The sequence below is a fragment of the Eulemur rufifrons genome, chromosome 3 (assembly GCF_041146395.1).
Source record: "Eulemur rufifrons isolate Redbay chromosome 3, OSU_ERuf_1, whole genome shotgun sequence".
Taxonomy (NCBI): domain Eukaryota; kingdom Metazoa; phylum Chordata; class Mammalia; order Primates; family Lemuridae; genus Eulemur; species Eulemur rufifrons.
This window is the reverse complement of record NC_090985.1, coordinates 44,302,895-44,374,983: the sequence shown is the minus strand read 5'-3', so window position 1 is coordinate 44,374,983 and position 72,089 is coordinate 44,302,895. Positions and strand designations below refer to the sequence as shown.

The following is a 72,089-nucleotide window of genomic DNA, read 5'->3' as shown; positions in this document are numbered from 1 at the left end:
TCCATTTTTCACAAACTTTTTGAAGTCTCATTTTGTTAAGATATTCCTACTAGTCAAAGCAATCTATTAATACAATTTCAATGCAATCCCTATTAAAATGCCAATAACATTTCTTACAGAAATTGAAGGAAAAAAACAAATTTAAAATTCATGTAGAATCATAGAAACGCTGAATAGAAAAAGAAATCTTGCAAAAGAAGAACAAAGTTGTAGGCATTACACTTCCTAATTGTAGGCATTACAATTCCTAAAGATATAGTAATTAAAACAGTATAGTACCAGCATTAAGATAGACATATTGACCAGCGAAACAGAATAGAGAGCCCAGAAATAAACCCATGCGTATATGGTCGATTGACCTTTGATAAAACTGTGAACATATACAATAGAGAGGATAGTTTCTTCAACAAATAGTGTTGGGAAAACTAGATATTCTAATGTAAAAGAATAGAATTTGGTCCTTATCTTACACCATGCACAAAAATCAACTCAAAGTAGACTAAAGAAGTAAATGTAAGAACTGAAACTGCAAAATTCCTAGAAGAAAATATAGGGAAAAGTCTCCATGACATTGTTTTTGGCAATTATTTCATGCACATGACACCAAAAGCACAGGCAAGAAAAGCGAAATTAGACAAATGGAACTACATAAAACTAAAAAGCTTCTGCAAAGAAACAATCAACAGAGTGAAAAGGCAACCTATGAAATGAGGGAAAATATTTTCAAACCATATATCTGACAGGGTGTTAATTTCTAAAATATATAAAGAAATTGTACACCTACATAGTAAAAAATAAACCAATTAAAATGCTAAATACTTGAGTAGCTATTTCTCCAAAGAAGAGATACCAATGTCCAACAAGTGTATGCAAAGATGCTTATCATCACTAATGATTAGAAAAATGTATATCAAAACCAAAATGAGTGGGCCAGGCGCGGTGGCTCATGCCTGTAATCCTAGCACTCTGGGAGGCCGAGGCAGGTGGATTGCTCGAGGTCAGGAGTTAGAGACCAGCCTGAGCAAGAGCGAGACCCCGTCTCTACTAAAAATAGAAAGAAATTATCTGGCCAACTAAAATATATATATAGAAAAAATTAGCCGGGCATGGTGGTGCATGCCTGTAGTCCCAGCTACTCGGGAGGCTGAGGCAGTAGGATCGCTTGAGCCCAGGAGTTTGAGGTTGCTGTGAACTAGGCTGACGCCACGGCACCCACTCTAGCCCGGTCAACAGAGTGAGACTCTGTCTCAAAAAAAAAAAAAAAAAAAGAACCAAAATGAGATGTCATCTCACACCTGTTAGGATGGCTTGTATCAAAAAAAGAAAAGAGATATTGGGGATGATATGAAGAAATTGGCACCCTCTTTGTGGGAATGCATAATGGTGTAGCCTTCATGGAAAACAGTATGGATGTTCCTCAAAAAGTTAAAAATGGAATTACCATAAGATCCAGCAATCCCACTTCTGGCTATTTGTCCAAAAGAATTAAAATGAGGATTTTGAAGAGATATTAGCACTCCCATGTTCACTGAAGTACTATTCATAATAGCCAAGATGTAGAAACATCTGAAATTTACATCAACAGATGAATGGATAAAGAAAATGTGGTATATACATACAACGAAATATTATTATTCAGGCTTTAAAAAGAAGAAAATCCTGCAATATGCAACAACTTCTATGAGTCCTGAGGACATTATGCTAAATGAGATAAGCTAGTCACAGAAATAAAAATATTTTATGATGCCACCTCTGTGAGGTATGTAAATAGCCAAACCCGGAAACAGAGGGTAGAATGGTGGTTTCAGGGGATTAGGGGAGGAGGAAATGGGGAGTTGCTATTCAAAGGGTGTAAAGTTTCAGTTATACAAGATGAGTACATTTTAGAGCTCTACTGTACCACATTGTGCCCATAGTTAACAATACTGTATTGTACAACTAAAACTTTTTTACAAGGGCAGATCTCATGTTAAATGCTCTCAGTATAATTTTTTTAAAGAGAGTATTATCAAGTGAATTACTTCTGACGGTAAACGGAGCTTAACCCTGCTGGGGAACATGCACAGAACACACACCTGTTATTTTTCTCAAGGGACTAAGTATTCAGTGATTATCCACCCACTCTCCAGTTAGTCTTTGAGGGAGGCCTCTTGGAGGAAGGCAAGGGGTATTCATTTCCCCAGAACTTCTAGCCTTTTCCACATATGAACAGAGTGGGTACCCTGGTAAGAGGAAAACTTCAGGCAATCAGTCAAAAGTGAGGGCAGTTGGAAGTCGGGCTGAACATGCATGGAGGTGGTTAAGTGCTGAATGGATATAGGCAGGATATCAAAATATCTTCCACACCTTAGGTACTGCTATTATTCCACTCTGCAAAAGAGGAACCTGAGAAAGGAGGGATTGACTCTTTGTCAAACCTTCAAGTTTGTCTAGAGCATAACTGGGATTAAAAACCGAGTGTCATTGTGAAATAACAATTACTCTATAGGAGTATTGTGGAGGACTAATTACACTTTCAATGTACCTAGTAAGTAGTGAGCACTCAGTAGATAACATATATTTCATAATTGTCTTGCTGTTGTGTGCCGAGTGTTTTCCAACAAAAGACCGGACAGCATGGCAAACAACCAACCAGGGCTTTGTAGACATGTACCTAATTTCAGAAATATCAGCAGAAAACAATAGTATGGGGGCACTGTGATAAATCTACCCATTTCTTTATGCTATGGTAAAAGGAAAGAGATAGAAAAGGTACTGTTCATTCTCTTTAAATATAATTTTAATGATACAAGTAAATAGTAACGTTACTTAAAAGTCTCAAAATTAACGAAAAATTAAGTCAAACAAATTATATTACTTTGTCGTTACCTGGTTGTTATCATAGTCTTTATACATTGCTGTACGCAACATTTTAATGTAATTTTAAATAATGTAAGAAAGAGGCTGTCTCTCTACATCTTGACAATCCAGTGTGTTACTAAATTAAAACATTTTTTTCTGTCTAACAGATGAAAATGGTACCTCAGTGTAATTTCTCTTACTTGAAAGATTGAATACCTTTGCATATGTTTAAGGGCCATTGTTATTTTCTTTTTTAAAAATATGCATTTTCCATTCAAGTAGGCAGAATTCTCAGATGAGAACTCAGCCCAGCTGACAATTTGATTTCAGCCTTCTGAGACTCTAAGCAGAGAACTCAGCAGGGACTTCTGATCTACAGAACTATGACAAAGTAAGTGATGTTTCAAAAATTGCTACATTTCTCGTAATTTGTTTTGTAGCAATAGGAAAGAAGTGCATCCATGTTTCTATATACTTTTCATATTTATTTTTAATATAATTATAGACTATTTCATCATTTTCATCTGCTATAATTGTTTCCTTACAGTTGAACATTTAGGTTGCTTTTGTTTGCTATTATAAATATTACAGTGATAAACATGTTCATGCATGAAGCTTTAGCCATTGTTTTTAGCATTGATTATTTATTTTAATTGCTTTTATATTGAACAGGTAATATATTACTTGTTCCAAAATTCAAATGCATAAAATGATAAACAGTGAAGGATTTTCCTTTCCTTTCCATGCTTTGACTATACACTTTCCCACTCTCAAAACAATCCAAGTATTAAATCATTTGAATCCTTATAGAGATTTTTTATGCCTTAATGATAGCAGATCATATCCACTGTTCTGTACTTTGCTTTTCAATTAAACAATATCTTAAGATTATTCTATATTAGCATCTAAAGAACATCCTTTCTATGGCCAGACAATGTTTTATTGTATAAATGTACCAAACGTATTGTATAAATGTATTATATAAATGATTTATTTAACATCATTGCTATTTAGCCATAATGTGATTTAACTATAAATATGTCATAATTTATTCTATTGCATAAATGTATCATAATTTATTTATTGATGTAGGTTTTGGGGATTTTGTTTCTGCTCATATTGGACTAGATAACGTGGACCAAATTTTCATTAGGAAAACCAAAAGCCCTGGATAAATGAAAAAAGAAAGTCTACCTGAAGCTATTGGAAGGTAAAATAGAGAATGAGGAATTAATTACCTTGTCAGGAACTGAGGGGAATGGAAATCCAGGACTAAGAAACAGTTTTACAAATACAAAGTTTCAACCACAAAACCAACCAAACAAAACAAAAGGCGAATGAGGAGACATGACAACTAAGGTAAAAATTAATAGAAACAATTGAAAATAGATACAGATCCACAGGGGTCCCTGAAATTCAGAGACCAAGTTAAAAATAAGCATTGCTACAATGCCCAAGGCAATAAAAGGAGAGAATGAAATTTCAGTGGAGAATTAGAAACTATGTTTGTTTTCAATCTTTTACAAACAGGGAAGCAGTGAATATACTTATGCAAGCATATTTGTAGAAGAAATATGTAGATGTGGAATTTCTGTGTCAAAAATATATGCAATTGTAATTTTGGTAGCTACTGAAATATTGTCCTCCCTAGAGGTGTTACCAATTTACATTCTCACCAGCAATGTAGTAGAGTGGATGTTTCCTTATACTCTTAATAACTTATGTGTCCATAAATTTTTAAAATCTTTTTAAATATTATGGGTGAAAATGGTATTGCATTTATCTTACTAGTACAGTTGAACATAATTGCACATGTTTAAGGGCTATTGTTAATTTTTTCTGTAAATACCCCTTTAATTTTTCTATTTGATTATTGGTCCTTTTCTTTTTATTTTATTTTATCATTTATTTATTTATTTATTTTTATTTCAGCATATTATGGGGGTACAAATATTTAGGTTACGTATAATGCCCTTGCCCCCACTTCGCCCCCGAGTCAGAGCTTCAAGCGTGTCCATCCCCCAGACGGTGCTCATTGCACTCATGATGTATATATATTCCCATCCCCTCCTTCCCCTCCCATCTGCCTGACAGTCGATGAATGTTATTCCTATATGTGCACTTAGGTTATTGGTCCTTTTCTTAATGATTCATGGAAGCTCTTTATATATTAGGAAAATTAGTCCTTTTTTTCCAAGATATAAATTGCAAATATTTTTCTCATTTTGCCCTCCAGTATTTTGACTTTTGTTATTGTGGATTTTGTGATGCCAATATGTTTTTATATTCAGGTTTTTACACTTCTAGTTTTTTTACTTCTGGGATTTTTGTCATGTTTAGGAAGAATTTAGTCACTCTAACATTACATATCAGAAATTGTTAAGATTTCTTTTTGCACTTTCATGGCTTCATTTTTTAAACAATATTATTGATTAAACTAGATTTTTCTTTTGGATGGTTATCCAGCTATTTCAATATCACTTACTGAATCATCCTTCTTTTCTTCTCTGATTTGATATGCCACTTTTATCACATACTTGATTTCCAAATATACCTGCAACTATTTCTTGAGTTATATTCTGTTCCATTTCTTTGTTTATTCATGTGTCTGTAATGTTATTTGTAAATTATTTTGCTTTATACAATATTTTAACATCTATTAAGAACTGCCCCATCTCAATATTATTCTCTTTTAGAATTGCCCCGAATATTCTTATTTATTCTGTTACACTAATTTCAAAATCAGCTATTTTGTTTAACAAATACACTTGTTGGTATGTTTAGTAAAATTACACTAAATTTATAGATTGATTTGGAAAGAATTTCCATCTTGATAATGTTGATTCTTCCCGTCTGAGATCATTGTCTGTCTGACCCTTTGTTCAAGTCTTCTTTTTGTCTCTCAAATGCATTTTGCAATTTTCTTTGCCTAGATCTAAACCCAAGTTGTCTTAGATTTTTTTCTTGATTTTTTTCCCCCGATGTGGATGGAGTCTTTTCCCATTATACTTTAAACTAGTTTTTGTTTCTATCTATGAGGGCCATTAATTTGTGAATATGAAATATGTGTCCAACCTTCCTGCCAAATTTGCTTATTCTTTATCATAGTCTATTCTCTTTGGTTTTTCAAAAATTCAATAAAATAACAAATATTCCTTCTTCTTTCTAATTTTTATAATACAGTTTAAATTTTTTTTTTCTTAACTACATTGGATTACACCTCCAGAATTAAAGTTAGATAATAATGCTAGTCATTTATTTATCTTGGATAAATGACGAAAAGGGGGGTACCAAATCAAGTATAATAAATCTTCTATTTTTTTAGTAAGGGAGAAAATAATAGTTTTTAATTTACATTACTTTGATTACTAACAAGTTTGAAAATTATTTGGTTTTGCTTGCTTGTTTGTTTTATCTCCAGTATAGGGTTTTGAGGTGATCATATTATTCAGCTCAAGGAACATTATCATCTACAGGCCATGTAAGCCTCCTCTTTTTTTAAACAATTTTTTTTCCCTTTATCACTATACTATATATTTCTCTCCCCTTCCCATCATAGGTTACCATCATCATGTATTTAATGTGGGTTGCTTTGGTTTTGGTTGTGTATGTTACTGCTAAATTTGTTTTGCGATCATGTAAGTTTATATAAATGGCTTTGTATCATGTATCTCACTAAGCATTACGTTTCTAAGACCCATCTTTTGCTATGTGAAAATCTAATCTGTAGCTTTTACTGCTATAATAAATTTCTTGAGGTGCATGAATCATATTTTCCCTATTCATGCTCTAACTGATGGATATCCAAGTTGCCTCCAACTCCTCACTAAAGTCCTTGACTTACTTCTACGTAGACTGTGTGAGAAATTTTTTTGATTATTCATTTAGGATCTTGGGTTATATGATATATTCATATATGGCAAATAATGCCAGTTGGGTCTTTGGATGCCATCACCTATCAGCAAAGCACGAGTGCCTGTATATTCCCACAATCCCTACCGATACTTGCATGAGTGTTTTCTATATACTGATTCCTTCAGTTTTAATTTCTCCTGTGTAATGATAGTTCATATACTTTTTCTAAGTCTTCATTGTTAATGTGTCATACGTATTCTCTATAAAAAAAAGACATCACTGCAATTTTGTATTATTGCTAGGCAAGTTTCTCATTATTTACATTTGAAAGATCTGTGAAATTCCTTCAAGCATTACAGTTTTCCTATTCAGAAAACGTTTTTGAAAAGAACATTTATATCAGGAATCTGAGTTTTTATAAAAGGGATTTACTTTAATTTTTCCACAAGCTGCCTGTCTAAATATGATAGAAAAGTAACTTAGACTTCTAAAATAACTAGATGTTATGGACTAAATATTTGTGTCCCTCAAAATTGATATGTTGAAATCCTAACTTTCAATGTAATGGTATTAGGAGGTGGGGCCTTTGGGAGATGATTCGGTCATGAGGGTGGAGCCTCCATAAAAGGGACCCCAGAGAGATCCCTCACCCTCTCTGCCACGTGAGGATAAAATCAGCAGTTAGTAGTCTGCAACCTAGAGAGGGTTCTCACCAGAACCTGTCTATGCTGGCATCTTGATCTTGCATTTCCAACCTCCAGAACTATGAGATATAAATGTCTGTTGTCTATAAGCCACCCAGCATATAATACTGTGCTATAGCAGCCTGAACTAAGACTCTAAGGAATGAAGAGGAAGTAGGCAGTCAATGTAGGCACAACACTCATTTCAGAAGCGTATTTACTCACTCATTTAATAAACATATACTAAACTTATTACATGCTGGGCACCATAATAAATATTTGTGATACAGAGATGAGTAAGTCACAGTCACCTCCCTTTAAAAAAACACATGTCCAGTAGGGGAGAGAGGCATTTAAAAACAAATGAATCGCAAGCATTACTGCAGAAACATTAGCAAAACACAGAGGATACAGGTTTCTTCCACTTTATGACTCATATTTTCCAGTGTTAAATTAATGTGTTTATTATCTCGATGACACATTTTCAGAGTCACATTAGGGGAGGAAAAAAGAAAAAAAAATTGAGATCACACCATTGACTGTTGAATTCAGTCAACAAATATTTACCAAATGACTCATTTTGTCATGTGCCAGGTGTTAGGGATAAAAAGGGGAGCAAATATTAAATGATAGTCTTTGAAGGACAAAAAGTTATTGTCTGATTTTAAAACCGCTAGTTCAGTATGATCCATAGCACAATGATCCAAAGGTTTAACATATTCCTTAGTCATCTATGTTAAATTTCGGGACCTAAATCTTGTTGATCTTGTGCATTTATGGGAGAAGAATTTTGATTTTGTGAGTGTGCTTACATAATGCTAATTCCATCTGATTTTGCTAAGAATGAACAGAGATATATTACAAAGAAGAAATGTACCTAAAGCAGGTGGTTCTGCTTGTATAGACAGTGTCCTGACTCAGGGTTTCTTCAGGCAGAGATGTAATGAATAAGGTGAGTTGTGTTCAGCAATATTCCACCACTGTCTCAGGCAGACGGACATAGTCCATTCAGAGGAGGCTGAGTACATTCAGATTTAATGGTATCTAACAGCAAAGCAGAAGTTGGTTATGAAAAAATCTATAGAGAAGCTTAAAAGCTGGAGTTGATGTAGATTTTAAAAGTATTAATATATATAGTCACTTTATTTCTCAAGCATTGATGGGGTCCTTTGAAGCCCAAGGACAGTAAGAAAGAGCAATTTTGGACTGTTCTTTCTTTAAATTCCCATCAGGAAATATATTAGACATTGAGGTTGCCTCTCATTTTCCCTCATTACATATAAGCCGAAGGTTTAGGTGGGACCAATTCCAACCCTAAATCAATTGGAATAATCCCATCGTCCTTACCATAGTGATCAGTCCACCGGGAGCCAGGGAGGGCTGCGTGGAGAACCACGGAGCAGGCCTTTGAAGAGTAGAATTTTGATAAGTGGAGCAAGTCATAGGCTAAAGTGAACAAATGGAAATATGCAAGCTTTTTTCAAGAACTGTGAGCAAATCTTTTTTAACTAGAGCAAAATGTTATACTGTTTTTATCTCTCAGAGCTGTCCAAGTGATTAAACTCAATTCTTACACTCAGCAAGTAATTATTGAATGGTGCATAGTACTGCACTAAGTGATAGACAGGCTTCAAAGGCAGTTGCCTTTGGTTGAAAAACCTACTGCAAAGATAAACCCATTGATTTTAGAAGTAAAAGGGCCTAAGAAATGATCTAGCGCAATCCATTCATTTCCCAGGATAGAAACTGAGGCCCAGATAGTTTAAGTGAATAGAAATAGCCATGTGTTCAGAGAAAAGCATAAGCTGTGAGAGTCATTTAAACTCTCTTTGATTTCCATCCTCTGCAAAGTGGCAGTGAGAGCACAAGAAGCTGTTGTGGGCTTCAGGGAGATAGCATATGCAAAGCATCAGGCACATAACAAATACCATATTAATGTTCCTTTCATGTTCTCTCTTCACTTTATTGATAGCAACACAGTGATTTTGTGGCATAGTTAGAAATAAGAATGTGCTGTCTTGATCCCCCCAAGAGAGCTTCCTCCTGTGCAGTACAGCAGTCCATTGTTAAAAATCCCCTGAGAACTAATCTCAAAGGCCTCCAGATTTCTCCCAAAATGAGCAAATGTCTCCACAAACTCTTATCCTATTGTCTTGTGCATGTACCAAGCTCATTCTCTTCTTCAGACCTGTGAACACCTTGCTTCCAAGCCCCTACTCCTATAGTAATGTTTTTCTTCTTTCTTTCCATCTATGTAAATCCTCTCATCTATTTATTTATTCATTCAGTTTGTCTGAATGCAATTACACATATGTTGGTACTTACTGGGTGGCAGGCACTGGAATAAGGTTTGAAATTTCAGAGCAAAAGAGAATAGCTTTGCCTTAGGGAATCTAGCTGGGGCACAGCCCAGTTGGAGAACAGATATGTTCACTCCAGGAAAGGGAAGGGATAATGGTGTGGCAGTATGTCATGATGTCTTGGGAACATGGAGCAAGGGAACACTGGGTCTACCTGAAGGGGCTTCTGCCATTATTATACCCCAATTACATATCGACCACCCTTTCTCTACCTCCTATTACATATAGATATTGCCACACACAACTGAGCCCATAAGTGTATATACTGCTTGCTATCGTTGTATTGATGCCAGGATGTGGATAGAAATGAGCTGTATCTAGACAGAAAAGACCAGAGTAATCCAATTAAGCAGAATATGTTAAGGAGGTACCTTGGGTTTATACAGAGAAGTAATGAGTCATGCTTGGGGTATAGGATGAATAACTCCTGTACTAACAAACTTTACTAGGGGCCTACTGCAAGGTTTTAAAAAATCTTGCTTGCATGCCAGAATTATCTGGAGAGCATTTGAAAAATACAGATGCCTAAGCCTCATTGCAGACTTACAGAAGCAGTATCTTTTGGGATGAATCGCAGGCATATGGACTTTTTAAGTATCACACAGTTGATTCTGATGATCAACTAGCAAGGATTATGAAGTGCTGGTCTATTTTGTGCCAGCACTTGTGGAACACAGAGAATATAGAAATGAATAACATACAGTCAATCCTACTCCTGCCTTAGAAGACAAATCTCTGTGCTAGAAAAACTGAAATGAGGTGGGAGAGATAGACAAGCAAAGATACACACACAACCAGAGATGATCTTAGAGATAGGTATGGAGTGAGGTTGGAATATAGAGATGGGAAGGACCAACTCATTCTTGGGAAAGAGAGGAAGCTTCTTAGATGATGTTACATTTGAAATGAGATATAAAGAACTAATGGAAATCTCACCAGTGAAGGGGCTGGGAAAGGATATTCCAAGCATAAGGCTGAGCCTCCAGGTCCCACTGGGTTCTGAAAGCAAATCTAAGAGGTGCCGGAGTGAGAAGGATTAGGACACGTTTTCTCTGGGGCAGGGCCCTTAGGTGTGTCTGAAGTGCGGACTGTGATGTTGATCATTTATGTCACTGATTTACACCTGTTTCATATACCATTTTTATTTCATCCAACCAGACATTTACTGGGGGCCTTTGTAACTAGGAGACATTTCCAGACAGAATTTGCAAGGGGAACATGCAAGAGGGGCAACAAGTCCCTTAAACTTGAAGCCCAAGAAAAGCTTCCTGAGAAAGACGATGCTGAGGTTAGTCTAAAGAATTTTAAATAGGGTTTTTGTAAAAAGGGGAAAGGGCAGAAGGGGTTAAGTTGTTCTGCAAGTGCAAGGCATGGAGAAGAGAGTGAAATCTGTATGTCCAAGGACCTTCAGGTCCAGTGTAGTTGAAGTATATAGCATTGGGGGAGAGAGGATGGCCATGGATCAGGCTGGGGAAGAAGGTATGTTCTGGGATGTTAAAAGGCTTCTTATGCCCTGCTGGAGTCTGGACTTCATCTAGTTGGCATTGGGGAACCTGGTTATTTTATGCAGGGCAGTAATGGGGTCTGGTTTACTTGTCCAAAATGTCTTTCTAAGCATATGCATATTTTCTTTCTCCAACTAGAATTGTAAGCACCCCCTCAACAGGAAACATATCTTTTCTCTTTCATTTCTTTTTGTTTCACCGAAAGTGCTTAGCAGAGAAGGGGCGCACATGTTGAGAGGTCAATAGTTAATGGATCCATTAATTGATTGAGAGGTACAAACCCATGCTTGGGTTGATGTCATAATAATGGACACTTTATCTTATGTGATGGCTGATATTTCGATATCCCAAGCAATCATAAGCTGTGCTTCTTAATTTTAACATGTACCTGAATCACCTGGGGATCTTGTTAAAGTGGAGATTCTTATTTTTACAACTTGGGTAGGAGCTAAGATACTGCACATCTAACCAGCTTCCAGATGCTGCTGCTCCTGCTGCTGGTTTGGGATCTTAAAACTCTATTGTCTTATTTTAAAAAGTTCTGATACCATGGTTGCTTATGAGCTGTGGAACTTTCTACAGGGATTATGGAAATGGAGAAGCTTCATCAGGAGATACTAGTCCTTGGCTAAGAATCCATACAACTCTTTTGGGACTGGTTTTGAAGACAATGTCATGTCTTTGATGCCCCTTGGTTAGACATTGATATTATTTGCCTTTAAGGGAATTTCTGATGCTGCTGCCAGTTTCTTCCTTGCACTGCCAAGTATTGAATTCCATGAGAAAATCCATTAGTAACAGCGGAGTTGATAATAGAACAGCAGATAAAGTCAGAGGGCTCTAAAAACAGCTTTGCTATCAGCGTGTAATTTGTTTAGCCCTATGTAGAATAGAATCTTTTCTTGGGAGTTTTCAAGTTTGAAATTCAATTATGGGCCACTTTGTAATAATTTCTTAATATCTTCCTTTCTTTTCTATTCACTTTCACATACTTATTGTCATTTAGTGTCAATCTGGACATCCCTGGGGTCTCACCAGCTTGTAGGCATAAAGACAGCCACGTTAGTGAGGCGGAAGTCTGCTGGCTTGATGCCACTCATTACTAAGTGGGAGCTTGGTCTTCATTTTGACAGTCCCTGACTTCTCTAGGGGCTGTCAGAGAAGCACCAGGCCATGTTCCGTGTCACGCTCAATGTTGATGCGGGTTGTTGCTTACACTTTTCCATCATTCAGCAGTGGACCCAATGGCTGCTCCATTGCATACAGTTCCCCACTACGCTGCCAGTCTCCCTGGCGTCTGCTCCATGCAAGGGTGTGGATATCCCTCCCTTGGTCCGAAGCTGCTGCCCTGTTGAAAGCATAAGCTGGGAGGCATTCCAGGGTAGCAGCAAAGAGAATTGTCTCTGGAGACAGAATGCCATGTATCCGCTGTGTGATTTGGACAAGTTATTTAAGCACCCCAACCCTTAGGTTGCTTACCTGTAAAGCGAGAATAACTAGAGTTCTACAATCTCAAGTTGATTGAGACAATAGAGTGATCCCCTTAAGCTCCCAGCACTTCATTTCTGGCATACAGAAAATGTTCAATAAATGCTAACCATGATTCACTGCTTTTCTCTTTATCAACTGTGGGCCCAGCCTGGGTGAGTTTCATTTTTTATTTCACCATAGCACAGCAGAAAACTGTTAATAAGGTTTACAACAGCATGACTTACGGCTCAGAGATGAGAAGAGGGGATTAAAATCAGGGGAAAGTACAACGGCTATTCAATATGGAGACTCTTGCACACAACAGTCCCAAGTGTATGCTTCTGGGGGACTTTTAGGGTCTTGCTTTCCTCCCTATGGGACATCTTTCCCACAAGTCACAAGAGTGTCCTTGAACTTATATTGACTCCTTTGAGCCAAGGCCCAGAGATAAGGATGGCCACCCTGGGGTTCATTTTCTTTTCTGGCATCAGCTTCTTTTCAGGGTTATTGACGGCAGGAATCTCCACTCCTTTGAAAGGAGAGTCTTTATCCTCCTCAGGGGTGTTGCCTTACCCTGGAATAAAGGCCAATGTCTCTTTCCCTTTCAATCTTGCTCCAAGATTCACTTTCTTTTCCTTGTGCAGAGGACAAGTGAACTCTCAGCTCATTCCATATACAATGTCTATTAGGCTCACATGAGAGATCATCTCTTAAAATAATAATAACAACTAATTTTTCTCTTTTCCTGCCCCACTGCCTCTAAAACACAGTTATTATTTCACTTCCTGCTGAAAGCCACTTGTTGCACCCCCCCCCACCCCCAACCTAAGAGACAAAATTCACATTACCATAAGGACTCTTTGTGCGTGCTGGTCTTTCTTCTTGAGATGCACTTTCCTCTTTTGTTTTCTCAGAAAATGCCCATTCAACCTTTAAGGCCCGGCTTGAATCTGACTTTCTCTGTGGATTCTTTCTGGAACCTGGCTGACACCCCATGTCCCCAGATCCCAGCCAGGCTCCCTCCTACAGGCCCCCACGACTCTGCACATTTCTCCGTTAACATTGCACATGGCCTAATTTGCTTCCAGTTCTGCTTCCCTCATTGAAGTGGTCATAAGCGTGACCAGTGAATGAACTGATGTTTACTTTGTGTTTTCCAAAGTTCTCATCCTCTTACTCTGATCCTTACTATGGGTCTGTGAGGTAAGTAGGACAAATATTACCGTGGTCTCCACTTCATGTATGGCAAAAGGGGGCTGGGGGAGTCAGGTAACTTGTCTAGCCACTGTGTCAGCTCAGGAAAGGAAAAGGAAGTAAATTCAGACTCACTTCTTTGGACTTTAATTCTAATTTTTTTTTTTTTTTTTTTTTGGCTACTATTTAATGCTTCCTTTTGACACAAACTAAATTCTGGTAGAAAAAGAACAAGATCTAAAGAAGACAAGACATGGAGCCGAGGAAAAGTTACAGAAGATGACAACAGACCCAGAAACCATAATTGCAGAAAAAGGACTCACAGAGATAGCCGCTTGGGATGTGCTAATGCCCTGGGGCATGTTGTTGACTGACTTTCAGACTTAAGGGAAGATGCTTTTTAATTAAACAAGGTGGATGGGAGTGAAGGTGGGGAAAACTACCATAAAAATATTTCAAATAGTTTTTAATTTTTTATTTCAATTATGCAAAGCCGGATTACGTTTAAAATCTGGGCCCAAGCACCCTCTCTCAGAGTATCATTCCTTTTCAGCAGCCGTCTGGATTGCTCTGAGTGATGACGGACACTTTTATAAAAGTTTTAAACTGTTGTGAAGAGAACTTTTTAAAGCTGACAGCAAAAACAAACAAACATGATGTCCTACAAAGCCGAGAATAAGCTCCAGAGAGAGTGAAGGCAGCAGAAATAGCTACTGGGATGGGGAAGGAGATCGCGATGTTCCTTGCCCTGAGCCCCATGATCCCTGTTGCCGCACCCACTTGCAAGTCCTGTGGGCAGCCCGAGCTTGGCTGAGCGCGGAGGCAAGGGAGACGCCACCCCGGGAGAGCCCAGAGCTATTTCAGACTCGAGGCCAACATCCATGGAGACCTTGAGTTACATCATCAAAACTGTCTGGACTTTGGTCCGCTTATGCCAAATGCGGTTTCCAGAAAAAGGATCCCTGGCGTATTTGGAAGCCCATCAACTAAAAGTTGTCTCGTCACTTTCATGCGTGAGATCTTTTCACTTGTGAAGAGCATATTATTTTGCTTAATTATGGGCTGTGAGGAGATGGCATAGAGCAGTGGAAAAAGCCTGGCCTCTGGGGTCAGGGAGGCCTGGGTCTGAATCATGTCTCTGCCGTCCACCAGCTACGGGACACTGGCCCAATGGGCCTCGGTTTCCTTGTCCGTGAACTGAGAATAACCTTGTAATAATTGACTATCTTGTAGGGAATTTGTTAGGATTAGATGTTTAAGGCATGTGAAGAATATTGTATTGTTCTGCTATTCAGCTATTTAATAATCAGTAGCAATTATTAATAAAGCATTTGACTTTTAACACAATAACATTTGGCAAATGAGATTTCTCTTTCACTCCAAAAGTATGTGTGTAGTAGTCTATATAATCGCCTTTTGCTTGCAAATACTGCTTATATTAATTTCCAATTCCCTAAGAAGTTTTCTTGTAAGGGGCTTAATAATACACACTTTCAGCACCTGGAAAATTTCTTGATTTTTAATACTTATAGTTTATTTCGTATCATCCATGCCATGATTAATTATACTTTAAAAAATGATGGAGATAAATCACTCACTACCTGAGACTTAACTTCTTTATCTCAACTATGGGGGATAATATTGGACCTATGTATCTTACAAAGGCTTTGTATTGTTTTTTCTAAAAAAAATAAAATAAAATAAATAAAAATAAAAAATTAGGTAAGATCATAAGTGGGAAAGGATTTTGTAAATTAAAATGATATGGAAATGCAAGTAATGATGATTTTTGTTATGGATCCCTTTGTCGTAGATAGAAACGTTCTTTGTGCTGTGGCCACCTGCCTAATGCCTGTTGACTGGCTCATGTTAGATGCCTGGGAGTCATTTTGAGGTTACTTAGAGCATTTTTCCACCACTGGGTGGAAGGAGATTGGGCAACTTTCTTGAGTAATTGGCTCTTCTGACTCACGTTTCTTGCAGTCCCTATTGTGACCTGTGTGCTACCCAGGGTGAACAAGGAATTTCCTCTCTGGACTTGTTTAAGGAATAGCCCTGAACTGCCAGCTTCATTTTTTTTTTTTTTTTTAATGTCTGCTCCAATACTATCCACTTGAGCAGCCATAGAATAGGTATTTGCCATGCTTCAAATCTGCTGAAATATATTGTGGGTATGTACTCTGAGAGGGGCACAGAATACTAATTCTCTAATGAGATTCTCTTCAAGGATATCCATGCCTACTTAAAGACCTAGTTGTGATGGAGAAGAGCAGTTAAGACGTGATGTAAGTGCCAGTGAGTGGTCAGTAGATACCTTTTAGCTGTGCTTCACCATCTTTCTTTCCTTACCTTCTCTGTTTTCTCCTTTTTATCTCTTTTTTCCTTTCTTTTTCATTACTGCTCTCTCTTGATCAATGGATCTGCCAAGGCCTTCCGAGGCATACGTCATTAGCTTCATTAGAAGTACTCAGAATGTGAACAGCTGTAGCCATTTAGTCAAGGTCTGAGATTCTTACCCCTTGCTGTGTATTGCAGTTACCTGCAGAGCTTAAAAGATACTGATGTCTGGGCCCCAGTGGAGTTATTGTCCCCAGGGGTGTGGTGGATCCTAGATCTGGTATTTTTAAAAATTTTCAAAAATGATTTTAATGTGCATCCAGGTTACATTGGTTGCAGATACTTGGGAAGCAAAGATATGACAAACTAACCTAAAAATAAAATAAAATAAGATTTCTGGCTCAAAGTGCTGCAATCCTGTGGTTTAGCCACACTTGCTTGTTTCCTATCCATCAAATAACAAATGTTTTTTGAGAACCACAGAAAGAAAGGAGTTGATCATGCCCAGGTAAAGCTTCTAGGTAAGTGTCAAAGATAGGGCAAATGGCCATGAAACACTTTTAGAGCTAATATTGGTTGAGAGGATATTCTGAACCACATGCTATGCCATACTTCGTCTCATTTCATCCTCTCAACAACACTTATGGGGCATTATTATTCTTTCAGGTTTACAAATCAAGAGAGAGGTACCAAGTGATTGCTTACTCACTCAAGACCTGATCCCTACCTAGTTAGAAGTGAAGCTGGAAGATTTCAGTACAGACGGGCAGACTGCAGAGTCTCCTTTTCAGTCATCATACCATATCTCCTCTCTACAGTGACAGATAAGATAAAATTACAAAAACTTACTAGTGCAGTTGTTCTCAATCTTGGCTGCATAATAGGAGTGTTGAGGGATCATTGAAAAAATCCTTTGCTCAGTTCAACTATTGACCAATTAACCCATATCTCTCAAAAATGGGACAAGGCATTTTTAAAAGTTCCCCAGGTGACTCCAAGGTATAGCCAAGGTTGAGCACTACTGGATTAAAGGAAAGAGAACAATACAGGTGAGAGTCATCAAGGAAAGCTTCATACTTAAAGTGTTACCTGAACTTGGCCTATAGTAGGCAGAATAATGCCCTCTCCCTACCCAAGATGTCCACATCCTCATCCCTGGGACCTCTGAATATGTTACCTTACATGTCAAAGGTAAGAAGGTTTCAGACAGAATGAAGGCTGTTAATCAGCTGAGCTGAACATGGGGAATTGACTTGGATTATCTAGGCAAGTCCTTGCTGGTTTTGAAGATGGAGAATGGACTCAAGGAATGCAGGTGGTCTCTAGAAGCTGAAAAAGGTCAGGAGACAAGTTCTCCCCAGAGCATCCAGAATTTCATATTTATATATATATATAGGAATATATACATGAATATATATATTCATATATAGAAATATATATGAATATATATATTCATATATATATGAAAAATATATAGAGAGATATATATAGCCCTTGATAGCCAGACAGAAAAATGTGGTTATAATAATAGAGGCAAATATTAATATATTAGAGTTTAATAATAATGACCAAGTATATTGTGGACCATTTATGGACTAGGAGCCTTACTGTTTGCTCTAGGAAATGCCTCTACAATGTAGACATCTGTATCTTGCAGTTGAGCTAGGATTCAAACCCAAGCCTTCTGGACTCCAGGATCAGTGCTCATTCCAGTTACCATACTGTGTGTTTTTCCTTCTTGCTAAGACCATTTGGAACGTTAGTGGTTTTTCTAATCTCCTCTGAGCATGTAGCAAGGAAATGTAATGTCTTAGGGGACTGTATGGTACAGAGAAAGAGAGTTCTCAAACAAGCTTAGAGGAACTGCTAATTGCTGAGATGTTTAAAGGAGATTGATAGTCGTGTGCAAGAAGGATTGAAGTAGGTGAAGCTGGGGGCAGGTAGATACATCAGTAAGTTGGTCAATAACTTAGGCTCCCGAGGGTTTGAACTCTAACTGGCAGTGGCAGAAGTAATGAAGAGGAGAAGATGCATGGGAGACCTGGAGAAGAAAATCAACCCCAGGGACAATATCCTACTTGAGAAAGACAAAGGACGGCCCAGGTTTTCAGGTCTGGCGAGATGAAAGGATGTTTAGTGGTGCCCCTGACATAAGTGGGATTGCTAGAAAAAAGAACAAGTTTGAGAAGTAGGATGGAGTAGGGTGGTATTGTATAATAAGGAATTTGGCCTTTGTCCCTGATTCCTGAGAGGGAGACTCTTAATCCTTGAACTATCCCAAGTGGTAAAGAGTGTCTTCGTTATGCTAATAAAGTGACTTATGGTGGGTCCCTAGATAATTTTGGAATGGGGGCTGGTTACCAGAAAGTCCACCCATGTTGATTAGTGTTGAGACTTTGAGTAAGCCTGACTTCTGGGAACAAGAGAGAGGGGGTGGAAATTGAATTCAACCATGTGGCCAATGACTTAATCATGCTCAGGTAAGGAAATCCCAATAAAGACTCTGGACAGCAGAGCTCCTGGTTGGTGAACACATTACTGATGTACTAGGAGGGTGATATGCCTGATTCCGTGGGTGAAAGGGTATGCAAGTTCTGCATCTGAGGCCCTCCTAGACCTATCTCACTGCTATGGCGTATAGATTTTTTTTTTTAGAGATGAGGTCTTTCTCTGTTGTCCAGGCTGACATGCAGTGACACATCATAGCTCACTGTAGCCTTAAATTCCTGGGCTCAAGTCATCCTCCTTCTTCAGCCTTCTGAGTAGCTTAGACTATAGGCATGCACCACCATTTTTTAAGAAAAAAAAATTTTTTTTGTAGAGATGGGGTATCCCTATGTTGCCCAGGCTGGTCTCAAATTCCTGACCTCAAGTAATTCCCCTGTCTTGGTCTCCCAACGTGCTGGGATTACAGGCATGAGCCACCATGCCTGGCCTATTCTTTATAATAAAACTGTAAACATAATATAGTCTTTTCCTGAGTCATTCAAGTGAATTATCAAACCTGAGGGGATTGAGGCAACTCTCAATTTGTAGCCATTCAGTCAGAAGTATGGATGGCCTGGGGAGTCCCTGAAGCTTGTGGCTGGCATCTGGAGTGAGAGCAATCTTGTGGAGAATTTTGCCCTTAACCTGTAGGATCTGAGCTTAACTTGGGCTAGTGTCAGAATTGAATTTCAGTTCACCCACTTGGTGGTGGAAACAGAATAGGTGGATACTGAGATGACATAAATACCCATCTCTGGGCAAACCTCAGAGTTGTGTGAAACCAGTTTTTCCATGATACTAGGACAAGAAAATTCAGAGAAAATTAAATACAACATTTAAATATTCACTACTTGATTCTTGACTGACCTTTCTCTGACTTTGACTGACTCTCAACTTTGGGCCAGTATGAGGGAATGAAATATCAGGGATTTAAAAATAGAATTGAGTTCAAATTCTGTCTCTGTGGCTTTCTTGCTGTGAAATGGTAGGCATGTAACTTATTCTCTTTGGATCATAGCCCTTTTTCTTAAAATGGGAATATGCCTAATTTGTAAAACTGTTAAGAGGATGAGCATAAAAGGTAAGATCTTGGCACATGAGAGATGCTCAATGAATGTTATGTTCTGCTGTCCTTTAAGATTACTTCCAACTGGAATGGTTCTTTCTGCAAGAAATGTTCTTTTATCCAGATTTATCAAAAGGAAGTCAAAGTGATTGATGTGGCTTCACTGAGCTTTCAGTGAACTGTCTGACTTTGAGGGGATATGCTAACTCATCCTCTCAAATGTCAGAGACTGGTAGAGTTTTCTCCTAAGGAGGTTCCTGCCATAATTGAGAAATTCACATTGTCTGCTGTGCATGTGAAGGGAGAACATTTCTACGATGCCTGAACTGCTTGGTGCCACATTTTTCAGAGACTATCTAAGCTGCAGGTGTGCTGGATACTGAGAATAGCTCCATGGCAATAAGCACACTATAAGCTCAAGTGACTTTTCCAGGGAGACCAAATAAGTCTGGAGCCCAGAATGAAAGCCACGTTTGTGAACACTTCCTTATATCCTCAACTATCCTCTCCGGACTTGCCTCTCTTCCATTTGGTGGTGAAGTGGTTACAGCTCTGAACCCAAGAACTGGCATAGTTATCTAGAGGAATACCCCTTAATCATTGCCCTCAAAAGGAGTACATGAAATAACTGGGCACTATCCCTTGTGTGAATTTATCTCCTGTGAAGAAATAGGTTTTAAAAACATATGTATACTATGTAAATACTCTGATAAGAATTTGTAATGTCCAAATAAGCTTCAGAGGTTTGATTCTATGTATTGTGCATATAGGAAGCCTGATTCTCAAAGCAATCAAATGACGTACTCCAGCCACACTGTTTAGAAGAGACAGGATTTGAAATTAACTGTGTCTCACTCCAAAGCCATTTTTGAAAGACTGCAACTTATTTCTAGGTGCTCACATTTTCCTTTTATTCTCAGACTCTATCAGATTTTATTTTTTCTAGAAATTTTATTATGACATTCTTTATTCTTTAAATGTGGCTTAGTCAACAGACCTTATTTTCAAATTATTTGGAAATAATATAGTGCTAGCTATATCCAAGTGCTTGTCTGTTGGCTTTAAGTTTTGTGGTATTTTTTAAAATACCCAGTCCCATTTTCAGGGTTTGGGTTTAAATAAAATTTATTCTGGAGGTTTTAGCAAGATTTACCTCTTTTGCCATCTCCTCTTAGTAAGCAAATCCCGGATACTTTCCTTGCCACAAGTGCTTAGTGGCAGAGAACATCTTGTCACCATCCAAGGCAGATCCTTTTGAGTGACATATTTTCCTGACTGGAGAGGAAAATCTGATCCATACCCCGCAAATAGCAGACTTATATTCCATATAAAGCCATTACTCCTGGATTCCAGACTAGTGGATTTTTGTTTCTCAGAATTTTGACTTTTTCTCTCTGTTGACTTTTTGTGTCATCACATTTCAGAGGTGACGTTTGACTTCTGAAGCTTAAATCCAAACGTATAATCAAAATATATCATTGTTAGAATGTATAAGACTTAGGATAGTTGGGACTAGGTGACCAGGCAAACTTTGTGCCCAGTCTAAGCAAGCAGATAGTTGTATTTATTCCAATAAAATGGTGGTGGATTTCAGGGAAGTCAGCTGCTAAGGCTGTTAGGATTTAATGAAGTGATAATGATATAATAAATGAGTAGCGGAGGTCAGGGAGAGTCAGATAATTGGATCATTGAGATTTAATGAGATGATGTCTATAATTGTCTTAAGTGTAGGGCTGTGCTCCTTGTGAGTTCTCAATAAATGGCATTTACTATGAGTACCAAGGTCAATGTGAAAGCAATAGCAAATCAGTAAAAGATGAATCAGTAGTCTCCTGCTTTTTGGCTTTATAAAACATTGCTTTCAAGGAATCTAAATGGGCCCAGAATCTGGGGCTAACAGGAAAGGATTTAATAAATGAAGTGATTATTATTATTACTTCTTTCATCCCATCAAAGGAGACAGAGTGACAGTTACAATGTCAGTTGATAAAATGTAATGATAGATGCATGTACCCAAAAGGGAAAGACTAGTTGGTTCCCATCTTTATAAAGAGAAGTACAAAGTTAAACAAGAGTCTTAGTAGGACTGAGGAATTCTGAGTTCTATCACCAGATGTGTAATTTAATTTCTTAAAGCCTTATTTAGATTCTTAAGAAGAAGGTGGAATAATATTTCTTAAAATTGCTCAACAAGAATATCAGCAGCGCACTCTTGACCTATGGAATCAAAATCATCTTGGAAGAGTGCTAGGAACATGCATTTTGAACAAACATACAAAGTGATTCTTATGATAAGGTAAGTTTGATAAACACTGGGCTAGAACAATCTATAAACCATACCCACCCTGCCCTGCTCTAAAAATCCAATAGTACATGAGTTTCTACTGGTTAAGAAGCCATTTTCTCTAAGTCTTAATTTCAAGTTCTCAATAAATGGCATTTACTGAGTGAGAGCTATTAAGTCCTGGAATTGGGATTCCACTGATTCTCTCTCTCTCTCTCTCTCTCTCTCTCTCTGTGTGTGTGTGTGTGTGTGTGTGTATGGGGAGGTGAGTGTAGTGGGGGATCTTTATAGTAATAAAATATTTTAAAAATGGTTAAATCTCAAGTCACCACTCTTCAGAACAGTAGGTATGGCTAGACTGAAGCAGAAGTGATGAACAGATGACCTCATATTATCTCTTAGAAACCTATGATTTCATGAGGATGATACAGGTTTTGTGCATGATCTGTCTGTTTACCTCCACTTGTCTGAAGTCAGTGAGTCATGAAAAACCAAAATTGCTATAGAAATGTCAATTTGGAAGATGTCTTTGTTTTAGTTAGAAGGATTTTTGTGGAAATATGACTTAAGCTTTTGTGTTTCAAAAGATGAGGTGGATTTCCCTGGGAAAAGACTCAAGAAAACCCAAGGAAATGGAAGATTTATTTTCTATTAAATACTTGGAAAAAGACAGAAGTCTCAATCCCTTAGTCATAACCAAATGCCCAGTGATGGTGCTCCTCCTCTGATGACTCTTCTGAAAAGATTAATGGTTCCTTACTCTGACCTTTACTTTCCCCTCTGGGTGCCACCTGCATTCTGAGCTGTCTGTTTACCGCATGATGGTTCTAATAGTCAACCACTTGGTTTAATTGTCTCTAACCTGTTTCTACTCCAATCCATTCTATACTCCTGTGCCAGAATAATATTTTTGAAATGCTGCTTTGCAAATAAGCAATCACCATTCTGAAGACCCCAAAGGCATCCACTGTGTTTATAGGTAAATATTATAAAATTAAAGATTCTCAGGTGGTTAAGACCTCACAAATCATGACAGTCAGGTCCTCAAAGCCAAACCTCTGGCATTCAAAGCCCTCTTACTTATTCCCCGTATTAGTCAGAACATTTGTTTACAAATGACAGAAATTGGCTTGGGTGAAAAGGGAAATTCAATGACTCACAAAACTAAAAATCAGGAGGAAAAGATGTGGCTAGAACCAGAGGCTTGAACATCATCAGAATTCTTTGCCTGTCTCTTCTCCCCAGTTCTTCTGCTAGATGCCTTTCTCTGTGGTCTCTGGCAGCTTTAGGTTCAACATCTTTATATCCTTTCCTTGGACAGAAAAAGTTCCTCTTTAAGTAATTCTAAGTGTACAGATCCTAAGAAAGAGCTCTGATTGAATTCCTTGGGTTAGGGATGTGGAAGGGTTGAGGGTTCTCAACCTGCATTGGAACTGAATGGTTAAGTTGGAAGTAAGGTGAAGGCTCTAAAAGAAAGAAGTGTTTACCAGACAAAAATAAAGTGTTCTGGGTAGATAAAGCAATTTGTTTTATATATTATGACCCACAGTATGTTAGTAATCAACTTCTACAAGCTTATTTTATACTACTCATTGAATTTTTATACAAATGGCATGGATCTAACCAATGTTTCCTCAACATGTTATGTACATTTCTCCTATAAGACCTAGCTGAAGTTACTTCTTCTTTGTCTTCCTGGGGTTCAGAGATGACATTTGGTGACTGTGCCATGTTTATACAACTCAATCATCACTAAGCACATACTATTTGGTATTAGTAATTATTATTTCATGTGTATATCCTGTTTCCCCAACTAGATTATAACCATCTTCAGGACAGATGTATTTAAACTCAGTTACAAAGAGAATTGCTGCTGGCTATTATTATGGTTAAATCCCTGTTTTATAATTTCCTACATTTGGAAAGAGAAATTTGGAAAACAACAGCAAGAAAGTCATAAAGAATTAGAGCATAGTTGTATTCAACACCAGCAGTTATAATTATACTAATTGAACAGATAGTAGCCACTGGGAACTTTAATCAAGGGAAGAGAATAGTAAAAGTTTATCCTTCAGATTGAGTTTGGGCATCAGTTCAGGAAATAGCTCCAAAGGGACTATTTTTGATAGAAGCTATTTCCAGGGCTATAGATCTCTGCATTTGTAAAGAAGGGCTTATCTCTTCTTAGAGCGCTCTCACACACACACACACACATAAACACACACACACACTCACTCACCTCTATATCCATGCACAAGTACCTTCTGTTTGGCAACGATAGTTTCACAAATAGCAAACTATAACAACCTAGGACTCTATACTACTGAGTGTGATGTTTTGCAACTGTATCTCTTGCTTAGAACTGGGTAAAAAGTGCATTTTCTTGATTACTCTAACTTGTCACTCAAAAACTATTTTTCAGAGAATTAACAAATGAGAGTTCAACCTATGAATAAAGAACTGAAGAGGTTTATTGAATAAGACACTTAAGTAGAACAAAAAATAGTGGTTATATAAATAAAGACTTCATAGACTGTTTTTGCTGACACATTTAGAATGAGGACTTTCAAAATTATTTCTTAGTCTCAACATGTTATTCCTTAATACTAACCCATCAAAAATGCTTCATAGCATGTGTCGATTTCTGGATGGACAAGAACTAGTGGTTCTGGACTCAGGGGGATAGTTTTACCTCCAATCTAATCTTTTACAGCAAGTCTTTCAAGGACAAAATTGGTAAGTTCTGGCTTCAGCCCTGGTATAAATAGAACTGGAAGATGTAGAGAGCTAATGTTAGTGATATTCCTAAACTTCTGACAAAAAAAAAAAAAAAATAAAACTAAGTTCAAATTCATGACTTTTTAAAAACTCACTGAAGAACTGAGGTCATAGAACGTGTAACTGGCCCAAACTCTAAGAGAGAGTGACTCTAGTTAGAGAGGACATACAAATGTGTGCCTACCTGTGGTAGATGTAGCTAGACACCAGTAAGAAGAATTCAGCTAGGAAGACTGAGAAATTGATGTAGGCCTAGTGTGGGCTGGTGGAATAGTGTGGAAACCCCTGGGTGCTACAAAAATTGGGGGGAGGGGCAGTATGTACCCTTTTGCTGGACCTTTCTCAATTAACCCCACTGAACACTCAAAATATAGATCAGAAAGAGCCATATAACCTTGGAGGGCAGTAGCCCTGCAGGAGGGCAAGTAACTTCTCTCAGAAAAACAAAAGCGTTAATCTGTGGGAGAAAGGCCCAAACTACTGGCTTTAGGATATTGGTGACCATTCATTGCAGCTGAGGAAAGGGAATCAAACGGAGGAAAAAAAAAAAAAAACTATTCCTGGGGAGAGAGGAAGGATTAAGTGCTGAGCCCACAACTATAGCCAAGGGGAAGGGCAGGAGAACTAAAAAGGCCACATAGCCCAGGGAAGCAGACATACAACACAGAACCTTAATCAGAACAACAGACTGCACCTCACACCCCCCACAGTGAAGCTAAGAAGCTTCAATAACAAGTAAAGGCAGAATACTGCTGGGAGAGGAAGCGAAGAGGAACAATGATGTGAAAAGAGAATCTCTGTGAGGCACAGTTCAAAGGGAAGAATAAAGGTCAGAATCAAACAGGTATTGCTCTGATGTACAACTACTACCCTAGAGACAAGCTATCAGTAGGAATTTGAAATCTGTGGTGCACTGAGTATAAACATAGCAAAAAAAAAAAAAAAAAAAGAAAGAAAGAAAGAAAAAAGAAAGAAAAGAAGAAAAAAAAATCACAAAACCTATCTGATTCCTAATTGGATTAATGCAAAACCCTCCATTAAGATTCTAGCAGAAGAAAAAAAAAAGACATGCCCATTGGCAGATACAAAAACTATCTACCTTAATTTCTTAGCTGTGCAAAAGCATTTTAGTTTAATCAAATCCCATTTATTAATTTTTATTGTTGCCATGATTGCCATTGGGGTCTTAGTCATAAATTCTTTTCTTAGGCTGATATCTAGAAGAGTTTTTCCTACATTTTCCTCTAGACTTCTTATGGTTTCATTCCTTAGATTTAAGTCGTTATCCATCTGGAATTAATTTTTGTGAGTGATGAGAGGTGGGGTCCTGCTTTATTCTTCTGTATGTGGCTATCCAATTTTCCTAGCACTGTTTATTGAATGGACTTCTTTTCCCCAGTGTACATTGTTGTCTGCTTTGTCAAAGATCAATTGGTTGTAGGTAGATGGTTTTATATCTGGGTTCTCTGTTCTGTTCCATTGGTCTATGTTTCTATTTTTTACCAATACCATCCTTTTGTGGTTACTGTATGTAGCCTTGTAGTATAGTTTGAAGTCTGGTAATGTGATGCCTCCACATTTATTCTTTTTGCTTAAGATTGCTTTGGCTATTTAAGCTCTTTTCTGATTCAACACAAAGCATAGAATTATTTTTTCTAGATCTGTGAAGTATGATGTTGGTAATTTGATGGGGATTGCATGGAATTGGTAAGTCGCTTTGGTTAGTATGGACATTTTAATAATGATGATTCTACTTCTCCAGGAGCATGATGCGTTTTCCCACTTGTTTGTATCCTCTGTCATTTCTTTCCTCAGAGTTTTGTAGTTCTCCTTGTAGAGATCTTTCACCTCCTTGGTTAAGCATATTCCTAGGTATTTTATTTTCTTTATAGATATTGTGAAAGCTATTGAGTCTTTGATTTGACTCTTGGCTTGACTGTTATTGGTATATAGAAATGCTACTGATTTATGTACACTGATTTTGTATGCTGTGATTTTGTTGAATTTATTTATCAATTCCAGGAGACTGTTGGTGGAATCTCCAATCTGGATGGAACCAGAGACAATTCTCCTAAGTGAAGTATCTCAAGAATGGAAAAACAGACACCACATGTACTCACTATTAAATTGGAACTAACTGATGAGCACACATCTGCACAGAGGGTAGTATTAATAACACTCAGTGGAAATCAACCAGGGGGAGAGGGGAGGGGCAGACCTACCTAATGGGTACAATAAACACTATACGTGTGATGGGCACACCTATAGCTGGGACTCAACCATTAAAAAAGCAATCCATGTAACCAAAAACATTTGTATCCCCTTAATATTTTGAAATTAAAAAAACCCCTTAGTTTCTACTGATCTTCACAACCTATGTGGCTTTGAACAAAAAATTATGAGGCATACTTAAAGGCAAGAAAACCCAACACACTCCCAAGTGCAGAGCAATCACCAGAAATAATTTCAAGACTTACTCTAAAGCAACAGTAATTAAGACAGTATGGCATTGGTGAAGATATAGACTTAAAAAACTAGTGGAACAGAATAAAAAGCCCAGAAATATATCTACACAAGTATTATCAACTGGTTTTTGACAAAGATTCAAAGGCAATTCAATGGAGAAATGCTAGTTTTTTCAACAAATCATACTAGAACAATGTGACATCCATATACAAAAAAAGAAAAAGAAAAAAAAGAAAAGGACCTCAACATATGTTGTACAAAAATCAACTCAAAATGGATCATAAACCTAAATTTAGAATATAAAACTATAAAAGAAACAGAAGAAAATCTGTGATTTTTGTTTATGGTGATGATGAGTATTTAGATACAACACCAAAAGCACAACTTATTTTTAAAAATATGACCATCTAAAACTTTTGCTCTGTGAAGCACACGGTAAGAGTATTAAAAGATAAAAAATGGATTGAGAAATTATGTTTGTAAATCACATATCTGGAAAAGGTCTTGTGTCCAGAATACGTACGGTACTCAACATCTAGAAAATAAACAATATAATTTAAAAACCGGGCAAAAGATCTGGATGGAAATGTCACCAGAGAAGATATACAGATGGCAAGTAAACGTGAAAAGATGCTCAACATCATTAATGTTATGCACTAAATTATGTCCCTCAAAATTCATGTTAAAGCTCTGATTCCCAATCTTCATGGAGATGAAGTGTTTAAGGAGATAATTAGGTTGAGTGAATCATAAAGGTGAAACCTTAATCCTATAGGACTGGCCATCTTACATGAAGAGAAAAGGGCTCCATCTGCACGTGCACAGAGGAAAGGCTGTGTGAGGATAAGATGAGAAGGCAGCCATCTATAAGCCAGGAAGAGAGGCCCCACCAGAAACCAACCCTGAAAACACCTGGATCTTTAATTTCTAGCCTCCAGAAATGTGAGAAATAAATTCCTATTGTTTAAGCCACCAAGTCCATGGTATTTTATTATGGCAGCCCTAGCAAACTAATACAATTAGTTATTAGGCAAATGCAAATTAAAAGCACAATGAGATATCACTATATAATATAAGAATGGCTAAAATAAAATAAAAAATTAAAAAAAACCCCTAACAGTATGAGGCGCTGGCAAGGATGTAAAACAATAAGAACTCTCATTTATTGTTGGAGGGAATATAAAATAGTATCTCCAAGTTGGAAAAGAGTTTGGCAGTTTCTTTCTTTTTTTTTTTTTTTTTTGAGACAGAGTCTCTCTCTGTTGCCCAGGCTAGAGTGAGTGCCGTGGCATCAGCCTAGCTCACAGCAACCTCAAACTCCTGAGCTCAAGGGATCCTCCTGTCTCAGCCTCCCGAGTAGCTGGGACTACAGGCATGCACCACCATGCCCGGCTAATTTTTTCTATATATATTTTTAGCTGTCCATATAATTTCTTTCTATTTTTAGTAGAGATGGGGTCTCGCTCTTGCTCAGGCTGGTCTCGAACTCCTGAGCTCAAACGATCCACCAACCTCGGCCTCCCAGAGTGCTAGGATTACAGGCGTGAGCCACCGCGCCCGGCCAAGTTTGGCAGTTTCTTACAAAGTTAAACATATACTGACTGTATAACCCAGTAATCCCACTCTTTGGTATTTACCCAAGTGAATTATAGTAACTTTATTCATAATCATCCCAAACAGCAAACAACTATGATGTGCTTCAACAAGTTAATGAATGACCAAAACTGTGGTACATCCATTTAATGGACTACTATTCAGAAATATAAAAGAGAAAACTATTAATTCACATGGCAATATGGATGGAATCTTAAATGCATTTTGCCAAGTAAAAAAAAGTTACCAAGAAAGGCAATATATTGTATGATTTGGGTTATATGACCTTTTGGAAAAGGTAAAATTATAGTGATGGAAAATAGTTCAGTCATGGCCAGGAGTTTGTGGAGAGGGGAAAGCTAACCAGAGACACCTTTAGAGTGATAATAATGTTGGTGGATATATGATTTGATGGTCCTGTCAAAACCTTTAGTTTGCCACAAAAAGTGTATTTAACTCTATATGGTTTATTTTTTTTTTTGATCATCCAGATTGTAGGGGAACCTCAGGATGTAATGTAGACTGTAACAAATAAATGTAACTGTATTTCAATGTATGACATAACTTCACTGAAGGGGTGGGGGTCCAGACAAAAGTGCTGGCCCAAGTAACTTTGAAAATAGTGTTCTGAATGGCTACTGTAAAGCTAAAAACAAAAGGAATTATAAAATATCACGGTATTGAGATGGTAAATTTGTTTCTCACAGGGTAGCTGTTAGCAATTCTGAAAATACATATACATGTGGTTAAACAAATTAAAAATTATACATAATGTGAGCCATGTTTTTCACTTTCAGAAAGTTGTTACAAATAATCTGGGGAAAGGCAAGTGAACACTAGAATGAACCCAGGGATTTGTGTGTGTGTGTGTGTGTGTGTGTGTGTGTATTACATAGAATATATGTATATAGAATAGAAATAAACATATATGTATACATACATGGGTTAATATACATGCATATACTTACTAGCTCTGTCCACTGAGAGGGCCTAGAAGAACTGATACCTCAGTGGGAACAAGCACACCTAGTACCTGGATCTTGGTTTCTAAATACCATTCTCCAATAAAAGGAAAAATGTCTGATTTTAGGGTTGGGGAAGGAAAAATGCAAGATGAGTGTGGAGAATTTAGTAGGGCCAGAAAACACAAAATGCTTAAGAAAAAAATAAAAAAGGATAGAGAAGTATATTGAAAGGACACAGGGCCAATGGCCAAAGCGGAAACAATTTGAGCAACATAAATAATGACAGTATTGGAATATAATCCAAAGAGTAAAATCTATGTCTCTGAGTTTATAAATATATAAACAAATCATTGAAAAAAATAGAAGTGAAGGAAAGCCCTTAAATGTACAAGGAATGAGGGAACTAGAAAATCACCATTAGAAAAGCACAACAAACAATTGCTGCAGGAAAAATTCATTGATGGATGCTAAAATGCATGGATGAAACTTTAAGGAGGAATGATATTTTCTGAGCCTCAAGGGATCTCCTACTCCAAATTACTAAGTGTGTGGTAGTTTTAATATATTGCCACAAACTCCTTGATATCTCTTCCTCAACATGAGGTGTTTAATTCCCCTCTCCCTGAGTGTGGACTGGCTTCAATGATTAAGTTCTAATGAATAGAGTTTGTGAAGGTAAGAATAGGAACTTCATAATGGAAAAACCTGGCAAAACCATGTTAACCAAGTTATCATATGAAGGTTAAAATAATATCAACAGAAACTAATCACACTGATATCACTGGCTCTGATAGGATGCAATGAGAAGGGCAATCAGTTCTGTGATGTTCTTCCCCCAAACCCACAATCTCAGTCTATTCATGAGAAAACATCAGACAAACCAAAATTGAGGGATATTTATGAAATAGCTGACCACTTTGCTTCAAAAAGTGTCAGGTTGAAGAAATACAAGGAAAGACTGAGAAACTGTCACAGATTAGAGGAGAGTAAGAAGACTTGACAACTAATGCACTGTGGGATCCTCAGTTGATCCTGAAATAGAAGACAGACGTTCCAGGAAAAACTGGGGAAATCTGAATAAATTTTGTAGTTTAGTTAATAGTACTGTACCAAGATTAATTTCTTAGTTTTGATAAGTGACTTAAAAACTTAGCTGAGTGTTGTAGGCCATTTCATTTTCTGCAAAAAAGAACTTTGGAGGAAGAAACAGAGCTTCTGAAGATAATGTGCAGGATATTAGTCAACTCCTGTTCTCTTGCTTCAATCTTCAGCACTTAATTTCTACCACTTTTTCTACATTGAATATTGCAACATTGAGATGCCTGTGCTCCAGGTTCGAGCCTCTTGATTTACCTTTCCTTTTTATTTCCCCAGGTTTATGAGTATGCATGATATTTACTTGGAGCTGCTTTTCTATCAAGGTGGCTGTAACCGGTCAGATTTGACAAACTTAGAGTTGGTCCATGCCAACATTACATTCTAAGTCACAGTACAGTGAGGGAAGATGAACATAGAGTAGAAAGGGATAGGATATAGTTAGTTGACTCTGGTCACAATATTCCCTTCTTGGGAATTGCAACCGACAAACAAGGAGAGATCCTCAGTGGCCATGTCCTTACATCAATCCCAACCCAAGACAATCAGAGTCCCTCTCCTGGGAGTTAGAAATTTTGAACTGAAAGATACAAAGACTAGGAGAAAGAGTAGGAACTTCTGCCCCCAAGGAACCCAGAGCTGTCTTGCTCCGGCCCTTTCTGAAGCTTGGGTGCCACCTCTATTAGTTTCCTATGATTGCTATAGCAAATTACCATAAACTGGGTGGCTTAAAATAATAGAAATTTATTCTCACACAGTTCTGGAGGCCAGAATTCCAAAATCAAGATGTTAGCAAGGCCGTACTCTCTAGGCTCTGGGGTGGCAGGGAGCCTGTTCTGTGCCTCTCCTGGCTTCTTTGACTTGTGGCTACATTGCTCCCATTTCTGCCTTTGTCTTCACATCATTGTATCTTCTGTCTGTCTACTCTGTGTGTCTTTATGGAGACATTTGTCATTGGATGTAGGGCATACCTGGATAACCCAAAATGATCTCCTCATCTTAAGATTCTTAATTTAATTATACCTACAAAGATAACTTTTTCTAAATAAGGTAACATTCACAGGTTCTGGAAATTATGATATGAACATATTTTCTTGGGGGGGGGCATTGAACTCAATCATTACATCACTCATCCAATTATTATTTTCTATTTTTTTAAATTAATTAATTTTTATTTCAGCATATTACAGGGGTACAAATGTTTAGTTTACATATATTGCCTTTGACCACCTGAGTCAGAGTTTCAAGCGTGTCCATCCCCCAGACAGTGTGCACTGCACCCCTTACGTGTGAATATACCCATCCCCTCCTCCCCCTCCCACCTTCCTAGCAACTAATGAATGTTACTACTATATGTGCACGTAAGTGTTGATCAGTTAATACTATTTGATGGTGAATACATGTGGTGCTTGTTTTCCATTCTTGTGATACTTCACTTAGGAAAATGGGCTCCAGCTCTATCCAGTATAATATGAGAGGTGTTAGATCACCATTGTTTTTTGTGGCTCAGTGGAACTTCATGGTATACATATATCATATTTTATTAATCCACTCATGTATTGATGGGACTTGTGTTGTTTCCACATCTTTGCAATCGTGAATTGTGCTGCTATAAACATTCTAGTGCAGAAGTCTTTTTTATAGAATGTCTTCTTTTCCTTTGGGTAGATACCCCATAATGGTATTGCTGGATCAAATGGTAGTTCTACTTGTAGCTCCTTGAGGTATCTCCATATTACTTTCCACAGAGATTGTACTAGTTTGCAGTCCCACCAGCAGTGTATGAGTGTTCCTGTTTCTCCACATCCATGCTAACATTTATAATTTTGGGACTTTTTGATAAAAGTCATTCTCACTGGATTTAAGTGATATCTCATTGTGGTTTTGATTTACCTAGGAATATATTTAAGGAGGTGAAAGACCTCTACAGGGAGTACTACAAATCACTGGGGAAAGAAATAGCAGAGGACATAAATAGATGGAAAACCATACCATGCTCATGGGTTGGCAGAATCAACATTGTTAAAATGTCTATACTGCCCAAAGGTATCTACAGATTCAATGCAATCCCCATTAAAATACCAATATCACTTTTTGAAGATCTAGAAAAAATAATTCTATGCTTCATATGGAATCAGAGAAGACCCCGTATGACAAAAGTAATCTTAATCAAAAAAAAAAAAACAATTTAGGAGGCAACAATTTACCAGTTCAAGCTATACTACAAGGCTATAGTAACTAAAACATCATGGTACTGGCACAAGAACTGAGACATAGAACAAATGCAACAGAACTGAGAAAAACACCCATATATACCATCTAATCTTTGACAAAGCAGACAAAAGCATACACTGGGGAAAAGAATCCTTATTCAATAAATGGTGCTGGGAAAATTGGATAGCCATATGTAGAAGACTGAAACAGGAACTCCACCTCTCACTTCTCACAAAAATCAACTCGAGGTAGATAACAGACTTAAATCTAAGGCATGAAAGCATAACAATTCTAGAAGAAAATGTTGGAAAAACTTTTGTAGAAATTGGCCTAGGTAAAGAATTTATGAATCAGACCCCAGAGGCAATCACAGCAACAACAAAAATAAATAAATGGGACCTGATTAAATTAAAAAGCTTCTACACAGCCAAGGTAACTATTACAAGAGTAAACAGACAACCTACAGAATGGGAGAAAATGTTCTCATGCTACACATTCCATAAAGGGCTGATAACTAGAATCTATATAGAACTCAGGAAAATCAGAAAAAAAAAAAAATCAAACAACCCCATTAAAGAGTTGGCAAAGAACATGAACAGAAATTTTTCAAAAGAAGACAGACTAATGGCCAACAAACATATGAAAAAATGCTCAACATCTCTAATCATCAGGGAAATGCAAATCAAAACCACAATGAGCTGTCACTTATTTTCTATTTCTTAAACTAAGTAGCGCCAGTTTCTATTACTTGCAACCAAAAGAAATTACATAGTTTGGGCTCTCAATGTTAGTGTCAGCAGTTATAAGTGGCTCGCACCATCTGTATACTAAGCCTGACTTTAGAAGTTCTTCAGTTTTAGTGTAATAAGAATTATTTTGGAACTTGTTAAAAATGTGGGTTTCTGCCCTCATCCCCAGAGTTTTTCAAAAAATTTGTTCAGGAATCTGCATTTTTAACAACTCCCAGATGTTTCTGGTGATAAAAGAATAGGGAAATTTTCAAAGCCTAGACCCATTAATGTCCCATGCAAATAAAAGCAACAGGAAAAGCAATAAAAAATAATTTGAAAACTTTAATGATATTGTTTATATAGTAAAGCCATAAAATCTATTAAATAAGGTACATTCAATTTCTCAGAGCATCTAACACCCAGATAATTTATATTTCATACACTGTCCAACATTAAACAATTAACTAAATAATGCATTTTTCTATAAAATGATATTACAGCTTATACAGATAAAATTATATTATAAAAACACTCCACACAGGAAAAATGGCAATACCTATTAGAAAATGCTACAAACTTTCCATTAAAAAATATATTTTATCTCTCTCATTTGTCATAATAATAAACAGAATATATTTTTTTTCTTTCTAAAATTAAGACTTACACCATTTCTCTTTAGGATGATAATATATACAAGTCTTATATCTGAATGAATATAAATAGCAATACTATAATAGTGTTACAGATATATTAGTAACTTTTACAGAAAAAAATATGGCTTTCTAACAAAAGCCTCTAGCACAGCTAAAATCGCAAAGCTATTTAACTTAGACATTCCCATATTTAGTAAGGTACAATGGAGTTTAGGTTTTTATTTTTTCATTTCCAGTTGACTTACTGCAAGCAGTAATAAGGGAAAATATGGTCAGTAGATACTGGACCAGATCTGACACTTAAATTTAACTATTAGGAGTTTATTGAACTTTTGGGGAGATGTTGGTTCTTTCTCCACATCATAGTTTCTTTCAGTGCCTTGTGGCAAAATTAGTCACTGGTGTCGAGAAAGAAATCATTGTACCCCCGCAAGTGCCTGAGAAACAGTTCACTCTTCCATGGGATCTGGCCCATTGGGAGGAAACAGCCCAATGACTCTTTCCGGTTATAAGCAGCTTATTTTGACTGATTGGACCTGGTTCCCTATCATTTCTAAAAATAGCTTCTGATACAATTTGTACATTGTGAAGCTGTGAAGGAACCGGATGGTCTTTTTCAGACTCTGAGTGACAGTTTTGGGAAAGTGGTACGTCTTCGAGTGTTTTAGTGCGTGCATTAGGCCCTTCAAGGTGTCTTGGTCACCGTTTTTTATTCTCCACAGGCTGAGCAGCTTCAAGATCTGCTCACTGGATTTGCATGCCTTCGTGGTCTTTTCAATGTCTTCAGTTCCCACTTTCTTCCCTGGTAAGCTTTCCATCAAGCTGCGAAGCTGCTCGAAGGTGAGGTTTGCGTGCCCGATGTGCCGCTGCACACTCTTTTCACAGAGGTCAATATCTGCGTGAAGAAAAAGCCCACAAAGGCGTTCACATAACATGGTCATCTAATGCCATCAGAAAACCAGCCTGAGGTGAAATGCTCGTAATTTTAGTTTAAGAATAACTTTTTATTTTCTTTTGTTGAAGGGGATGAAATGATACTAGTTATTTTTAAGAACCAAGATAAATATTATTTTGTGTTATAATAAGATAATATGCTATATATGCTTGGCATGCAGAAAAGCTTTGTGAGAAGCCCCTTATTTCGAAAATTAACAGTAGAAAATTCCAGACACATCACTCTCAGTTTTCTGAGAAATTAAAACTATAACATTTCAGAAAAACAAAAATAAAATATTCAAGTAAGCTACTTTGTAATATAAACTTTCATTAGTTGCTATCTGACATAGGGATTATTTGACAAGTTAGTTGCTTTAACTAATCTTTAATAAATCCATATAGCATGAGAGGATTACCTCCATGAAGAGGCTGTCTGAAAACCTGAAAATGTGAGACCAAGGAACTGCAGGATACACACAGACTAGATATTATTTCAATAATGGGCTAGGGTATAACCCTAAGGGGGAGTAACTAACGTTTCTATTAATGACATGAGTCATTTAGTATCTGTGAGCCCTAAGGCAAATCAGTTCATCTTTCTGGGATGAAATGTCCTCATTTATGAAATAGGGAATTTGGTCCCTTCCCATTCTAACAGTCTCTAACTCTCTGTTTCTCTGGCTCTCGTTCTTTCTCTTTGCTTCAGGGCTAATTATATGTTCAAAGAATACTTTTGGTTTGCTGAAAACAGAACAAAAGTTTACTCTTTACATAAGCAAAAGCATTCAACTGCCAAAGATGTTTGTCTCCTAAAATCTGTTGCCTCAGTTTCAAATATTTGAGGTTTCTGGGTAGCGTAGGACTACTCAGTCATTTAACTACTACTGAAGAGCAGAATGAATTTCTCTTTGACACTGACTGCATTATGAAGACCCTCCCTCATTTTTTATGGCATGTCCTCCCAATGCTAATTGAAGTCAGAATTCCTTCCATCCTATATCCTAAAGCTTACAGTCCACACGAGATGATGCTCCCTTCTTCTCTTTGGATTCTCTTCCAACACACACACACACACACACACACACACACAGAGTCTCTCTTTTTCTCTCTCGCTATTTTTAAAGGAGATTCTTTATAAACCTTTGAAGTACTTGAGTACTTTAGCTTTTCCTATAAAAGGCTCAAACACTTTTCAGACTTTATCTCATTAACCTTACAACATATGCTATTAAAATGACAATTTTAATATAGGCTATACTGTGAGGATTAACAAGAGTATATTTGTAAGACACATAGAATCCCCCTGGAGAGAATTAGCAAATAAATACAACATGGCTTCTTGGTGGAGGTGCAGGGTAAGATCCAAAGTGGTTAAAGAACTTCTCCTTGGTAACCCAAAGGGGCTCCTAATAAAAGAGCTAAGGGATTTGGAAGCAGATTCCCTGAGATCCAGTCCTGCATTTGAAATGCATTTCTCTTCTTTCAGTGTTTAATACATTTTACAAAGAAATTGGGGAAGGAGGGGTGAGAACAAAACCTTGAATGACTGCATTAGGAATAACATCTACACTACCAGTTGGTGGAAACTTTTTCAGTCCAACAAGGATTCCAAAAGGGAAACATCATACACACAACTAAACAGGCACCTAATCTTGTTCCTGTTTTATGATAAACGTGTGTCCTTGATTTCTGATTGACTTTATTATTTCAGATTACCATACCTTGGACAATCTTTTTGACTATGTCTTGGTCTTTGTTTTGATGCTTCCATAACTTCAGCAGCTGGAAAGTTTGTTCCTGTGAGCTGTGTTGTCGTTTTATCCTCTCTATACTCTCTTTATTTACTTTGGTGCCAGGCAAATTGTCCACCAGGACACTTAGCCAATTGGGCGTAAACTTTGTAGGAACAGCAAACCTGAAGAATGCCTCCTCACACAGGGTGACATCTGAAGGAAGGTGGGAAAGCCAAGAAGACTTACTCAACAATTGGATTCTTGAAAGTTTACTGAACTTTAAACATTAAAGACTCCATAGCAAAGTATCTGGCACAGTAAGTTCCCAATGAAAGACAAAAAGAAAACTTAAAATAAATTAAAGAAAATGTTAAAGTCAGAGGTCATTCCCTTTCCCTCGTTTCATTTTTTAGATAAGAAAGAAAGAAGGCCAAATCACTTGTCTAAGATTATGATTACACAGTGAAAAAATGTTGGAACTGGGTTGGAATCATATATGTATATATCAATTCACATTCCCATGCTTCATACATTTCTATGTAGTCCAAAAAATGTTGGGAGAGAATCATGCTGGTTCATGCCATTGCTTGTTAAATGCAAACACGCAGCTTATCTTTGGCATGATGAGTCCTTGAGTCTGAGATCAGTCTGGTGTTGGGCGTGACAAGATGAGAGCACACACTAATCTGATGAATGGCATCACTAACATGGAGTACATTCAGATAACATGAGCTTCATGCTACTAACCCTTACCCAATAACCAGTTTAAGACAACCAGAGGAGCTTGGAGCTTTCACGCAATAGATGCACTAATACCATAGATAACAAAGCCAAGTACAGATTATTAATTTGTCATCAGCTTATGTTCTTTTGCTTCTTAGCTGGCAATTTATACTTTAGGTAATAATACAGACATTCTTGAAAGTAGTAACAATATATAACTTAAGTTCTACAATTTGGACTCTGCTAATTTGGCCTCCATAGCAAACTTGATACTGCCCTTTACCCATGGGTACGATTTGATTTGAATGCGAAAGACAGAGGAGAAACTCAGGCTTTGGGTGTTATCTGTGAGATGACTTTTTGAGAGATTCTGGGTTGTGGCTTAACAACAATGCACAGAGAATAGTCTTAGCTGGTTAAGATTCAAGAAAGAGAAAATGTGAGTTTAACCAAGAATGTGCCCAGAGGCCCTTATGTTCAATTCAGAGAGAGATGATACTATAAAATGGGTCCAAAGGTTCATATTTTGGAATATAATTACCTATTCCACATTTTTGAGTTGATTCATTGTTTCCAGAACATATATTGTCATGTGTCGCATTTCCTTTCTGAGTTAGCAGGAGACCAAATGCACTGCAATTTGTGTGTTTTCTACAGGGTGCTTTAGATGACGTCTCATTTGAGAAGAACCCATCTGGACATCTTTTGCAAACTGTATTTCGCTCCGGGGTTCCTACAGAAAATACCAAGCAATTTAGTACCTTCTTCCCAAATACATTTCCAGCAGATATCCTCTTAACACAGTTTTGGAAAGAGTTCACTTGGTTTTTACTGCTACTATTATCCTGCACAAAACTTTACGCATTTTCACTCTTCACTTCGTTAGACAGAGACAACAAAACTTCTGCACTTATCTCCTTCAATAGGCTCCGCTCCTTGTATTACAAATGCAAGTTTGTTTTGCTGTCACCTCCAAAATGCTCCTGAAATGCGAGAGGAGAGGAAAGAACGGTAGGATGTTCATTAGTCCTGCCTCTGCTCAAGTGGCAGTAAGGCTTTGTTGTCAACCATATTCTTCACACAATTATTCCTGGAAAATCATCAAGATAACTGCTGTGTGTCTGCTGTAATATCATTCTTCGAAATTAGTACCCATTGAATGCCGCGTCGTTAAATTCCAATCAGTTCCTACTGAAGTTCTTTCTTCCCTGAATCCTAATTGTGAAGCAACTCATAAGTATGCTAACCTTGAGAAGTAAAAATTTACAACATTATAATAAACTTTTGAAGGTGGTAATAAAGTTGGCCGCTGACTCAAAAGCGTAAGCCTGCAGTTAAGCTACACAGTAAACGGAGGATGATATACCGTTTGCTTAAACCGTTTAAAAGAGCACAGTTGCTACAACTTCAAGAAGGGTGACTGCAAGGGCATTTTATTTTATGGTGGAAAGATATTTGATAAATTTAGAGAAATCATTGGTGGGGAAATTTGAACCAGTCAACAACTAAAGATGCTATTAAAAATAAATATCTTCAAAAACTTGACGGTATTAGGCATGGTTAGACCACACATCACAGTGGATCTGGATATGAAAATATCTCCATCTAGTGTAAGTTAGTTGAACAGATTTAGATTTCAATATTCAGATGTAGATTTTACAGGCCAATTCTGGTGTATGCAAGATAACTAACACAAAAGAGACAAATGAAAGCTAGAGAGTTATTAAACTTCATTTATTAAAAACTTCAACCTCCTACCTCATTGTATCTTTTACCAAAACCAGAAAAAAAAAAAAAAGGAGCAAAATGGATTGGTTCTAGTTTCATCTCCTGTCTCTTTCCTTTCTAAAGGGATAAATGATTCATTGACCTGTAAAAATGACAAAAGGCTGGCAGAAAAATAGAGGAGGAAAGGAAACTACAGCCTGAAACCTTCACATATTAAATGTTATTTCCAGCCTTGCAGTGACATTATCTTAGGAACCACCATACAAAACAAAGAGGTTTTATTTGTTTGTTTTTCGTACTTTCTTATTACATCCTACTCCTTAAAGAGGATACAACTCCACACCAGATGCTACAGTATCATAAGCAGAGGTATTTGGGCAAGGATTCCATGGCTTTCTTTCATTGCTAATTTATTAGAAATAAGTGATTTGCACATCTGGACCCATGTCTCTTTTTGCCAACTGCCATATGTTCATGTTCTGCAAAAATAAAGAATCCTGTCATTCTTCAGATACATATTTGTGTGTCCTGGGTCTTATGCATCCTAACAAGAAGGTCATATGAACAAAACATTCTTTTAGGTAAGCTAGCCTTTAAAGTTCTTTTTCCAAAAGGAATCCAAGAATGATAGAACAAATGCTTCATCATCTATTCAGAGTCTTTAATCCAATGACCTTTCTGAACAGGACTTCCCTCTTTGTAATTGATAGAACTTTTTATTTAAAAAAAAAACTATCTATCTAAGTAATGATTTTACATTATTAATATCAGTGAAAATATAAAAATTATAACCTGGCATGCAAAAAGTGAAATATAATAATGTCGGAGAAATTTGGCTTTATGGTTGAGAATTCACTATGCCAAGGCCATGAGTAATTCCATAAGAATTATAGAGGAACAGAATGAAGTAAATAAAATATGGAGCGGGGATAATCGGACTTCAAAACAGCAACAACAAAAAATGGTTATTAAATACTTTTTAGAGTAACACCACATAGTCCTTCCTTCTCTTGGGGCTGGAAACCTCTTATTTTCCAAGAGGAACCACTGTGTGGGTTTTTAGGGAGGGAGAGGTAAATAAACCTCACTGTGATGCCACAGAATAAAATGTGTCCCTTTGTCCTAAGTCTTCTGGCTGCCTGCTTACTTCATTCAACAAACAGATTTTCATGCTTATTTGAGAAAGATCCTTGTTATTTACATTATTTTTCAAAATTTTCTCGTTTCCAAGCAGCAGAGTCCACACTTTATTTTTCTACATATACAACTTACTCAATGGAATTAACTGCATGTGTTTTTGTTGGATGGGCTTCCCTCCTACAACTTGGCTTAGCTTTTGAAACCCAAAGTAACGTCCAATAAAAAGTAGGAAGTGTCACCAATCCCTTCCTCAAATACTCACACTGGAGGCATTTGAAGAGACTCTCATGCAGTTTGCATCTCCTGTCATTAATTTTTATGATTCACTACTTATGAAACTAAATAGATTTCCATTTTTGAATATGTTTCCTTTGTATGCCTTTAAACCTAAAGTATGTGTCATCTAATAATTTAGACTTTGCATATCATAGCTTTTGAACTTTAAAATAATTATAAATAAACAGCATCGATGAGGCCATGGTTCTTAACTAGGGGTGATTCTGCAACCTAGGGGATATTTGACAATGTCTGGAGATGTTTTTGGTTGTCACGTTTGGCGGGTGTGGGGGCTGAGGACTGCTCTTGGCAGCTAGTGGCTAGATTCCAGGGATGCTGCTAAAAACTCCACAATGCACAGGACAGCTGCCCACAAAAAGGAATTAACCAGCCCAAAATGTCAGTAGTGCCGATGTTGAGATACACTGCTTCAAACTGAGTCATCAGAATCTATATTGATTGTTACTTCCTCCAGCTAACTAAGTGAATACTCTTAATTTTTCCAAGCCACAAGAAGTTATATAATAGAATACACTGAAATTTCATGAATGTGGTAGAAACAAACTGTGGGTTGCAACTTTAAAAAATTCAGTGCACACAAGCCCTAATCTATGCTGTTCAAAATGCAAAAAGAGAAAGCACTTTGTTTATAGACAAGTGCTTACTCTTGGCTTGACAATCTGTTTTGTTTAAGATAAAGAATAAACTCACTGAGGAGATGCAGCTATAGCCTTTATCCTCCCAGACACTCAGCTCCCATGCTAAAGGGAGAACTAGCTTCGTTTTTAATGATGAAATGCGTTTCCCCTAACCATTCTCATTTTTTAAATAATTAATTATAACTACTTATTGTTAGCACTCCAGAGCCTCATTAATATCAGCATAATTACTCTCTTGGTATCAATTAACATTTCTGATGTTTGTCAAAAAGCACTGCAGGTTGAAGCTGTCCGTGCTGAAGTAAAACATAGAGGTATATATCAACTATCAACAGCACAACTCTGAATAAGTTCCTTCAAAAAAGAGCAATCCATCATGCATCTCATTAGAGAGCAATTCGCTGCATTTGAGATTTGTCACTAAATTGCCCTGTAGTGGCAAAGTATTCTTCTGAGAAATGGTCCTTTGGAAGCAATCCAGAAACAAAGCACCTACCTAGCAGGTCCCATTACCTTTGCAATTTTCTAGCCTGAAATATATGTCATCAGGACTAAAGTGTTCCTCTAAACTTTCACTACTATCTGACTTTGCATGATCCTCATTAATTTTGCTGCACATTGCAACTGATACATACCAGCTTGTACCACTCCAAATCCAGGCGGACAGCTCCTGTGCTTCAAGCAAAACTCCACCTCAAGGTAGTGCCCTTCCTTGCATTCACACACGCGGTTGTGGGTGCGATTGCACTCCTGCTTGACGTACTGCAGCTCCTTGCACACTGGGTTGCAGTACAGACACTCGTCACTGGTGTGCCAGCTGTCCGTGTAGTAGTGGTCGGGGCAAGGGGCACACACAGTCTTCCACCTCGCTGTACAGTGCTGTTTCAGGTAGGTGCCAGGAGGACATTTGTCACACATCAGCTGACGAGAGGTTTCTGGGTCATAATGAAGGTACTTTGGAGGAAAGGTTTCCTGGGTGGTCCATTTAATGGAGATATCCAGGAACTAGAAGGAGAAAGGAAAATAGTGGCATCGTAGCATGAAAAGTCAGGTTGTTCTTGTGTGCAAAGGCATCATGAGACTCAAAAAGTCCCTACTGCCTTAAGCCTAACGCCCTTCCTGCCTGCAACTGAGATGCACCACAAAGTAAGTTCAGAAGCCACAATTTTTGCCTGCAGCAGCTTAATCTCAAAGACCAAGAAAGCAGAAAACATATTAAGTAAATCCAGGCTCAAAGATGACTAGAGTAGAAAGCTCATCAGAATAATTTGTAACACTTAGCTGCACCGCTGAATAACCACGTGACTTGAAAGACACTTTGTCTTCCTGGGTCTCAGGATTATCTCTAGGTTAGTGAGCTGTATGGACTGGTGGTTTTCAGAACAGCTACACCAAAATCACCTGGACTTCGTATTACAAATGTAGGTTCCCAGGATTCACACCCTTAAGTGTTCTTATTCCACTGATGTGGGGTTGGGCCTGGAGACTTAAAAAAAAGACCTCTTGCAGTGCTTCTGATACATGAGGTACATACTAAATAATTATGCTTCCATTTATTCATTTGACAAATAGCTATTGAGCCCTTACTATGTGCCAGGCTCTGTTCTGAGCCCTGAATAAAACAGACAAGAAACCCTGCCCTTTGCAGAGTTTCCAGTACAACTGGAGGAGGAAGAAAATATATACATTATAAATATATGTTAGTAAGATAAGTGTTGTTAAAAAATAAGCAGGTAAAGGAGATTGGAAACATGGAGGAGAGGGTGGTAAGATTATAATTTCTAAATGGGGTGGTCGTAGTTGCCATATTTGGGATTAATGGTATTTCTTTACATTTTCCTATCCTAAGGCTTAATGATTCCAAACAAATAGTGAAGTAAAGAGTTGGTGATGTGTGAAGGAACGTGATTACAACAGCAGTCATTCCTATCATTCATTCATTCATAGAACAGATAAGTGCTAAATGCCTACTAGGTGTCAAGCACCAGGAATATGCTGTTGAGTCAGATGCAACATCTGTTCTCATAAGCCTGCAATCCACTATATTCCTAAAACTTTAAGGTTGACATTTTCTCCAAAGGTCATATGCACCAGTAGTCTTGACTGTCATAGGTAAATGACATCTAAAAAATTAATTTAAATTAACTAATTAAATAACCACCTCTCTTCATGTTAATTGGGATAAATTTCGAGAAGCAAGCAGGGCTTCAGAAGTTTCCTTACATAACAGCAGGAAGAGGTCTGTGCAGTAAGAGAAAGAGGATTTCATGGACAAGGGCGTTGCATGGGAGGATAGTTCCAACTGGGTATTCTGTCTTACGGTCTAGATCCCAAAAGGTCTTCCAGGGAACACTGAAGTAGTTAGTTCTTCACACTAATTACAGGAATCACCCGCTCAGAAGAAGCAGTGTTATTTGTGTGTAGGGGGTGGTTTGTTTGGTTTTTATTGCTTGTGTTTGGTACAGGGATCAACACTGACTATTTTCAGGCTTCGGGGAGGTGGTAAACCAAACACAGTAATTTTTCCAAACTCTCCTTTTTGCAGAACTCAGGAAATCTCACAGGAACCCCCTGACCTGAGAAGAGCATGCCAAGATCGAGAAACAGCACTCTCTTTTGAATTAGGGGTGGCAAAGATAAAGAATAGCCTTTTTCATAAGCATTTGAGCATTTTAACTGAAGTATCTTCACTTACTTCTTACTTGAACATGGCAAGCATCTGGGCTGATGGGATCAAACATGAGCTGATAAACCAGAAGAAAAGAACAAAACATCTCACCGAGGGTCCTAGAACTCTTAACAGAGACACTTTTCAAAGAGGAATGGTGCTATGATGTAAAGAACTCCCAACTAAAAGTAAGCAGATCACGGTGCAAAATCAGAGACGCTTTGGTGGTCTTTTCAGGAAACCCTCTTGACCTGAGGGTTTCTAATGAAAGCATGTTTTTGCATTTCCCTGGGGGTGGCTTCTTACTGGGTCAGATGGGGTGGGTCCACATTAGGTGAAAGAAATGGATGAGTAGTGGCTGGAAGCTCTGGTTGGGTCTGAATCTTTCAGAAACAGATGGAATCTTTCATTCAATACACATTCATTGAGCATCCACTACGTACCAGCCATTGAAGAAGGATGGACATAAAACAGAAATGATTTTTGCCTTCAAGAAGCTCACAGTTTAGTGAGGATGCAGACAGCAAATAAGTAAAGAAATAATTACTAATAATGATCAATGTAATGAAATAAATAAAGCAAGATGAAATGACTGTGTTGCTCGCTGGTCATTTGTATACATAACGGGACATATTTCAAGGCTCCGTGTGTGAATTTGGCTCAAATATTTCTAAATTTCTCAATGTTATCAAGGGGAGGTTTTCCTGATTCAACTTGCAAAGACATATGAAAACAATGAGAAATACTTTTTTCTCTTGCTGTCCACTTACAATTTCCTGGAAAGCCACTTTTGAGGGTTTTGTTTGCTTTCAAGAGGCCTGGCTCTAGAGGGACTACTTTATTTGAGTGGCACTGCTGTGTGAGCTGTATCCTGGTAGGTAGGAGTCCGGAAATTTTTCCTAGCCGAACTTCCCGTCATTCTCCCTTTCCCATTTCCACGTGGTTCAGGTGTGCACATTTGTTGATCAGAGCTGCCTCTTCTCTACAGGTAGAGGATGAGTGCGTCTCATCCTCGTCCAACAAGTGACAAGGATGAGACAGGAAAGCTCACTGGGCAGTGCTTGCGTTCTTCACCAGAAGGAGCCACACAAATATAGATATGACCGAGGATGCTGGTGCAATTTATATTTTTCTAGGTAATTAGATATAATTTTGTTGGTTTCCCAAAACTATGCTTTGGAAACTTGTTGCCATTTCTTAGAGATACGGGTAAGTTAGGGTGAAAGGAATCCACAAAGCAAAGGTCGAGGTAAGGATTAGAGAGTATATTAGTGAAGGTAGTTTCCTCTAGGCTACCACATAGAATAATCCTATACATTTTTTTAAAATTAGAAAGCCTTGAGGAACTACCAACTTGCTTTCAGCAAGTTCAATTGTGCCTCTTTTTATTTGAAAATTTTCCACTTTGGTAAAAAGACAGAACTCTGTGTGGCCAAAATTGGATGTTTAGGTCTCAATCTTTGGTTAGCCTCAGTTCCCACACAGAATTTCTGGAATCAGTTACTGGACAGAGGATGGGCAAGATTAATAGAGCTCTTCATCTCAGGTTTTCTCTTACTTTTTTCTACATTTCCTGGAAAAGCAATAAAAAAGAAGCCATATGACAAGATCATCTTAACATTGGCTGTAGCTCCTTTGCCAGATGATAATATTTAAAAGCTAATTGCAGTTGAAAAATAAATTTCCATATAAAATGCACTTTCCAAATATCCACAGATAAACATCCACAAAAGCTAGGACACACGTATAGGTGTGTCTACAGGAACCTAAAGTGCTTTCTATAGAAGAGGCCACTCTGTTTTTTTGTGTGTGTGTTTTATGCTTGACTTGTAAAAAAGAACTAAATGGATTTTTTTCTTTATTTTTTATTTTATCCTCCTCCCTTTCCCTGTCTATCTATCACTTGGTGTAGACCACTTGTGCTTGACGGGACTCTGAAAGCCCCCCAATCTCGTGCTTCCCACCAGTCCAGGATTTCTTCCTGAGGACCCCATGCTTCCTTTTTCAAGAGGACAATTAAGGTTCCATCTCAAACAGCTTTGACCCTCTCCTTGCCTTCCATTTTTAATGTTTGGGCAGTGTTAAAGATTTTTCTATTTCAAGTCTAACCATCTTTCCTCACCTATCAAATGCTAGCAGATGATGGTAGTGGGTTAAGATGGTGGGTGGGTTGAATTAGTTGTTCTCCAATGCCTTTTCTAGCTCTACCAATGTACTAGTCTGTAGTTTAACAGTTTAATTAGCCAAATAACTTGGAAACAAATGTCTTGCTCTAATCCCATTCATACTTCTTGCTCCCTTTTTACAGCAGAACTCTTTTTACCAATCTCTACTTTTCAGACTCACCCATGCCTTCCATTCCCCTTGTAAAACTATCTAGTACCACAGAACCTATTAGTTATGCCTTCACTCTAGCAAGCCACCTCAAGTTTGATCCTACTAGTGGAACTATATGCCTCATACAAGTCAGTTGTATGTTTGTTGCTGAATCTGTTTATATTAGCTGTGCTTGTAACTATAATTAGGTTATTCAATTAAATGTTGTCTAAATCAACAAACATGGGTGTGAAAAAAAAAGAATTATTTTTTGGTAAGAAAAAAATTGAATGCGTTGTGATGACTTGATAAAAAGAAAACCCCTTTCTTCCCCTCAAAATAAAACCCACAAAAACAATGAAAGAAACAACCTATTGCAGAATTTCAGGTAGGTGAGATAATTCTAAAAATAAAATGAAGAAAACATCTGGGAGAATTATATAATCAATCAGTTTCATAAATATCTTTAGCATATTAACTGCCATGTGAGTTGTATTTAACTGATGCTAGTTTTGAGCCTGAGGCCTCAGGAAGCATATGTAACTCACACGTCTCTTCAACTTGGGAGACACTAGAACTATTTTTCAAGTTGCATATAACTCACACACAGATAAAAAATAACAAATCTTTCATTAAATTAAAAAGGATCATTTTGTTTTTGAAGTTTTTATTCTATTTTCTTAATAAAATACTGTGGGACCCCAGGAAAAAATTCTTTTCCTAGAGTGGCAGTCAATGCGTTAAGTTCCAAAACTGAGTGGATGGGCAATACTTACAGGAAAGGGCTTTGGAGGAAAGACAGCATGAGACTCTAGCCAGCAAAAACAGACTCCGAGAAAAGGCTTGGTCATATTTCAAAATACAGATGAATGAATGTTTAATAAAAATTTTTAAGTCAAAATAAAATAAATATATTTGTATAATTTTTAATATTAAATGCTCTGATTTTATAATTAATCATCCAACTCTTGGTTTCAAACATATATAAATTTCTAGTGATAATTCCCCATATTTAGGAATTAGAGTGCTATGGTAATGCTATGTACAGGCAGAAAAGAAAAGATGCAGATGGAATTCTGTTTTGCCTATTCCATTAAAATATTCATGTATTAAATCTGCTCTGTGCCAGACAGCACACTAATAAATAATGTATACAATATTTTGGTTTGTACCTACTTTAGAATGTTTAGCCCTTAGTATTATCATTAATTCTCCACCAGCTAAAAAAATGAGTCTTAAGATGTATAATTAACTTGACCCATGTCATAGTAATTAGTGCAGAAATAGTAATTAGAGTATGTGTCATATGAAACATTTTTTTTTTTGGTCAAATCCTCTAACACTTACCGAATGTTTTCACTTATACTATTGCCTTATATATAGTCCTTTTTAAAAGTAAGCCCTATGGTGATTATTTTTCATTCAGCCTCAAGGGCATACGGTTAGAAGATTGCCAGTATTAGGAGACCAACCAAAGCCTTCCTGAAGTTCAAATGAACTGACTTTGACTTTTCTTTCTCTGTGCTAAGACTAGGTCTTGCCCAAAGCTACTGAGTTGAAAATTTATCAGATGATAAGTGATTAGACTGCAGCATTCTAGTATGCTTCTTCCTAAAGAACAAAAGAGTACACTTCCTCCAGCAAGTTTATTTTTGCATTATGCAATGCATCCAATCCCATTACTGGGCTTGTTCTCTGGCATGCAGAACCATGAGTGATCCAGTGGGTTTCCATTTATGGAAAATTCATTAAAAGAAGCCCACGCAAAGCCTGAAATAACCACTTGGTTTGGGAGTTCCTTTTGTGATCCCGCGTCATGATCTTTGCTGCAAAGAACTATTTGAGGACTAGCCAGAGTTAGCTAAACTTCTGGTCAGTTTGGAAACCATGCAATTTTACAGTTCATCTTGGCCAAAGGGGGCAAAAAAAAACTAGAATATATATCATGGTGAGTTTCCTAAAGAACCCTTGTAGTATAAATTATTAAGATTATTATGAATAAACTATTTTTCTGTGAAGGTCAGTTTATTTGATTTTTTAATATTCTTATATTGTAGCTCCTTCCTCTTTTCCTCCATTCCTTAAATAATTCATTTATTCATCATTCATCGAACACTTATTGAGACAGTTACCATGCTCTGGGAATATGGCTAAACAATGGAGTTGAATAAGTTATAGGAACATTCACCTAAATGTCCAGTCTGATGTAAAATACTCATAAATCACTGCAGAACAATTGGAAGCAGAAAAGAGAAGAAAGAAGACCAAGCAAAGACTCAACAGAGAAATAAGTTGGAAATTATGAGGGGCAGTGGTAATGGAGAAGGAAAGGAAGGGATAGAAATGACATGCTGGCTGATTGCATTGGGAGCGGGTAGTGCTAGAAGAAGCAATTGAAGAGCATGCCCATGCATTCTAGCCAGTAAGTATGTGGTGCCACTATTAATTACTGACAGCAGGAGGAGATGAAGTTAAGGAAAAATAGAATGAATTTGATTTGGAACATCTTCCATCTATGAGACTAAAGTGATGATGTTCAGTAGACAACTGGAAATATTTATCGGGAGCTCAGGACAGAAATGCAGCTGAAGACATAGGTTTCAGAGTTACGAGCACATAAATGGCTCTAGATGCAGAGAGAGTAAATACCATTAATTACCCAAGGAAACTGGATACAAGCAAAAAAAGACAAAAATGTTAACCCTTGGGATTTATAAATATTTGTGAGATGGGATGAAAAAGAGAAGGTAAAAAAAAATGGGGATATCATAGAGAATTTCAAGAAGGATGCTAAATGGGTAATGAAAAATAAGTTCTGAAAAGTGTACAGCTTGGCAATTCAATCAATTAGAATTAACAAAAGCACTTTCAACTGGGAAACCTGCGTTTAGAATACACACACCAGGATCCCAAACTCTGGTCGACCACTACCTTAGTAACTAACCTTGAGCCACTAGCTCACCTCTAAAATGAGAATAATCCTTACTTTACTTACCTGTGTAAAATTGTTATATTTCAAATAAGTGAAGGGACACAAACAAATTTGGTAAGAAATAAGGTTCCAGACAATCATGAGACATTATTATATATACTAATTACACAAGAGATGGAAAATGGCAGACATTTGGAATCAGACTCATTTCCGGAGACATTTTGAAGTTTCTCGTTCAGTAGGAAGTTATACACCTAAAATGTGCCATAAGTTGATTATCTACCCTGTTATTAATTGTGCCCAGAAAAAGCATCTCAGACTTGTTGATAAAATCAGTTTCAATACCTTCCCAACTGGTGTCATTTTCTTGTCTCATTCAAATAATTCAAGGCAGTCCCATGGCTTTGTTAGAGGGCTGTGATAGAAAATATGTGTCTCTATATCCTTAAAAGGTTAGGATGGTGTCTTACACATAGCAAGTATCAAATATATCTAATTTAATTTTATCCAATTCAATAGATATATTGATTACCTGCTATGTGTCATTAGGATCATTGGAGTTATACAGATACATACCACGATGTAAAGGATACATTTGCAAAGACAAGCACAAAGCCCGCAATTTTCTCATCTGTAAAATAATAGTGATGACAGAATTTGCCTAAAGGAAGATATTTTCTAAAGCATCTTTCATCTTGCATGGTGTTTTGCATGGACCGTTTCATTTGTACTTAGCGGTCATTTTAAAGGTGAATGCACGAAAAAAGCAGACAAATTCATTTGAGAGGTTTAATCTATTGCTCCCAGTTCCCCAGCTCAGAGTCTACCGCTGCTTGATAATTTTCACAATAGCCAGTTGGTTGGCCAGGAATTATGTCTGTAGGTAAAGAAGTAAGGACGAACGAATTAAATCTGTTCATCTACACAAAGCTGATTTGCTGCCAACAGCTTTCCTAGGCAAACAGGGGAGAGGGAACACAAACAATTATGATTTATTAGATGAGTCACTGGGCCAAATTCTATACTATTTTGCTTCCCTTGAGGCTGAAGAATTGTCTTCAGGTAAAACTTAATTTTAAATGTAATTTTTCTTCCCTTCAGAAATTTCCTTTAGCTGTTTGAAGATTTTCAGATTAATCAGCAATACCTTGTGTGTGTTGGGAATCAATCATAATTGTCAGGATGAATTTTCTTATGATGCTCTTGCTACTTCACAGGAGTTTTACAGACAATTAACACTTGACAGATTAACAAATAAAGGCAAAAAAAAAAAAACCTTTGAGAAAAAAGAACTTGTAATCAGGTAAACACTTAAAACTTTTCAAAGAAGATATACAGATATCTCACATACTTTGGCTCCTAGATATTAATATTTCTTTGATTGGGCTTCTATTAGTCACTTTATTTAAGAAAAAACATTAATTCCGAAAACCAACTCAACAACAGGGCTGGCTGAATTTTCCCTCGTAATTATTACCATTCAAGCCTAGCTGAGAAGCACAAAGGCGGCATCACTACTTCTGGGTTTTCTAGCTACAGCCCCTGGCATTTGGGGCTCAGACTTGGCAATACAATTTAGTATGCTGATATTTTTGAACAACAATTCTTAAGTGCTATTTTATTTCTATAGTGCTTTTCTTTGAAGATAAGATATCGCTCATATCATCTTATGAATCCCTTTTGGTTACTAATGACCTGTATTAAAACTCAATCAGTATATGGCCAAGGGCAGCTGGTGAGAGAAACTTAGATATGAAAAGCCATGTGGTCATGAAATAGAACAGAAACTAGAAGTAGAAATGAAATAAAACAGCATCCAAATAAATATGGAGACATTTATTGCATGTCTGTGACATGTAAAACATTCACATGCACATCTTTTCCAACCACCTCTAAGGAGATATGATTATCCCCATTTTATAGATGAAGAAACTGAGTCTCAGAGACGTTGAGCAGCTTTTCAAAGGTCTCAGAGCCAGCACACATTCAAGCTGGGATTCAAATCCTATTCTGTTTGAACCTTTAACAGCCGACTCTTCCATGTGGGGATTTGCAGTTTTATGAAGAAGACAGACATTTAAATGGTCAACTACAATACAACACAAAATTCAGTAACGTCTATCATTTATCTATCAATCAATCAATCAATTGATCTATCTCTCTATCCATCCTGGTGAACAGATTCTTCTCCCTGCCTGTCCTGTCCTGGATGCAGTACTTCACACAGCCTACCTGGAGGAGAGTCTTGTGAGGTTGAGCAACCAGCTGCACTTTATACCAAGCAGTAGCTGCTCAGGCATGTATTCCCTTGAATTTGTTCTCGTTTTTTTGCTTTACTCATCATATGCTGACTCCTGCTTCCCCAGGATTGCATTTTTCTAAGAAGATACTGACACATAAGCTTTGTCTTACACTCTGTTATCTAGGGAATCTGGGCTTAGACTTATGTCAAGACCAGAGTATTTAACTTCAAAAGGAAAAAATATGTATGATAACCCCCTAGAGCTGAAGAAGGAGCTGAAAAAAGTATGAATAATGTACTGGAATCACTTCACCTCACAAGCCCCATTCTGGGCATTCTTAACCCTGGTAGAAAGCTCTGGGTTCAAGCCACCCACAGAGGCTTTGATCTGATTGATGGGTATTTTCACAGGACTCAGCTACTAGATATAAACAACTAGAGAGCAGGAAAAACTTCTCAGCTGGGTAACCTTAGGGAAAATTACTTAACTTCTCTTAACCTCTGTTTCTTTGTCCATGAAATAGAGATACTAATCTCTGCACCATAGGATTTTTGTGAAAATTTATGAAATATTAGGTGGGGCATCCATATATGGTACTTATTTCAAAAATGATTAGCATCTTTCTATTGTATGACGTCCTCCTTTTGGCTTGGCTTAAAGGGGTAGAAGTGGTTGATGAAGATGAGTGAACTTCTACAAAGGAAGGGTTGGTTGGAAGTGAAGAAACGTACCCATTTGGTACATAACAAGGTGTTTGATTTGGAGTCTGCTGTGAAGTGTCCATTGACCTTCCCACTCTGCAGCCCAGCTAAGCCTTTATGTAATTTCAGTTGCCTAAATTTTGAATTTTCAGTAGCAGTTAAAGAAAGACAGGGTCCTTCTTCATGAATTCTTCTAACAATAGCTTTGATGATGGAGTTTCATCTGAGACTCCCAAATCATAGATTTTAGCCTTTTGTGATCTATAAATGCTCTTGGCAGTTACTGCCCCTCAATGATCAGATATAACTAGAGTTTGGCTACTGAAGCAGTCAGTACTGGTTGGGTTTCTTCATGCTGTGCCAATAAACAACTTCAAAATCTTAGTGGCTTAAAAAAACAACAAAGGTATTTCTCAGATATGCTACAGTCCTTAGTTGGTCTGCTGAAGGCTCTTAGTATTGTCCTCTGTCCAAGACCTAGGATGGTATAGCAATCTCTGGAACATTGCTGATTTGCCATGGAGGAGGACAAGAGGAAAAAAAACTTTGCATACATCAGCAATTAAATGCTCTCCTTTGGAAATGACTTACATCACTTTAGCTCACAAGTCATTGGACAGAACTATCCATATGCCCCCTCCCCCACTTCATCTTCGCTGCGAGGTGACTGGGACATACAATCCTACCAAGTTTCTGGAAGGGAGAAGCACTGAGAACTATTGGCAAAAAGCACTAACCACTAAACCATCCCTCAAGAAACATGGCTTACACTTTCTGGTTGACGTTTATTTTAGCACAATCTAGTTGATTTTTTCCCCTTTTTACTGGACATTAAAAGAAGAGATAGGAAATAGAAAGAGTGGGAGCAGAGGTCTTCTGTCTATCAGCCTGGTATATTATTCAAGTGTAATTGTTAATGGTCATGCCAACCTACCCATTATCATGCTTATTTCGCCTGAGGGTTTGACATTTATTCCAAAGAGCAGTGTGCAGTTGTCAAGTGCTTCCTTGTGAATACAAATTCAAAGAAAATTCTGCTCAGTGAGTCTAAGGAGATTGCTAGTGACCATAATTACACCTCTTCAGTAGGTCCTGAGGGAATGTCTTGGACCTGGCTTTTAACTAAATGGGATATGAAAAATATGCACATTAACAACTTCTATGCACAGCAGCTAAAGACAAGAGGAAAATATTTTTTGGCTTAACAAAATAATTTGTGACCCTAAAATACATAAGTCATCCTACCTAAAAGTAGGTAACATTTCAAAAGCTGCTTCCTCTTGTGGTTTCATTGACTTAAATAGAATCTCTTAGACATGAACCAGTGGGGCGGAAGAAACTTTGACAATGGCAACAAAACAGATTATTTTAAAACATTCCTATAGGGTAATTTTTTTATAGATAAATAAGTATATTTGACGTTTACATGTTTTGAGCAGGAAATAGTGCATAATCAATTTTTTTTTAATTCAGATAACAAAAATTTAAAACTAGAGCAGACATTCCATATATTACCTGGTTCAACATCTCTGTTTTACAGATGCATGAAGACCCAAAAACTAGAGTCCCCCATTGGAGGGAGACTAAGGCAGAAATGAGAAATCAGTTCTTGTCTGCCATTGCCATTGCACGGTGTTATCACTATGCCCCACAACTGCATCCCTAAATTACATTTTTTGTTGTTGGCAGTGGTGGTATCGATGTAAATTGATGGTGAGAACTTTTTTAAGAAGAGGGTCCTGATACTGATATTTTCTAAGAATAGAGGAAATCGTTTTTTGAACAAGAAAGTAATATTATATGGGAAGGGAACTGAGGTTTTCGGATCAAAGACCAGTGAAGAAAATTGAATTTATCAAAAACAGTGACAAAGCTTAGATGAATCACTATCTTGTTTTAAATCTCAATTTATCTTGACACCTATTTTCCTATTTTGTTGTTGATTATTTAAGAGGCTTTTCCTGAAAATGCTGCTATGGTCTAGACTGAGTTGAAGTTAAAATCCTAAGGTTATTCTTTTTATTTCTAAAGAAGATACCTCAAGGAAATTAAAAAATATTTTCATAGCATTAAGATTATAATTCTAGAGAGATGAATTTTTTTTTTAAAAAATCACAATAAGAAAGTCATAAACCAAAGCCATAAATAGCACATTACTTTTTGGAAAGGCTTTAGGAATGACATTTCATGTCCTCTTCCATCTTCTATCCATTTATGGTCTGGTTGATTCAGGTGCTTCTGAGAAATTGGGGTGAAAAAAAATCTACCCAAACACCTAGGAAATTATGTCACCTTGTAGCTGGGAGGAACGATTTTAGTGTGTCTGTAGACTGGTCTGGCCTTGGAACATTGATTTAAAGAGGCCAGGTAAATGTAAGAGAGAGAGTAGGTACGACACAGTAGCTTACCTAATGTGTTGTAGCACTATTCTTATCCCTTACAACTGTCTAAAAGAATTCTTTTTTTAGACTTTCTGTGCTAGTTACCCCAAAATATTCTGTGGTAGTGAGTTCCAAAAACTAATTATATGTCACATAAAAATACTGGCCTTGTCTCTATTTCAAGTTGGCCATACCTCACTCTTTCTTCTTGCATAGATAGTTTACGGATGTTGCTAGGATTTCCGATTCACTAGTTCCTGCTATTGTGGGTTGCTAAGTTTTATTTTGATTTTTGTTTTCTTTTCTAAACATGGCTGCTACTGCTGTTCGTATTTGCATTTTGTTTACCAGACTATCAGTATCAGAATTGTGTCTGCGGGCGGCTTCTTCCCTCTCTCCTCTCTTGCCATGTGAAGTCCTCTGTCTTTATGTCTCTCAAAACCCTTTCTAGGCTGATGACCAAGATATTTTTTTAACTCCAGCCAAGGCTTCTCCTATACTCTGGAATTTTTTTTTAATATCTAAATGCCTACTTGACATATCTATTGGGACATTTTACAAACATATAAAATGTATCAAACCAAAAATGAAGACGTCACGTCCAAACCTAATACCATGTGTTCTCCCCTCAGTCTCCGTGTAATACCTGTGTTCTCCACTCAGTAAATAGCACAGAATCCAACCAGAAGGGAAGGCTAGAAAGCTGGTACGGCTGAGCTTAGATTCCACCTCCAAGGATCAATATATGGATCTGCTTCATTTTTGTTGCTTCCTTGTGAATGGGCTTTCATGAAAATATAGTAGAAATCTACAAATTTATTTAAAATATTGGTCAAGTGGGTAAGGTGTTATGTTTATATCTTGAAAGAGATAAAAGCCAATATTAGAATGTTAAATCTCTGGCAGTAAGCTAAATTCCATTGGAACATCCATGGAAATTGTGGATAGATTATCCAACACCCTAGGAACGTGGTCCCCAACTCCTGGGCCACAGACTGGTACCAGTCCCTGGCCTGTAAAGAACAGGGCTGCACAGCAGGAGGTGAGCGGCAGGCAAGGAAGTGAAGCTTCATCTGTATTTACAGCTGCTCCCCATCGCTTGCATCACCACCTGAGCTCCGCCTCCTGTCAGATCAGTGGCAGCATTAGATTCTCACAGGAGCACAAACTCTGCTGTACGCTGTGCATGCGAGGGACCTAGGTTGCGCGCTCCTTATGAGAATCTAATGCCTGATGATCTGAGGTGGAGCTGAGGTGGTGATGCTAGTGCTGGAGAGCAGCTGCAAATACAGATTATCATTAGCAGAGAGGTTTGACTGCATAATAAATGTAATGCACTTAAATCATCCCGAAACCATGCTCCCCACCCCAGTCTGTAGAAAAAGTGTCTTCCATGAAACTAGTCCCTGGTGCCAAAAAGGTTGGTGACTGCTGCCCTATCAAATCTCACCATAGCACCTTTGACTCAGTAAACACATATTTAGTGTCAGGCACCATGGAGACCGTGGAGCTATAAATGAGGAAGATGAAAATCTGTGCTTGCACAGAGTTCACACTCTGTTTGCCACAGAGGTGATGCTATCCTCTAGGAAAAGTTCTAGAAATCTGTGGGGGGTATTTCTATAGACACAAGGACTATGTGCTGCTAGATATTCTGAACAATGGGGAATGATTCCATGTCCCATACATGTTCCAATGTCCTATTGACAACTGATATGAGTAATCTAAGTGAAAAACCTATTTATTATCATCTGAGCCTAGCTCAGCTCCCCATTTTATATATACACAGTGTTTTGTGCATGATCATTAGACATATTGAATTTTTTAGGAATTTAATGTAAAATTTGATAGAAGATTGAACTTTGTTCTGTTTAAAACTACCAAGATTTGTTCACCATTTCAGAAAATCACAGCACCAAGGCCAATGTCGATAATGCTTTTGAGGCACCAGTGTTACACATGTGTCCCAGTCTTTGTTCCCAGTGCTGTGTTCATGGCAATTCTGCAAAAAGATGCTAGCACGTCATTACTTTTCTGTATCTTCTAGGGAAGCTTATTTTATTATAAATTACTTTCCTTTTATTACTCCTTTATAGTATAGTTATACCAGTATATTGATTTTTTAAAATTATATGTGTAGGTAAAATATATGTACTCTGAATTTCATTTCAGGAGAGCAAGGAGGTTGTTACAAAGGATTTACTATAAAAGTGCATGGAAGATGTCTGATATAATTGAGAACTACTGCCCTACAGGGTAAGACATACAAACACACTGATACTTTTGGCGTTTCTGCTCCATTGTAGCAACATAAAGACTAGCCAGGCATCATGAGAGAATGCCTTGAATAATGCAAACATAAATTTATGTAAGATTATTCTATTTCTCTTCAATGTATTTCCCAGCCCTCTTTTTTTTTTTTTTCTTTCCTTTTTTCTACCTACAAAGGAGACACTCAAGCTAAAGGAAATGTATTTGTTAATGAGATGCTAAAGAAAATGATGCTCTCTACAGAAAGCTTTCACACAAAGGGAACATGCAGGCAGGGGGCTGAGGGTTGCTAACAGGAAAACCCAGCAGGCAAGTTAGAGGATAGGAGAGCAAAAGTATTTGAGTGTGCCTTTAGTGCCCCTTTGATCACCATTGCCATAGCTTTTCTTCTAGAACTGGAGAAAACATCTGGTGCAGAAGCCTACTTCCCCAATCAATGGAATTTGACAACTGTGGTTTTAGCTTAAGAAGTAAAATTAAAAACCAGATTGAAATTAGAAACTGCACTGAAGGTTGCTAGGTGACCTAGGCCAGGAAGGTTGCTATGGACAGGAATCAGGATTGTTTGGATTGAGTATATGTCACATTTTCCTAGAAACTTCACAGTATTCGCTCTCTTTAAAAAAAAAAAAAAAAAAAAAAAAAGCCTAGGCAAATACACCAAACTTAACCACTGGGGGGAAGGTAAGGAAACCAAAATAAACAACAAAACAACATAAAATCAGAAGCCTCAAAGGATGTTATCTGAAGGAGGACAGACAGATCAGGCAGCTGTCTGGAGAAAAAACACTTCCCCACACGCCCCTCACCCTGCCACTCCGGTTCCTAGCATTAGATCGTTAATACAGAACTTAGCTTTGATGGATGGATCTGGCACTGCATGATGGGAAGTTTCAGCCACCAGTTAAAATCTAGGCCTAAGCCAGGATGTTCTCTGTCCATCAGGTAATTCATGGGTACCCATGAAAGAAATGACTTGGTGTTACTACTATCTCACCTTTCAGGGCAGGGTTCTGCTTAAAGATACTAGTGAGCATTCCAGGAAAGCCCATTACTACTGCATTAATCCTAAGGAGGACACACCACCCCCAACCTCTTCACTGCTTGTCTTAGAATATCCTGTGCTCTCATGGACAGGATCTAGAATTCTACTTTACTGCGTAATTTTGCCTTCTCCCACTTCTGGGGTCCAGGACACTTTGATTTTATCTCCAACAATAAGACACCATACCCCTCTTTCAAGGTGATAACAGATGGCCATCTCTCCCTCCTCTAAGTATCATCAGCATTTCATTTACATAATTTATTTGGCTCTAGATGGTCCTAAGTTATCTGTAAGCATAATGCTAGAAACTACTGTTCATATGAAGCAGGAACTTTATGTGGTTATCTTGGATGTATGCATATCATTATTACCATTTTATAGAAGAGAAAACTAAACTTCAAGAGAGAAGTAACTTGGCCATAGTCATTTCTCCGGTTAGTGTTGGTACTCATATTCTAATTTTGGTCCAACTGATAACCACTGCACTGCAGCTTCCCTTGTAAGGTTTTGGAGGGCTGGATCTTTTATAGTCTCAAGTCACTCAGCACTCCCTTTTTTGTAACTCTAATTGTATACACAATTAGGCTGTGAGGTCCATGGGGACAGGGTGGTGTCCATCTTATTTTTCACTCCATCTCTAGTGCCTATTGGCATTCCTGGTGCAAAGAACTAAATATCCACAGTGCCTCCAGTTCCTAGAACTGCACCTTGGTGTTTACTAAAGGGCATTTGTACCCTTTATATGTAAGTACAAAGTGTCCATTTCCAATCATTTATGAAAGAAAGTCAATCTCAAAACTAAAGAAAGGGAAAGCAAAATCCTTCCTATTTAAAGTATTTACTGTGTTCAAGACACATATAAAGTCTTCTCTTTTGATAATGCTTATTACCTAAAATTAGTATTATATACATACATATCTATCTTCTGATACAGATCACATATAAAAACATTTGTCTATGTATCATTTAGGGACACTTACTATTAGGAACATGCATTATTTAGTGGAGATCCTGAAATGTAAAAGCTTCTGATAGATGTTTATTATTAATTAAACCTTTGACAGAATAAAAATGGCTGATAAGAACTGTGTCCCTATAGTGATAATATACTAGCCCCAAACTAGAATGATTAAATCCAGTGTGGTGTATTCATGCAATGGAATACTATATAACAATGAAAATGGATGAATCATTGTACATCCAACAGTAGAGACGATTATCACAACAGACCTTTGAGTGAAAGAAGTCAGATGCAAGAAATTGTATAAATATATAAAAGTCCATTTATATAAAGTTCAAATATAAGCAAAACTCATCTCTGGTGTTCAATTCAGAATATTGATTGCTCTGGCCATGGACAAAGCTTCTGGGATGCTGATAATGTATTTCTTGACCTGCGTGGTAGCTTACAAATGCTCACTTTGAGAAACTTCATTAGGCTTTTACAACTTGTGCAATTTTCTCTCTCATATTTTAATAAAAGTTCACTATTTTAAAAGTTCTTCATAGTATCTATATTGGTGGAGATATATATATGTATATGCACACATATATATTTTTAAATATACTTATATGTGGACTCCCGTCCAACCCTTCCTTTTCTTTAGTGACTTTACTATTTATTTGCTTATGTTTATGTATCCCAGGAACTAAGTGGAAGACTACCTAGCCTTCCATTCACTGTTTGTGGGTTAGAGGTTGAAATTCAAACATTTACTCAAACATATCCAAAACACATATGTGGCTTAAATATGGATTTTCTTAGCCTTGCATGAATGTCTGATTCATATCTTGATACATTCCATACTCTAGTGACAAAGGAAATAAGTCATTGGTCATAGAATAACTTACATACAAATCTTATTAACTTGATTGATCAAAACCTCAGCTAAAAAATGGAAGAAGCTAAGTCACAGAGATTCTTTTACAAATAACATTTTAAAAACAATTTTTATCCCTATTTAGTGCTGAATTTCAATTATTTAGATATATTTTAGAACATAACATTTTCCCACCAATATTTTCCGCATTATGTTGAAGTTGAGAACTGTAATAGCCCATTTCAATAATAAAATTTTATTAAAATATATTGCACAGTTAAGAAGAGTGTGTGTGTGTGTGTGTGTTTGGGAGAGAGAGAGAGAGAGAAAAAAAATATTTTTTCCTGGTGCTAATTATTCAAAATTTTCCAGAATATTTGCATAAGTGAATCCAATAATCTATAATGTCATATTCAATGCATCCAATTTGTATTCTAATAGTTTTTAAAAAACTGACATCTTGCGACTTACTCTGAATCTAAGGGACCACTTCATTGTCAACAACAGTAATAATAATAATAAAGTCCAAGTTCATTAAACAAAGATAGTATGAGCTACAGGGGGCGGTTAATAATCTGAGATGAAGACAGAAAAAAAAAAAAGGATAACATTCCTTCAAACAAAAAAAAAGGCCTAGATCTCCTCTCTTTCGCTCTATGTTCTCCATAAACTCAGCAGGAACTTTGCAGTGTAAAGGGACACCCCAGGGGAAGCACGACAGAGCTTGAAAGGGGTTTCCTGTTCCAGCCTGACCCCAGGTCTCTTCTGGGAGAGAGCGCGAGTTGCATCAATCCGCTGGGAGGTCGGGAGACCAGGTGGCAGGCGGCCTCCCCAGGCGCCGGGGCACCGGCTCCCGCGTCCCCTGCCCGGGACTTACCAGGAGCGCGCAGCACAGCAGCTTGTTCATTGCGGTCCCCGGAAACCTCAGGCGCTCGGAGGCGGCGGCGGTGGCGGCGGGGCGAGCACCACGGTGCGTCTCCTCAGCCCGTGCACTCACACGTTATATATAGCGTCCCGGCAACAGGAAGTATCGCCCGCCTTTGATCAGTCATTTTTCTATCCTGGACCAAACTTTACACCTTTCTTTTTTGGGAACCTTGGGCGGGAGCAGCGGGGGGTGCAGAAAGCTCCAAGCTTAACGCTTTCAGAGCCGGGGCGGAGAGGATCCCCCGCAGGGGTGGGGCGTGGGGGGCGGGGCGGGTGTGTCTGGTCCCCGGGAGCGGGTGGGGGGGGGCAGTGAAGCCACCGGCCTGCGGAACAAGGCGGCTGCTGTCTCCGCGGGGCTCTGAGGTTTCCCGGCCCCTTCCCGCCAGCGGCCGGCCTCCTGGCAAGCGGGCCCGGCGGTGGGAGGGCTGGGCACACGCTGGGTAGCCGCTGCGCTTGTCTCCTCCACCCCGACCGTCCGATTCAGCCAAGATCCGGACGCAGCTGGACTGCGTCCCAGACATTTGTCCCCTCTCTGGGAGAAAGCTGAGTTTCCGCCCTGCCCCGCCATCTGACCCCTTCTCTGCGGATTCTGAGAGCTCCAATAACAAGGCCTCTCATTTATGCATTGCATTGTCTCAGAGCACTGCTAAGGAGTTTGCAATCATTAATCTACAGGTTTACATGAACTCTGTAGAAGGAACTTTTCTATCTCATGTCTGATTGACCCTAAAGCCTGTGCTTTTCTCCATTCACTTCTTGTTTGGTGTCTGGGGTAGTTGGAGTAAGAGTCAGCAGGGTGAAAACTTACTGCCTAGCACAGGAAAAACCTTGCTGGCCACAATTTCTTTCACCAACACCGCGGTTATCAAAGGGCTATTGGTATCTCCGCCGTCCCTACGCACTGAACTTGTGGAGTTGCCTCCTCGAGATCATTCTACTGTCCCCAAGCTGTTGGCAGAAGTTTGGGGCTTTGCACAGAGAGTTCTTGTCTCCCTCCATTCCACCAGCAGCTTGCCTGGGAACTGGACTTGATGACATCTAAAGTGTATTCCCATTCCCAGCTCCTGCATGTGGTTCCTGGATTAGAGTTCTCAGGTTGCCACCAAAACTCTATTTACAGATGGCTGGAAAAGTCCCTGCAGAGCCGCTTCCCCATAGAGGCCAAGTGTTGAGTTATATGTCTCCAGGGAAGGGCGCATTCTGCTTTTCACCAGAGTTCGGGAGGAGGAAGGGGAAAAGTCAGGAAAGGGGCCCCCTGGGAAGCAAGGATTGCCAACAGGGATCAGAGCAACTGCCACTTCAGGTGGGCATCCTTCCACCACAAATTCAAAGTGAATACATGGACCAAGCAGAAAATACTTAGAGGAAAAGAATGTCAGTTCTTCCACTCTGAATTGCAGAAGACTGGGGTCTTATTCAGCTTTCAGGGCTGTAACATAACAGCATGTTGATTTCTTTAGTGAACTAGTGAAAACATGTAAGTCAGTGAGTGTGCACAAAGTTGTAGCACTCTAGACCAACCCCTCATATTTTAAACTGCTGTAGTGTTGACATCTACAACCTGAGATTCTAACATTAAACTTAACCATGGGACTCAAGTAAATTCAAATGTTAGTAGTAAAGCACTATATAAATAGCAGTATTATTGTTTTTGTTAGAGTAGTGTTTGTCTAGGAAATTATTTGAATTATCTCAAATTATCTCAAAACATAATATCATGCCAACGTGTGAGTCAGACCTTGGAGAAAATTAATCAAGGATTGATTCCTTCAATGTTAACCCTGGGAAGGGTTCATGTATCTCTAAGACTCAGTTTCTTCATCTGTAAGAAAAAGCAATACTGATACTGCAGAAATGTGGGAGGAAGAAAATGGAAGCATTCTAAAAATATTATATAAATGATAATTACTAGTTGTGAGCATTAAGTAAAGTAATGCTTTTAAAATAACTCAGCACAGTGCTTGGCCCATAGGAAATATTTACTAAATCATAGTTATGATTGTTGTAGAGGACTAACCTAAAATACTCATCTTTGGAGCCAGACACTGAGAGTTGAGCCCCACCTCCACTTCCTCCTAACTCTGTGATGTCAGACTAGTTGCCTAACCTACTTGTGTTTCTATTTGTTTTTTTAATCTGTCTCTATAATGAGAATAATAATCACATCTACCTCATGGCATTATAAAGGTTATTATGAGAATTGACTTAAGTAAAACATGTAAAGCACCCCAAATAGTGTCTAGCACATAGTAAGTGCTCATTAAGTGTTAGTTATCATTATTATCATCTGAGGTTCTCATGGAGATATTTATACAATCACAAGGTGAATCTAGATTATAAACTCCTGAGGGTGGGAACCATGTATTTCCCTATGGTATTCCCTGAAGCTTATAGATCAACCTCTGGCTCCCCGTAATTACTCAATAAATAATAGAATGATGATGGTGATTTGTGGGGGGCGGTGTTGGCAATTAGCTGTAATCTTGAGACAGATGGGGGGTATCATTCATCCAGAATCCCAAAATAGGCTGTATATTGACTTTGTACCTCGGGGCCTGACGGTGGGCCCTTTATTAATCACCCACTGACAGGCAACTGACAAGGACTATGAGTTATCGGTCATTTCACTTGTTATATTCCTGGAACAATCTGGCCAGCTCCCCGGGGTTTTACAGAGTGATCCACTACTGTGGGTAGCGGGCCCTGAACACTCTGAGCTGGAGTTCATCTTAAGATTTAATTGGAATGGACCCAGGGATTCCGGACTGAACCCAAAGGGGAACATTTGAACAGTGACTGGGCAGACTGCATTCATCTTCCTATGACAGACTCCTCATTGGCACAGGCCATCGGTGACATTAAGTAGAGTATCCCATAAATTCAACCCTCTGTCTCTGCACATCAGATATGTGTGGAGATAACTTTCTAGGGAATACCTCATCAGATATACTTCATCTTCTCTTTCCTAAACTCTTTGGAGTTAAGCGCCATATTGAACGCATTTTCACCGACCGTATTTCAGGTTGCTCCCCAACAACATACTGTCCACCCCCAATCCCTCCATTTCAGCCACTCCTAAAGCTTAGAGAAATAGTCCCTGAGTATTGGGAGTTCTCATGGGGAAAACACTTCATCTCTTTAGCACGGCAGCTCAGCTCCTGATCCAGAAGGTTATTTATAATCATCAGCACAGTGGAAATACCTGAAACTCAGGACAGCAATTGATTTAGGTGATTTGAGAGAGGAAGCGAGGCATGCAGGGGGCTCTGAGGTGACTGATCAAGTGTCCTCTCTAAAACATCTTGTGCCTTTTCACCTGAAAATTGGAAATACTAGTTCTGAGGTTATGCATATGAAAGGATATTTACTTGAAGAACAAGAACATATTCCTTGTTATTTCATTGTTATTAAAAAGATGATTTATTCTGACTTTATAATAGAAACAGAGGGGTAGGAGGAGAAATATTGTGCAGATAGCCTATTGATTTCCTTTTATTTTATTGACATTTGCCAGTTCATTTTAACTGAATTCATTTCATTAATACGTTCATTTAACGTATTAATATTCTAGACAAAGCTATCTGATTTTACAGGCATTATAGACTGTGTTTAGAGATGAATATGTACTTGCTTTAACAAAATACTGTATAGAAAGGCAAGGTAGTCCAGCTGACACACTTTCTGATGGAATAAGTCACCGGTTGTTTAAGGATCTGCCTGAAAGTGTTGGACCAGGGGTCAATGGCTGCTCGTTATGATTCCCCACTCATGGTAATGTGATGCTGCCATAGATAGCCATTCATTAAGATAGCCGTTTCTTTGAAAATAGGCCTTAATCAGGCAATCACACAAGTATATAAACAGGACTGTTTGTTCTGTGGAAAGAAATAAGTTGCAATGGGAGCACCAGACCCTGTGTGACTTTTAACCAGAGCTCTGAAAACCAAATTTGTTAATGAGTGGTGAGCAAATCAAAGAAATGAGGAGGAAGAGACTTCAGGTAGGAAAGACAGCGTGTCAGCAGGCCTTCAGATGGGAGGAAGCAAAGTGTGAGTTCAAGGAACTGGAAGAATCCCTCAATGGCTGGTGTGTGGAAACCAAGGCATTGCATGGACTGGAAGATGCTGGAGAGGTGAGTGGACAGTGGTCAGGCTGCCAAGTATAATTAATCCCAGTCTTTCTCCAAAGAACCATATGAAACACTAGAGGGTTTTAGGCATGGAAGTGTGTCTTAGTCAGTTTGGGCTGCTGTAACGAAATACCATAGACTGAGCAGATTGTAAGCAACAGAAATTTATTTCTCACAGTTCTGGAGGCTGGAAGGCAAAGATCAGGCTACTGCATGGTCAGGTTCTGTTGAGGGCCCCGTTCTGGCTTGCAGACTACTGACTTCTCCTTATAACCTCACATGGCAGAAAGAGGGTAAGAGACTCTCTGGAGTATCTTTTATAAAGGTACTAATCCTATTTGTGAGGGCTCCACCCTCATGACCTAATCACCATCCAGAGCTCCTCCTTTTAATGCCATCACAGTGGGGGTTCAGATTACAACATATGGATTTTAGGGAGTCACAAACATTTAGTCCCTAACAGAGTAAGATGATTGTTACAACTGCTGTAGGGCATAACTCTCATAATCTTACCTTGCTAACATCTCAGGATCATGAATCCAAACAGATGTGTGAGAGAAAACTTTCTTAAACTACAAATCAAAGCCAAATTGACAACATTTTTGGGTGGAGAAGTTGGGAAATAAGAACTAATAAACTCAACAGACCATAGCAGAGGGTCTGTTCTTCTGACCAGCTCAAGGAAGAGACACAACTACTTGCTTATAAACTTTTCTGCAAATCGCTCCAGTCACTCCAGCTGGAGTTTCCTGAATTGCAGATACCTATCTAGTGCCTACTCAGTCCCAAGAAATTGCTTCTTTAATTAAACAGTGATGCACATCCCAAATAACCACTCACCTGAAGCCTTCTGAGCAAATAAATATTTATATCAACAGAGTGTTTAAAAAATGCCACATGCCCATTCAAATTTCCTTCTCAAAAAATCCTTGATGAAATTTGGTCTTCTCTAGTATCAATTCAAAAATTCTCTTCTTCTCCCAACCCCCATGCAGTTTTTCTGCACCTGGCTGCTGAAGACATGATAGATAAGTACCCTTAGAGCTTGTCCCTTATAGTCAGTTAGGTGTTTCTATCTGGGAAAGTCCCCTCCTTTGACTAAAACAAACCTTTAGAAACAGAAGTTTTGATGAGATCATTTTCAGGGAAACTAGCTTCCAAGAGTGAATTGTTTCCTGAAACAAGGGTTTGCCTATAAAAGGCTTAGCCTAAAGGAACATTTTTAGGAGAATTTTAAACTAAAGAGGGCAGTGGAATTACATAATGTTTAGTGAAGGGATACCATTAACAAAACAGGAAAGAAAGTCTGTCTGAGAACAGGTACAATGCACACTGTATGGGTGATGGACACACTTACAACTTTGACTCAAACTGTACAAAAGCAATTCAGGTAACCAAAACATTTATACCCCCATAATATTATGAAATTAAAAGAAAAAGAAAGTCTGTCTCAGCACCAAATATATATATATATTAATTTATTGAGCAAATATTTATTTAGTATCTACTATGTGCCAGGCACTGTGCTAAGTACCGCTGACATGGACAGAAAAAGTCATCATACTTCTGAAGCTTACAGTCAGCTTAGAGAGATAGTCATCAAGTAAACCTAGAAATAAACTCTTTTCGGATGGTAATAGGACAATCTCAGAGAAGTGAATTCCCATTACACAAATTAGTGCAATGGTGAGTGGCTAAGAAGGACTCTTCTAGATGAGCTTCTTACGGAAGGGCTTTCTGAAGGAGCGACTTTTGATCGGGTGACGGAAGTAGAGGGAAGAGCAAGTGAAGTGGCCCAGATGACCAAAGTCAGTGAGGTCAGAAGCAAGAGCATTAGAGGGAGAGATGAACCTTACATGGCCAGAGAGCTGGACAGGGCTAGAGGGTCAGAGCAAGGATTTGTCACTTGAGTCTACTGAGAGTAGGAAGCCATTGACTTGTCTTAAATGTGAGTGAAGTGATTTTACATACATGTTAAAGGGTCACTTTTGGTGGTGGTCATGTGGCCAGAGGAGAAGCAGGAGGACTACTGGATGAAGGTCCCCTGGACAAGCACCATCAAATGCTTAGGTCCGGAGAGGCTGAAAGTGACTATTAGTTCCATTATTTACATCCAAAGTCTTTGGTTAAGTCACTCTGAGCCTCTGAATTTCATAGCCTGTAAAATGAATATTCTAATTACCTAATGAAGCCATATATGCCTCATAAAGCTACTAGGAGAATCAGACAATGTAAGTGAGGGAGTTTGTAAGTCCCAAAGTGCTATGTGAATTTCCATCACTACTAACAAGGAACTTTATTTGGATCCTATATTCTGAGTTAGCACCCCAATGTGTCCAGAAGAAAACAAGAGAACTAAATAGTAAAACAATGCAAAAAGAAGTATGTATGCTAAATGTAGATGAAATTTTAGCTCTTTAAAAAGGTTTGACATATTTTTCAGATACTTAAAATTCATTGTTTCCGAAAGTAATAATAATAATATTTTTAGTGCCTGTAATTTGAAAGATACTGTACTAAGTGTTTCACATGTATAGACTTTCGTGATATAGTCACTTATTAGTCCCATTTTACTGAAGAGAACTGGGGCTCAGAGAGGTTAAGTGACTTGGCAGAAGCGCAGCAGCTAGTGAATGGATTTGAGCGCAGACGGTCTAATTCCAGAGACTCTACTGTTAACTACTGTCTCTGCTGCCTATAATAACTTTGAAGGTTTTCAAAGCCAGAAGTCAATGTAGTCATGCAGAACTATTAACGTACTTGGCACATCTTGCAAGCAGCCAACAGAAGTAAATCAAAATATGCCATTATGTAAAGATATTTGTTAGCAAGCTGACCTCAAATGGTCACACAATGTGAATGGATACCTGGTGAGGTCCCAGTTTTCATTAATTTGAGGGCTTCTGAGTGTAATTTGCATGACAGGATGACCTTACGCAAATGTGACACTCTAGTGGCAGGATGCAACTACAATGCTTCCATCAGGCAAACAAGTGTCCTAGAATCTGAAGTGGGATACGAGACAGTTCAGGGATCAAACCTAGGGCACCAATCTTAAAAATAAAATATAAAGAACTGGCTACATTCTCTATTCATGCAAGGGTATAGACAGTGTTAAACTTCTTTAGCCCAATGTTTCTCTACTCTTCTTCTGTATTATTGTCCCCAAAGGAAAAATTATAATTATTTATTTAGCTTAATTTAATGAGAGAAATGCAATACTAAGAGATAAGATTTTATTAGGTAGGGTTGTGCCTTGGAGGATGCATAACTCTTGTAATATCCCAGATTTTTTTCCTCTCCCCACCCCAAGAACCAACTCTCATCCACCTGCTGGAGATATTGCCCCCATTAAAAAAATAGCCAATCCCACACCTTTACTACCTGTGATTTCAACAACAAGAGCCCATTTTTACCACCATTAAGCTAAGTAACAAACCCTTTAGTGTTGCTGAGAGATGGACAGGGCTGAATCCCTGGAATGAGGCCCTCTGGTGACATGCTAGTTCCTCTCCTGGGAAGTGGGAATCCTGGTTAAGTCAACTGTCGGCCTGTAGAGAGTAGTTCAACCTGACTAATGTGTACGTAAGGTCACACTGCGTGTGCAGAAGTATTTTAAAATAAATTATGGATATAATAACAGGAATCCAGAGCAAGTGGATGGGCAGAGAAAAGAGTTGTGTTCAAGGAATAGCCCAGACCACAGTGGAGAGAAAAAATGGAGTTTGGCTATGGAGGAATATAAACAACACATAAATGAGAACTACAGTTCCTCTCCAGGTACACGAAAGGGTCTTTCAAGGTTCATAAGCACCACATGTCATTTGGTGAGAATTAGGAGGGCAAGAACAGTGGAACCTGAGAATAGTAAAAATCACCTGTAGGGTTTGGGTAGGAAGCACATTGTCTATGCTATAGGTTCTTCTGACAAAAGACATTTCTTCTGCTGGGAGGAGTTCCGATAAAAGCAAAGCCACACTTACACTTCTAAACCAGACCAATTCTGGGGTTTTGCACAGCAGGACCAAAGGCTGGGTCTAGAAATGATGACTGACTTGTTCTAATTTCAGTTCATGTGTGGCAGGACTGCTCTCTTTGCAAGAAAAAGCCTCATGTCTGGGGCTTTCAATTTCATGAGAACTATGGGTCTTCTGCCCAGAAAAATGTATGGAGGCTTACAACAAATTTTCCATTTGATTTCAGAAAGTTCAAGGCCTGTGGTTCCAGTGGTGAAATTGATTTGGAATACGATGAAATCTTTTGTTGCTCAGTCTTCGAGAGATGTTTGTACCTTGGTTAATGATAATATTGTTGTATCATCATTTGTCATATTTCAATATTTATCTTTCCAGGGTTCTTGTCCAGGATACCAATCCTGAATTTTCAATGTTATATAAATGAAGGCTGTTTTCTCCTCACTGGTGCATCATTGTATTAACCAAGCCTATAAATGGTCTCGCCCTTTGAAATTGTGTACTCTTAGCACAGCTCAGATCTCAGGGCAGCTGATTCCGCTTGGCAGGTGTGGGATGTGCGATTGAGTCATTCTGGAATCTCAAAGAGATATTTGTTAGAGGGAGCAGCAAACAGTGACTGATTCAGTAGCTCCTTGGCTTCCAAACAACCTGGTACTTACCACAGTTTACATTTGAAGGAAGCTCTGCCCCTTCTTTAGTGGTTGTTAGATGTAGGGGAGCTGAAAGGAAGACAAAAGCAGAAGTTCCAACAGGCAAGCACAGTGGGAAGTGTGGAAGAGGGGACTTTTTCATGGCTTTTCTTTTTATTCTTAAACCGATGTAAGAGAAGGCTTAGCTATCAGAGGATGAAGATCTGGTAGTTTAGTAGCAAATGTGGTCAAGTCATGTGGGGCCTTTGTAAACTCAAAACACTAGAGCAGAGTGGTTAGGAGCTCAGGCCCTGACACTAGACTTGCGTTTGAATCCTTGTTCACTGGCTAGTTGGCTGTATCCTTGCATTGCTCGGTGCTGCTGTTTCTTCATCCAGACAATGAGGAAGCTAATAATAGGATCTACCTCTTAGGATTGTTCGTGTACTAAATGAGAAAATATATGCAAGGCACTTAGAACAGTGCCTGGCAAGCCCGTAAGCTCTCCACAAACATTAGCTCTTATCTGCAATCAAGTTCACTGCTGAATTACTTGAGCGTGGTTGTACCTTGTGCTGTGTGGACATGGCTGTCAAGGTCACTGCATGGCGAGATTTTACCATTTTAGAGAATGTTCACGCTACAGTTCCTACTTATTTAAAAGTATAAACTGGATAGCCAAAGCACAGAATGTCCCAACAGCCTGTCCCCAAGTGCCTGCAATGTGTTCGGCCCCATACTAGGTACTATGGAACCTGATAAAATTGCATGTCTATGTGTCTTTCTTACCTTCTATGGGATCTCTTGATCAGAACTTGCTCTATATGGTTACTCATACTTTTTAAAAAAGTTTCAGCAAAGAAGCGATGCAGGAGGTCAGAAGGCATAATGATGTTAGGTATGGTATGATGTCCTTGGGAATCTAGGAGTAGGAAGGAGGCATTTGGAATGAGATGCGGGTGGTGGCTGCAAGGGCTTCTTGAAAGTGAGGGGCTTTGAAAAATTAAAGAGATGGATATGAGAAGGAAGTGGATTCCAGGCAAGAGAAACAGTTACTGAAGGCCCAGAGGTGTCTGATGATGCAGTGTGTGCGTTGGTGATGGTGGTGGAAGAATAGCTACTGCAGGGCCCATGGTTCCAGCAGAGGGAATGTGTGCAGCGGTGCTGAGAGAGGCCCTAGTCACTGCGCTAAAGCTGTAGGAGAGGCAATGGATTAAGGAAAAGTGTGGATGATTCTGAATGCCAGGTGCTGTAGTTTTATGGGCAGTAGAGGCTCCAGAGGTTTTTGAGCATGATCAGACCTGTGCTTAAGACAACATTTACAAACTGCTGTGCTTTTTAAAGTACCTTTTCATACTATATTTCATTTTGTCCTGACAGCAAGGCTGTGAGATACTTAAGAGAGCCATCTTGTGCCTCATTTTACCTAGCTATGCCATACCCGTTGCCCATAAAGCAGAAAGATCAAGAGATCCTCCAGTTCACATCAAGAGAAAGATTAGGAGGAAGGGGACTGGGCAGTATGAGTGATCTGTGGACCAGGGCTTCTCCCACTCGGCGAAGCTACTTGTTTGGAAACAGAATCTGCTTTTGTTCTAAACTGTGTTACCAGTTTAAATAAGAATGATGTCCTTATTCATAAAACTTATCAACATTGTCATGATATCTTTAAATGAATACTATCAATTTATAATTTAAGCCATAAGTCAAAATCTAACATTTGTACAGTGCTTTTAAGATGACCAAATATCATTTTATCATCTAATAAATTGACTTTCTCCATAACTAACAGGTAGGTAAAATATGATTAATATTTCTATTATAGAGATGAGGAAACGAAAACTCAGAGAGGACCAGTGACCAGTGCAAGGAGGCACAGTTATAAATAGATGGACTCAAATTAAAGCAAGAGCTTGAACTCTAGATTCTTTCAAAACTTCCACGATCCGTATCATAATTTGCTCTCTGTTTCTGTTTAATGCAATTCAAATCATTATTGGACAGTAAGCTTCTGCAGGCTAAAGAGAGTTCTTGACTGCAATTAGAATTCTTCCTTGCTCCTGTCTGATTTATTTCAGGCCTGTGGGTGGGGGTGGGGGTGTCAAGATGGAAGACTACAAGTGGCTCATCTGAGTCAGGGGCTAGCCCTCTCTGCATGATACAGAAACTGGTCAACAGCGCTAAGGGACTCTACCACGCTGACTTGGTTATGAGACATGTCGCACTTTGTTGATTTTTTTGGCCTGCCTTCCTCTCACCCCATCTTTCCCTCCTTGCA

At 38.2% G+C, this 72,089-nt stretch overlaps 1 protein-coding gene across 1 annotated transcript; it reads right to left on the bottom strand.

The window, feature by feature from the left end:
- Nucleotides 1-34,246: 34,246 nt before the first annotated feature.
- Nucleotides 34,247-61,129, bottom strand: TNFRSF11B (TNF receptor superfamily member 11b). The gene is made up of 5 exons (XM_069466054.1): nt 61,027-61,129; nt 42,408-42,777; nt 38,511-38,702; nt 37,235-37,459; nt 34,247-35,472 (listed from the first exon to the last, which is right to left on the bottom strand). Exons 1-5 carry the CDS (start codon nt 61,054-61,056, stop codon nt 35,084-35,086), a joined length of 1,206 nt encoding a protein of 401 aa, XP_069322155.1. The 5' UTR covers nt 61,057-61,129; the 3' UTR covers nt 34,247-35,083.
- Between the last annotated feature and the right edge of the window lie 10,960 nt (nt 61,130-72,089).

Excerpts from the sequence above, each read along its gene's own strand:
- TNFRSF11B (XM_069466054.1), bottom strand. The coding sequence starts at position 61,056 with ATGAACAAGCTGCTGTGCTGCGCGCTCCTG. Across the intron at positions 37,460-38,510 it reads AACTCAAAAATGTGGAATAG|ATGTCACCCTGTGTGAGGAG; the intron begins GTAATTATATTC and ends ACCTTCCTTCAG. Across the intron at positions 35,473-37,234 it reads AGTCAAAAAGATTGTCCAAG|ATATTGACCTCTGTGAAAAG; the intron begins GTATGGTAATCT and ends TTCTTCACGCAG.